A 72089-nucleotide genomic window follows, 5' to 3' on the forward strand; every position below is an offset into this window, starting at 1 on the left:
AGCTGGTATCCTGGCAGTAGGAAGAAGGGAAGAATAAAGAAGGGTTAAGCGGGAAGGGGTCATGGAAGGGATAGAAGTAGGTTGAGGCATGAGGTATAAGTGATTCTAAGAAGGACATCATCAGGGAAGGGTTGCTCGACACATACTGAGAGTGGAGGATACAGGGTGGTTGGATGGAAAAATAAGGGTGGAGTCAGTTGGAGAGCTCCAGTTCACATAGCAAACAGGGAGTCCCCCTGTTTGCTATGTGAACTGGATTCTGAAGAGAGGAGAGTGGTTTATGAAAATATTGTCATTTAAAAGAACATTCATATTTAATTTTACAATTTCAAGTTGCTCTAAAATATCAATTCTTTTGCATTTGAAAAATAAAAAAGTGTATAAATGTGTACTCCTCTCCACATAATAGCATAGATGTGAAATTCGGATATTTGTCAGCCTTAGGATTAATAGGTAGAGCATGAGTGGGGAGTGTTTTGCAGCAACATTAGGAGAGATAGGTGGAGGAATGAGCGTGAGTAGGATGCGCCGGATATTGATAAATCTTAAAGATATGTGCTACGCTAGTTTAGCCACATCAAGAGTGTAGATGAATCAAAACGCAAAAGAGATTTAAGAAAGGAAAAAGAGTGAATGATTTAAGAGGAAGGATTAAAAAGTCATGGATGAATGTGGTTTTCAAAACATTTACAGTTTTAGAAAGAGAGGAGTGTATATGTATGAATGCATATCTACGAAACTTCGGCTCTATGGCTTCGTAAAATAACAAATCAAAGAAAACTAATATAATAATGTAATAAGCTAGCACCACTTGTACCGCAAATAAAACGATATTTGCCATGAATTTTTGTGGGAAAAGAAAAAGAAATTTCACAAGAGTGACCAATCACATCCTCTCAACCAGAATTTTCTTCTGTATTAGTTTGGGGAAAAGTTACTTCCTCGCCAGTGACTAACTACTGACACACACACTCAAACCCAAATTGGAATCTTCACAGGTTTAAAGGGACTCCGTTAAAGATACCTGGGTTTATGTACACATACACACTATCCGTTACTGTTAATGGGAATAAATTCCGTGTCAGGGACAACCACTGATCTAATACACTCACGAGTACCCAGGAAAGTACTCACACATTCAAAAAGGGCCTCACTACTGGGAGAATTATTCAGATTGAGAAACGTCAATAGATAAACAAAAACAGGGAAATACGAGGGTGTGCGTCGGAAAGCGGTATTTTGGCCACAAGGTGGCCCTCCTCAGCGAACTGAAGGAAATTGGCACTTGCAACAGGCAGTTGTAAGTAAATAAGTAAATCAGGAATTGGACACATTTTCAATGCTTGAACTAAGCTTAAGAGGGGGGGAAGGCAAAAATTGGGTAAACCAATGACGCTTAAGAAGGCGGGGGAAAGGCTAGGGAAGTTAATCATTGTCGTGGAATTTCTTTTTCTTTTCCCACAAACCATCACAACAAATTTAATTTTCTTTGCGGGACGAATGGTACTAACTTACTACATGTATTCTGGCAACAGGATTTTTCCTCCAATTTTGTATGAAAGCAAATGTTTAAATTTTACGGAAGAGAATGGATTTTACAAAAATAGAGCATTATGGAAGAAATCAGTATAAGAGAGTACAACTCCCATCGTAACTTCATACCATACTCTTCTCGGCAGTTCCTCCGAATTGAAACGGCGAATGCAATCATTGTGTGAGTGCTCGTATCTTCACATCATGTACCTTCAACATTACTACGAAAAACATAGCCATTCCTAACGCTACATATAGACTTTACCGTCAGCCAGAATAAATTATCATTCGCATTAATGTCACCAGTGATGGAATACACCTTTTGCGGCAGCATCCGGCATATTCCGGGGAGGAGATATTGTGAGAGAAGTTATGAAACCAGCGCGCCTCTCGACGTTTCTATTTTTATTCTCTTCCTCGAGTTTGTTTCGTCTCCCAAGACTTTCCGGCCCCGCTCACGTTTTGTTTTTCCCCGTCCCAAACCCCTAAAATATTGATTCAAGGCGCAATCGCATTGGCTTCCACTCTTGAGGTCTCCCCCAACCTCCTCCCCGCGCGAATTCCTGGCTGCGATGTCGGCTCTGCTGATTCGCTGATTCTCCCGCCCCTCCCTCACCCCCTCCCATTCCCTTTCGTACCCACTCCACCTCCCTCGGAAACGGAAATTATCTCCCTCCCCAATTCTCGCCGAAACCTTACCCCGTTCTTCCTCTCTCTCTCTGCCACACCTTGTACGTTTAAGTATTTTCAACTGAGGAAAGTTAAGTGGAAAATACTTAAACTGTTTAAGTATTTCATTAGTTTACTCTGGACTTGCGCACATAGTTGTAGTAAAAACAACTGAGGGGTTCCAGTCATTTGAAAGCAGTATTGGAAAGTTGTGCAATATCAAATTTACTCCTCAAGAACGCGATAGAAATCTTATGAAGATCAGAAATCTTCATAAGATTTCCATCGCGAATTTTATGAAGAATCTTATGAAGAAGTCAGAAATAACTGTATAGGATTTGAAAATGTTATTGTGTGGAATTAAATTATGTAACTAAATATAATATGGTGTTTAAGAAACGTACAAATTGTTTATTTTTAAGGAGTACCTTTTAAATGCCAAATATTTGTGCTCTCAAGACTTAAACCATTGTCTCCTATCGGAATAATGAAAGAATATCAAAGATAATATTTCAGTGAACTTCTGCACTGTCGCGATTGAATAACCCCGTGTTTTATCAACGGGACCAGAATTTTTTGCAGTAAGGTAAAAAAAATAATATAAAAATCACAACATCAATGAGATGAAGTCCGAAAAATTGTCAGGATGAGTACCAAAACAAACTGGGCTGTGATATTTATTCTTAAAAATACTCTTGAATATTAGAAGTGTTATACTATCCAAAAATGTACGTTGATTTATTTGTTGAGCCCATATTGTTTTATTGAAACAGAATTATCGTTGAATCCTCGTTTTTATGGCTTTTATCTGTTGTTTTTATATTCGGCTTAGAGGTAAGAAAAATAAAGTGGGCGATTTGGTTGAGTTGGGACCTTCTGAACAATCAGAAATATGCAACTTTTTACTTTAAAATAATGAAATTCAAGAAACTGTTAACCGTTAATGGTGTTTCGTTGGAATCAAAGTTTAACCATATTCACTAGCATTTGGTGTATTTAAATTTCCGCCCACATTTATCAATGCATATTAAATATTATGTACTAGGTATAATGTATTAATTTCGTATTAAAGTACCGATTCCTTATATTTCATTATTTGCAAAATGAAGGTGAGTAGCATCATTTGCCATTTATCATTTTTAAGGCCATCAAATGTTTGGTAGTAAACGTAAATTCGACTTATGCTTCCATAGCGTAGCCATAATGTTCAAGCAATTAAAATTTGAGGTTATTAATATTTAAAATTTTAATTAATTTGGTATATTCTCATTTTATCACCTTCCTGTACACATATCATTTCACAAAATGAGGAATGAATTGCGAAATCATTAATAACCGAATAGAATTTATGACGTTTCACATTCTTCGCCGAGATTCATGTTGATGATCAAAACGATTTATCATCTCGATTCGTCGTTCAAAAGATATGTTGATATCATATTTTTCTAGACGCTCCTTGAGAATTAAATTCGAAAAATAAAGGCAAGTGAAAATTCAAAAATTTTTAAATATATATTTGCCAAAATTTTATTTGTGTGAGGTAACAGAAAATGCAGTTACCATTTTTTGAATGATAAAGTAGTCTCCATGGTTTCAGTTCATTGATTTACTTATCGTTTGATATGTGTCGCATAAAAGCGTTATTAAATTGTGAATTTTATTGTATAGTTTACATTATGTTAGAATAAAACTTCACTTAAAAAAATTATTTCATTTATTACCCTTTGTTTTATTTCGCATTCCAATTCCCAAAATTGTTGCCTTAAATTTATTATGTAGTACGTCGTCTTCTACCTAAACACTTGATAAGCTAAGGCCGTAATTCATAGATTTTATTTGAAATGCAAAATTGTAGACAGATTCTGTAATTGTTTTAGTTGTGGATTATTTTTAATTTAAGTGGAATATTTCAAAAGGAGGATAGTAGTTGAACTTAAAGATTGCTAATTTTTTGCTTGATTATGATATATATCTAGAATTTAAGGAAACCTAATTTGCAAGAATAGGTACACTTATGAACAATGTTTTCTTAACTTCACGATCAAGCGTTTCTCAATTTTCTTAATTTTCATCTGTAAAAATATGGGGATCAGGGCATGCGGCACAAGAAGGGAATGCCAGAAGCAGCTGAGTAACGCCAGTTGCGGACAACATCAAAATAACGACAATGAAAGTTCTGAATGGCCATTACTTGGTCGTGATGGTAGTCCATTAGAACTAAACATAAAACCGTAAATAAATAAAGACTTGATTTACTTTCTATCCAAGTCATAAACTGTTCATCGGAGAGAGGTAACAAAACTGAGGGAACAAAATGACAGAAACACGATTTAATATTTCCAGACAATTCAAAAACTATAATTTTAGCTCCAAAGATAAAATAATAATAGTTATAATAGTTGCTTAAAATGGATAAATAATTTGAAAACAATGGCTTTCGAAAGGTTTTGTTATAGTTTGATTTAAAAAATGGTCAAGAATTCAAATTATATATTTGACTGATTTAAAATCCATTATTTTATTCAAAACCTCTCTTCACAATTTAAACAATTCTCCTCAATTTTTCTTTCCAATAAGTTTTCAATTTATTTCAAACTGAAACCATATTCTCTAGTTTTCTTAAAGGGCAGTTGAGATAACCCAGTATGTCATTCACGTAAATGGATGATAAAGCAAAAATGGTGCTTATAATGCCTTTTTCTAGTCACTTAAAATTAACTAAAGTGGCACAGTGCAATTTTTCTTGCACTATGCCACTGTTGGTTCTAAGTAGAATTAGTGATCAAGTTGTAATAGTGACAGGCCCTATTTTTCCTACATATTAAGGTCCTTTATTGGGGACAGGGGATTTATTGTATTCCATTTTTCCGAGTATGATAATTTCCTAATGTAATCGCCGTATTTTTTGGCCATACAGATGGAGAAACGTTAGATAAGTGGTAAATACTGTGGGAAATACAGGGTCGCACCCAAAAGTGGTAGGACTGATTTTCTCTGGCGCGAACGGAGCGGTGGAGGGGGCTCTGCTTGGCAGGGTAAGGTGGAGGGGGCTCTTAGCAGCAGACCAACACCAACCTCAGTCGCCTGGGGGCTGTCGTTAAGTGAGGACACCGTTTTTAGTGAGGCAAGTTTTTTGTCCGCGTCGAAAAACAAAATGAATCTGAATTTAGAGCAACGTTATTCCGTGAAGTTTTGTGCGAAACTCGGGAAGACGGCAACTGAGACCCTCGATATGATCAAGCAGGCTTATGGGGACACTGCCTTAAGCCGTTCCACAGTATTTGAGTGGCACAAGTCGTTTAAAGAGGGTAGGGAGCTCGTTGAAGACGACCATCGCTCCGGACGGCCGTCGACGGGAAGAACCGACACGAATGTGGACAGAGTGAGGACACTGCTGACACACAGACCGACGCTTAACCAGTGAAGAAATTGCAGACCAGTTGCGTCTGTCTGCATCCAACGTCCGACGCATTATTTCACAGGATTTGGCCATGCGCAAGGTGTGCGCCAAGATGGTGCCGAAAATTCTGCCATGGCGCGCTCGTCGTCAGACAGCTCCTGGCCAAATACGGCGTTGCCGCACCCGCCCTATTCTCCCGATCTGGCACCACCGGACTTCTTCTTCTTCCCCCTGATGAAAAGACAGCTCAAGGGACGACGTTTTGACTCGATAAAGGCCGTTCAAGAGGCTTCGACGAGAGCCGTCAACGGCATCCCCAAAGAAAATTTCCAGCGGGCGTACGGGGAATGGGAGCAACGTTATACTAAGTGTGTAGCAGCTCAAGGAGCATACTTTGAAGATTATTAAGTCGATGTAAGTATATCGTCAATAAAATTCTTGTAAAAAAATCAGTCCTACCACTTTTGGGTGCGACCCTGTAAAATAAATACTCGAGGCAATGACACGGTAAGATGATCTGGAATATAGAAAAAAAATTAGTGGGATATTGGAGGACTTGCTTCGTTAACAGACAAAAAGAATTTTTCTGAAGAATTCCTAGATTAAATGCTTTAGGTATGGAATGGTCTTATTTAGCCCTTAAACATTACTTGAATCTTGAAAGAAAGGAATTTGTATCAGTGGAATATTTAACTTTATAAATTGCTCTACGCTGATTTCAAATCACACTTTTGTACACTCATTGAATAAAATCTTGTTGAACAACATTCTATGGCCCATAAAAGCCGTAGAATGTTGTTCGTTTTTACTTTCATTTTAATTATTGAATCTTGAAAATATTTAACCAAAAAGCATAGCTAAATCGTGCTTGTTCAATATTAAAATAACCTATCCGTTCTTCGGGTCCATTCTCTTCTCTACCATCAGAACACGCATTAAACAAAAAGAATGGGCATTGCTCGACATAAACTCCCTTTTACCTACTTCACCGAAAAGGTTTCTGAGCGAGAGACCATGTAGAGCAGAGCGTGGCTCGAAAATTTCGTAGAGAGAAAAACTTTCGAAAGTCGATATGGAGGCAAGTCTCCGTTCTCTCTTGGTTGAGATAGTGGTTATTTTTCTAATGAAGAAACGAGATATTTTGAGAACTCACGATGAATGAAAAATCTTTCTCAAAAAACAGATGAATTTCCAAATCAGGATGAATTGCCAGACTCACTACGGGGTTTTCAGTAGGATTCACGTAAAACTATTCCAACTCAATCAAAGAGCTTCACGTTTGTCAGGCTCAAGTCACGCCTGCGTTAGTCACTCGCGTATCCTGGCGCGTGGATGTCGGGAGTGCCTAAGCGACCGTTTATGTAGTTTCCGAATGTTATTTAGCACAAAGAGACCCTATTTCTACGTGCCAGCGAATGGCAGGGAGTGGGAGGAAGGGCGGTGGCTTTTTTTTTGGAGCCCGACGTTCTCTCATCCTTTCAAGCGATTCCAAAGATTTGCCTTTCGGAATTCTCCCTCTCTCTTTAGCAGTCAAGCCTGTCTCTGCATCTCCGCTCGCCACCCCTCCTCCACCAATCCTCCCGGCCCTCACCACCCAACCCCTTTCCCTATCTCTCTTCTGAAAAGGGAAGTAATCAAAGGAATGCCAGAGTTCTCGGAGCCGTACTCCAATATGCCTCCTCCCTTTCACATTCCCATCCTCCCATTCCCAAACCGTTCCCTCACTCTTTCTCTCTCTCTCTCCAATCCATCCCCTTGCTTTACCCAGACCCTTCCCTATATCCCCCCATCCCCCTTTCTCCCCCCATCTCGACCCCATTCAACTCCGTTTCTCTTTTCCTTGAAAAAATATTTGTTGAAAAATATAACCCAAACTCTCTCCCTCACTCCCTCTCTCCTCTTCGACCATACCACCGACTACTCACTCAATGTACGTCTTCCATTTTCCCTCCCTTCTGATCCTTGTACCCATCCCATCACATGAGTAATCTCAATCGTGCTCCTCCAATATGCATATCCACACACACATTCACATACATATATACACGAAAAGTCTAATATGCATATGCACATATATACTAATGTGCTGATATATATATATATATATATATATATATATATATATATATATATATATATATATATATATATATATACATATACACACACTAACACATACACGCGTATATGTTCTGCTCTCTATATCCCTCTCCCACCCTTTTATTTGATGGTGTCTCTCTTTAACCCTATCGCTCCCCTTCACTCTTTCATCGAGATTCCAATTCATTTCGCCCTCTCATCTTTCCTCGTCCCCAAAGCTCTGTACACGCAAGCGTTCGCCAGTAGCGCGGTCGCAGAATCTTTTTGGGAGCGGTCGTTACAGTCTCCGCGGCAGCACAGCGACGCCTCCGGCTCCCCCTTCATCCCACTCGTGGACCTCATCCACCCTCGCTCGTTGGGATGGTTGAAAGCTCTCCTCCTCCATCGTCAGATTATTCCGTTGCTAGCGGGAGGGCGGTGGTTTCTCCACTCCCCAGTTCTTCTTCCTCCAACCAAGTTATGAGAGTTTATTTTCTTTTCAATGAGCATGTTTTGCTCTCGGTATCTTTTTAATAAAATACCCTGAACAGTTAACGGTGACAGGCCGCCACAGCAATAACGTATTAGTATTGTAACTGTATTGTACTGTATCAGTATTGAAACTAAAATATATCATGTGAAATGTTCTATGCGTATAATTAGTAGAGAAAACAGTCTCACAAGTTACTATACTAAAGTTCTTATACATTTAATGTTGAAATTTAAAATTTTATGGATTCACACCCCTTGTTACAGGCAATTGACCTTAAAGCAAATTCAAATATTGCATAAATATTAATTAAAACATTTTCTCTTTTTATTCAATGAAAAAATATTGAATTAATACATTCTTATAACATTTTTTAATTTGTAACTCTCGAGTTTTTCATCAAAAATCTAGTTTTCTTATCTTAATTTTTACCCCATGCAACTTCTGTTTCCAAATCACCTGGTTTCTTTGCATTATACTCGTAAATATGCCTGATATTAATTGTTTTTCTTTTTAAATTTGATAATTTTCTTTTCAAAATCTACGTCTATGCATATTTAAATTTCAAATATATGAATTTGATGTGGACGTGTGACTAAAGTTACAATGTCACAGGCCGCCTGTGCACGCAATTGATTTGCAAATGATTAATGCATTATCACAATGAAATAGTACATGAAGTAAATGTTGATAGAATTTAAAAAGACAGTTGCCGCCAATTTAATATAAATATCATGTATTGCAATAATAATAAAATTATGGTTTGCGTCCTTTCGGGTGCACGGAGTTCAATGTCTGGGTCTGTCTGTAATTGTCTTCTAAATACATGAAATAATCACAAGTACAGCACCAAAAGACATAGTGAACAGTTAAACGATAGAACTTTCAAGTTGTTAGAATACATTCACCATTCCAAGATAATTGGAACTGATTTCACGGGCAGTTAATGCGGTTATCTTGAAATTAACTGAGCTACATAATTGACTTCAGACAGAACAGCTCAAACATTTTGTATTAATTCCCCACACCAAAAATATCATTGCACAAAATATTATTAAAGAAAAGAATAATAAATATCAGGATACAGGTAAAAACGTATTAGTCAAACAGTGAAGCAAGAGTGCATCTTAAAGTGATTATTCATCCAGTTTACCGATCAATAAAATTTGTAAATTAATGTAAATACTAGTTTTTCTATATTGATTATTTCAATCTATAAATGGAATTCATCAATAAAAAAGCGAATGTTGTTTCATCCCGAGCTTGGTGTCCTTTTGATTTCATTTGCATCACTTCCATTAATATGCTAAAGAATAGGTTTCCTCTGCAATCATTATTTTTTTACCCTGAAAGAAGTTTATCACAAAAACAATGATATTCTGTACTATTGTATTCCCCACGTAAAGAATGCTAAGGAAATAAAACATGCTGAATTATCCATAAAAACATTATATAGGTATTGGACAGCAGTTACCATCTGTAATTGGAGGTGGCCTCATCACACACACACACCCGCCTGCCGATGCGGCGTGAGTGAATGGGGCGGAAGGGCAATAGCGTAGTCAGCCGGTATCTAGGGGCGTCCGACGACGCACCCCCGTGACAAAGAGAAAAAGGCGCTCCCATTCAGGCTCCATTGGCAATTTCAAATTACATCTTTGGAGATGTGCGACATTGTCATACATGAATATTGAATAACCCTTACTTATTACTTACTTATTTTGCATGTAGTATTGTTCCTTTCTACGGGTGGTGACCTAACACCCCCCGCCACACACCCTTGCGGCGGCTTGCAGGGTATTAAATAGATGTAGATGAAGACATGAATAACAAAAATAAAATTGTAATATTTAAATCCAGTTTTCCGAGCTTCAACACGATTTCTTTTGTCCCTCTGGATTAGCAATGGAATTCACCATCCACCGGGAGGCCCGGCACAGGGAGCGAAGTCTATTCTCAACCCTATGCTGCAAAATTCAACATCGGCTTATTCCGCACTACCATACGTAGGCGTCATTAGCTAATGTTTTTGATAAAACCACGATTATACTTTTCAGTGTCAATCCATGTTAAAGTAAGTGCTACATTTGTTTAGCAAAAGTTTTAGTGTTGTGTTTAGTGCCGACCCCGGTGGAGGCGGGGTAACTTCCTCGTCTGCCATTCCAAGGGTCGCGGGTTCGATTCCCGCCTGGGTGGGTTTTCCTCCACCTAAGGCTTGGGTGTTTGCAAATGTGACCCATCGTTAATAGTCCGATGCAAAGGCCTGAAGGTGCTCTTTTCGGACTAATGTGAAATAAATAAATAAATTTGCGTGGCAAAAGTTTTAGTGTTGTGGACAAGAAATGAAATTTGAACACCTAAGAGAATAATTCTAAACAAAGGATATAAGTACATATTATCACGCAGCCTTATGACCAGGACGGGAATCGCCTGTGACATTGACAACACATTAGCTTTCATCCGATCTGTCAGTGTACCTCGAATTATTCCGCGTCAACTTCCCTTTCTCTTACCCCTTGAAAGTCTTTGCCCCAATTCCTCCCTCGACTCACCCTTTTTAAATCCCCCCTGCCTCTTCCACACCCCCACTGTCTCCATCAAGGTGACTGGCGAACTGTGCCTAATTCCCAAATTGGCTTTTAATTGCGCCTCCCCCGCTTCCATCCTTTCTCCTCCCACACCCCCTCCCCCTCCCCCCCGCGGCCGGGGGGTCATTTTCGTTGGACTGGAACAAGGCGGTTAGCGGGCAAATTGTGTGAGAGGGGAGGGGGCACACCTCCACCCCCTCCACCCGTCCCGTCCACCCGCCGCCCTGCCCACTCCCCTTACTTATTTCCGCTCCTCCCTCCCTCACCCCCTGCATCTCCGAGTGGCTTCCTCATCTTCTCTTGCCAGGGACGGCGAGAGATAATGTGGAGTCGGTCGGCAAATTAAGTCCTCCGTGAATTCGCGAGAATGAATGATTCCTAAAAGAGGTGAGAGAATATGCTCCTGTCTCTCCGCCTCTTCATCTCCTTGATTTTTGTGCTCGCTTTAAGTACTCTAGTATCCATAGATGTTTTTCAAGATGTTTTAAAAGTTGATTTTCGTCTATCTATACATTTAAATGTTCACTGAATACACTTTAATTTGGAAAATAATCTGAATTATGAATGAGCAAGTGCGTGAGTTAATTATATATGTGTGTGTGTGTAAGGGTCGCGGTAGTCCAAGCATTGGACTGCTGACCGGAGGGTCGCGGGTTCAATTCCCGAGCAAGGCACTCTAGACACTTGCAGCTCCACCCAAGATATTTGATTTCTCGAGTACCAGGTTTTCTTGGGAAACCATAACCGGCACAGGGAAAGGAACTGGCCCCCTTACCCTGGTGTGTGAATTTCACAAGCCGTCAGGCTTAGTACTGGGTGAACTCTACCATCACCTACCAAACGGACCTTCGCGTTGATTACGTGTTTATGGTTTATATAAATAAATAAATATATATATATATATCAACATTAAACGTAGTATACAAAAATAAGACGCTAACACGTGGGATTATGTGTATTTTATGTTTTTGTTTAATAATGTCGGATAAATGTGATATTGGGTAAATTCCTCGTATATCGGTTCACGAGCATTTTTATATGTTCATGTGTTTTTGGGTGAATGTGTGTGTAAATATAGTTTACACCAAATGCATAAGTGTTTATTACCACTAGTAAATTGTATCGCCAAAAGGTGGATGCAAAACCTTTTTTATATATGATTAATATGATTTTTAGTTCAGTACACTGACCCAAATACAATTCTATTTATTCATGATAATTAAATATCGACTCTCGGGTGCTGACTTTGACCGAACAGAATATGTTTATACATGATGAACAAACGTCATAATCTTATCTAGAATCCTGCTTGCTGTTTGTTCTTCATGACTTCGTTTGAATGTTATGGAGTTAGGATCGAACTGTATTTTTAACTTTTGGTGTCAAATGAGTATGTTTAAGTTTCCTCTTTGCTCATAAGATAACATACAGGATAAAAATGCAGAATTTCCGAAAAGAAGAATTGATTTTGTCAAGAGTTGTATAGGATGGAGATGGTTTTCCATTGTATAGACCACGAAGGATTTCGTATATCTCCCCTCATTTGTTTCCAGGTCGCATTCACTCACAAGTCGAGAACACCTGTTGTCTCGCTTCCTCATTCAAGTCTCCCTCTTGATCCGCTACCCTCCTTTATTCACCCCAGTTACTTCCCTCCCAGTCGCACTTCCATCTCAACAAAAGCCCCTCTGTCACCCTCTCTCCCCCCCTGTTTTCTCATATCCCTCAGTAAATCACCTCTGCTCAGTGGCTCAAGAGGCTCAGTCTACCGCGCAGAGTTCAGGTAGCAGATAATCCCCATGTTACCTTCGGCCAGTACAGTGTATTCGTATTATTCTGGCGTCAATCTTCATATGATGGTAAGTGTAGAAAACTGAGGTTTTGTGTTACAAAATCAGTTATTCGCCAAAATAAGTCTACGGATTTAGGAATAGTATTATTTATTCCGTAAACACCCAAGAAAAAATATTCTTTGGTAAAGAAGACATGTTACGATGAAGATTAGTACCCATTGCTGTTGCTAAATCATTTTCTTCTATTTAATGCAAATTTTTTAATAGAGAAAAAACACCGAAAACATTTTTAGTAACGTGAATAGAGAACTCCCTTTATCAAAAACTACTAATATTATCAAGCACCTACTTAAAATATTAATCTTATTTTTTTTCATGTGAGAAATATTTGTCAATGTTATACAAAACATATTATTATTGTGAAATACTTCAGAAATTGCGAAATAAGTGATATCAATATTATTCCTACATTTATAGATCATTCCTATAGCCAAATAACCCATTCAGTTTTCCTCTACGGAGATAGTTATTGCATTGAATGAGTTTCATTAATTACCTCATATTTTATATTCAAAACTATTACCCTAAAGCATTCCTTCTTCATAAGTTAAAAATACAAGAACGCAGCCCGTTAATTATAGGAATGAATGAGTTCCACCGGAAAAGAATTGCGTGCAAATGGATATCTTTATGTTTTTCAGTATTGCTTAGCAAATTACTGAAGAAAAAATGTTTTCCATGCATATATTTTTTTGACTTCCCAGGAAATATCGAGAGATTCTGTGACAGTAACTTTTGACGGAGTCATTCGCTAAATGTGCATTAAAACACAATTACCTAGACCGGGATTCGAACCCAGATCCCTATATTTCCGGCCGATTACATTAGCCAGTAAAGCTTCCGAGGGGTCCTTTCGCTCACAGCGCACGACTACGAACGCCTGGGACAATGTGTGCAGAGGAAATGGTAAACGGTAAGGAAAGGAGCTGTGAAGGTAGGAGTGAGCTCAGATTTGTGGACGATTCAGCGTTAGATGGTTAGTGATTTGAAGGGAATAAATAATTACGTTAAAGTACGAAGACGTCAACAAAACCAAATGACCTGTTTTTGAAGTAATTTGGAAGAAGGTTGGCAAAATATTAGGACATTAAAAGGAGAATAGCATTTGGCAAGGGAGCGTTTACAAAGAGCGGTGGTTGAGGACAAACATCTTAAGTAAATATGTTCAGAAAATACCTGTAAAAACTTTAATATAATGAGTAGTTTTACTGTCCGAGGAAACCTAGCCGTTTTGGCGGGAAGACAAAGAGAACTGATGCCTTAGTGATGTTGATAGGAAAAGCTGAAATGGGCAGAAATTGAAATAAACCATGAAGTTCTATACATGGTAGGGTAAGAAAGAAGGCTTGCTGGGAGAGACTCAAACAAGGCAGTACAAGTGAATGCGGGAGATACAAAGACGCAGTGGAATGTTGACGATGGTAATAGAGGGAAGAATACTTGGAAAGCCAGGTAGAGAGAGGAGAATGATAGCCATATTATATGGAATTTAGGAAGGTTAATATTATGGAGAGGTAAAGATTGGGTCGTTTTGACGTTCAGTATGGGGTTTAAAAATATTTTTGTTGTGCTATTTATAGCTTGCGATAACAATTGTATCGTATGTTGTGTAAGATTCCATTAAAAAACTTGCCCATATTCAGTAGGAAACGGAAAATATTTACGTCCATGAAATCACGCTTATTTGATTTAAAATGGGATTTTCCAAAGGAAACATCTCGTATTTATCCCTTTGATGCTTACCACGTGCCTCACTGACTGGCATAGAGTGCTCGACTCACCTGTATTATTAAACCTTTCAATATCATAGTAATTTTGTAACTGTTTATATTGATATAAAAGTTTGGTTTTGCCCTTCCGTGCATTTCGAAGATGCGTTTCTCTTGTGATGATACTAAACAGGGTCATCATATCACAAATTAGGTTTAACTCAATCCAAATATTCAAAACTAGTACAACCTTTTTGCAAATAGCTTTTCATGACGGATGCGTGATTTTTATGCCAGCGGAAAAGTAAATGGAAATATCTTTGACATGCCCATTTTTGGTTAGAGTTTCAATTTTCATCATTTCTGTAGGTAAACTTAACCTATTTTGAGTTAAATCAGCCGCTACTGATATATTACAGAAATTGAAAACTGTGCCGAATATATATTTTTTACATTAAATATAGTTTTTACTATAAATTATGCCAACAATCATGGTCACCTTTTGTTGAATACGTTTCAATATTCATGCTAAATATTAGTTAGCAAAAATAATTGTATCGTGAGTAATAAAATTCTTAATTTCATCCATTATCCTCAAACACGAGCGGGCTGTAATAATGACGCAGTAACGGTGACCCTAATTTTGTGTCACTATTCACTAAAACTGCAAATCATTGCACTGCATCAAAATATCCTCTTCAGTAGCGAAACTGGAATAAAATAAATAAACATTATTATGAGGCACTTTGACATATCAGACAGACACATAAATATTTTTATTACGGTGACCTGAGTTGTTCATATTATAAATAATATCATTATAATTTATCGAAGGTTTTCTTTAATTTAGCGGTGAAAACTATGATTTTAACTTTAATTTGATCACTCAAGAGACTTCATTTTATTAAGGACTCTAAGGCCACTAGAAAGAGTATACATAAAACAAAATAAATGTCAATGAATCATCCATGAAAGTAATGTAGAATTATAAGCACGTACGTAATTTATATCCCTGGAATTGTTTTACTTAAACATGAAAATTTTAGTGTGTCATGCTCGAGAAATAATTTATGCTTAACTTAAAAAGGTGGGAAGTAGGATAAAAATTAAACTTATAGAACGTATTTTCTGAATTTAGTAGTAGTATTATCACCAGAGTTGTACTTATCAGTACCAATTTTTTCAGTTAGCTGAAAATTGTACACGAGAATAACCATCAGCTGCAGAGGAAGAAGGAATACTATGAGAGTCATTTAGCTCGTTGTTCCATGCTTATGTGCCAGCAAAAATAATTTTTCCATAAGTTAATATGAGATTATTCATTTTAATGTAAAGCGGTTAATCAATTAAACATTTTTATACTCAATATTCATTAAGGTAATTTACACTTAAATTAGGAAACATTAAATTCTAGTTTTGCACAAAAACGATGTTTATGTCGGGAATATTCTCGAAAATGTTGTCTTGATACACGTAAGTATTCCTTATTCGGCTGGACCGCGCCGTAATATCATGTCAGCCATCTCAGATACATATGACTGCAAATGATAGAAAATTATTTGCTTATTACATATAAAAACTGAATAGATAGCTACAGAGAAAGACGAACCTGAAGAGTCAAAAGTCACAAAGGAATAAACATAACCATATATTTTATTTTTTACATCATTAGCTGATTTACATAAAATTTTCATCAGAAATTCTTTCTTTTTGAATTTTATCACCGAATTATATAATCTGTGGGAATAGTGGGAATTATCACTTGGTCCCTTCCTCTGAAACAAAATCGGCTTCATATTTCTTCAAGAGAGCGTTAAGTCAAAAACTTCAATTTCCACCTTTTGCAATGATTCGTCCTTTGCAAAAACGCTTTGACGCTTGCTGTTGCCATAATACGACTGAATTACGTAGGGCGGGGGATCCCGTTTGGGCTTTCACTCATAATCAGCTCCCGAATCCCCTTCCACTGCTCCTTTCAACCCACGCCTCCCGGGAGCTGGACGAGATCAACGTCTCCGGGAACGGGATCCGCGACCCTTTTAACCCCTGCTCCGCTTACTCGCCCCCCTCCTCGACAACCCACCGTTCGGGGAGGAGGGGATGAAAGTTAGAAGAAAGGGTCCCCGACGCCACCCGAGTGAGGAGGTAGGGAGGGCAGAGTTAAGCAATTAATTTCGAATTACGTGCGAAGAGGCGACTGTGTCCTCCACTTCCCGGTGCGGTTTTGTTCCTGGCTCCCGCCGACCGAAGATCTATCTCTCTCGGGCGCCTCTCCCCCTCATTTCGCCGGGGTTCAAGAAAGAGGCGGGCGAGGATGGGCGTTTCAAGGGGAGATGAGGAGAGAGAGATGGGGGTAGCAAGAGGTCGGAATGAGAAAAGAGCGAAGGAGGGACCTCTCTCATTATCCCTCGTGCTTGGCCGTCCGTGCTCGAGGCGTAACTTTTAAGGGATATTAAGCCACTTGATCGAGGAACCGGAGAGATCAAAAACGGAGGGATTAAATTGAATCTCTTGCCATTGTTTTCTCTGCCTTTCCTCCATTTCTTCGATCCTCTCACGGTTTGAAAGGCACACTGATGGCGGTCCGCTATCTTTGACGGTTTCAAAGTTTAGTCCCCTTTATTTTAAAATCGATTGTAAAGGACACAAAATAGTATTTTTTCAAGAATCTCTTTCTTGCAGTATAAACACAGCATCTAGTCCCCTGAAGATAATATTTTTCCTTTATTTGGTATCAAGTAATACGAAATGTTTTTTTTTGTGCCTCAATTTTTCATCGATCACTACAGATACGGTATAATTAAAAGATTGCATAAGAAACCATTTTTATTATATTTGACAACTAGCTTAACTTTTTACCTCACCAGTAAAATGGTGAAATTTTATTATGGTCTTGAATAAATCAGCAATTATGAGTTTGTCATGCAACTAATATGAAAATGTATTGTAACCCTCAATTAATTCCGAAAAATCAATCATTAGGAACCACTTATCTGCTATGAAGAGGTAACTAAATAGCTTGGAAAAACATATTGTATATGATATTACATTAAATTCGTATTTTTCAAAATTATTGTGGCCATATATTAACTAAAAATCTTCTCCTGAGGTAAAGTATAAGAAGGGATAATCGGCAACTTTATCTTTCAATTTGAGTTCACTTGAATTTAACGTATATGCAAATTGTTCCTAGGATTAGGGCACATTTAAAGTTTTACATCGTTGTCAAACCTCGAAGGGTTCTGTAATCTCGTTTCGAAAGGAATTATTAAATAAATTGTGACAGCTTAATTATTTGTGTCATTTCAAAAGAAAATACTCCAAAAATATTATTATATAACGGTTTTTAGATTTTGAATATAATCTCTTGATGGGGATTTCGGTGAGAAATTGAAATTTTATAAGGAAAGAAAAGCAAAATATGCTCAGTAAAATGATTCAAAACAAATAAGATATTTTTATAATTAAATAGGCCGTATTGATCCACTAATTATTCCGCTATTAAAATCTTTCAACGACGCATTCACCAAAATTAATTAACCACTACCAGTTAAAAGCTCACCATATCGTGTATTCACAAAAACGCCCTTTGTATCCAATAGTCGTGTTCACTTTGAGCTGTCATCCACACCACTTCCCACTCTCTCTCCTTGCTTCTTCATTGAACTCTCGTTGCTTTTTGGTTCAACTCGATCATATTTTAAACGCAAACTTCAGAGGAAACATTTCTTGGAAATACTACACTATACTTCTTCCGTGTTTTACCGTTTAGCTTACTTTGTCCCTTTCATGGCTTCCTTCTCACATCCGCATTGTCTCGTCTCGTACTATTTCTCTGGTAACACTTCAGTTTAAATATGGCTCCTGCATAATAAAATCTTTCAACGGAGATGCCATCAGGGTTTTATGTTAGTATTGGACTTCGTTATCTCAAAGAATCGGCCAAAAATATTTTCCTCGATATATGACAGTTGAGAGTCTTCTATCATCAAACAATTGTTTCCATTTAACTTCACCCTTCACTCACTAATTCCTTTCAAAATTTAACCCTGAACAAGTACTGTCAGCATGGATCCATGCAGGAAGAGGTTTCCAAAGTTATTCTAGCTCGCCTAAAATATGACAAAATCACCTTTGATTTTTGTTTCCACTTATAAATTATCCTCGTTTGTGCGCCATTGATTACATTTCTATCATGATCAAATTAATTTGTCAATAAACAGTTAAGAAGATATGAGTGAATATACAGTTGCTTTCATGAGTATATACAATGAAACATAGTTCGTGGTTTTCTGATAAAGAGACCCGGTTGTTGCACACTTTTGTAAGATTGGAAAATGTTGGACTTTAAAAGAAGAGGTTAAATTAAGAAGTGTGGAATGGGAAAAAAAATTTTTCCTTAAACTACTTAGAAATAGAAATGTGAATTCATAGAGGTAACCTAAGGTGAACATTGACTTTTATCAGAATATAATAAAGAGAAAGTTACAAAATAAAACAAAAATAAGAGGAAAACCGTTGATATTTATTCGGTATCTTAGGGATACAATGAAAGGATGTGAAATTTACCAGAGTTAAATGAATTTATTTCAGACTTTTTCTTTCTTCTTTCCGATGCTTTATTTTGCACTCAGGTAACAGATTTTACTTACAATACTTGATAGTGTTTCTCTTAAATTAAAAAATAAAAAGGAATGAATCTTAAACCTTAGCATTAATAATAAAGTGATGTTCCCTCATGTCTTGCTATGTATGACTGATTTAATTTTATTGTTATTAACTTCAAATTCTCAGAATATGATTTAAATTAGACATAAAATCACTAGCATGCATTTATGTCTAATGAGTTTAACCATTGCTTTCAAATTATATTTGGTAATTCCTTCTTTTTCAAAGCACTTTTCAGTTCCTCACCATTCCTTCCTAGACAAAAATCATATGAATAAAACAGTTTCTGGCGTCACTTGGTGGAAATTCTTCATATTGAACTTAAAAATTGAGAGGAAAGGTCACCACCTTGATGCGCTGTAGCAATAAGAAAAACTTCAGCACATGGATTACGGAGGAGATGTTTTGACCTACGAATTTCTTTACCCTTCACGTTCCCCGTTATTATATTTTCCTCGCCCATCTGGCAACACCAAGAAAACACCAAGGAAAACTTTTTCAACAATGTAGTAACTCCTCCCAGCCTGCTACTTAACCAACTAATTACCCAGTGCCGTTCGCATTACCCATTCCTCTACCAACTACCCGACGCCAAGCAAAACCTTTTTCAACATTGTTTTAATTCCTTCTCCTAGCCTGCTAATTTATCAATATTACCAATCCTCCTCCTCCGCCCCCTCTTCCTACCTCAACCAATCCTTGCTTTCCTCCCTCCCTCCTCTTCCCCTCCGTCCAAAGCTATATATACTGTGTTTGACTTGTATTTTTACCTGATGATGTTATACCATCACGAAACCTAGGTAGTAAATAAAAATTTTATCTATGTGGAAAAACCAAGTGGTTTAATTTTAAGTTCAAATAGCATGTGCTTTTAATTCTACCTACAGGTGTATCTATTCATCTCTCTTTTTCTCTTTCATTTCCTCTTCTCCCTTCATCCTCTACCCCCCTTTCTCCTGTCATCCCGCCCTCATTTCGTCCTCACCCGCGACACTTCCTCCGAATTGCCAATTTCTCCTTTATTATCCTCTTTCCTCCCTTGCAATTACTCCAGCCCTCCCCATACGCGCCCTCGACTCTCCCTGTTCCTTTTCCTTGGAAATCTTTCCCTTCCCCTCCTCCTCTCGGCTCCCCTCTCTCCCCCATCGCCCTTCCCGCCCTCCTGATTCTAATACGCGGCACGTGCAGCATTCGAGTCGCGCCAATCCCCTCCCTCCGCATCCCCCCACCACTACTCATCCACGCCATCCGCTCCCAGCGTCGCCTGAGTCGAAGCACTCGGGTTCGACATTTGTACCAGTGGAGATCGGAGGTTCTTTCATTTAGCCTGACCCCAGGTTCAATTTTCTTGAATTGCACATTAAGTACACGGTCTACAGAGCACTGCCTGTGGCCATCAATCAATGGCTTTGGAATATTCGTGAAAATTGGCCCACAAATTTGTAATCTTTTAATTATACTTCCGGGTTTATACTTTCGCCTTCCCTAATCTATGCCCTTATCCATGTCCTCTACTTCTCTTTATTTCACCCAAAAAGCCTCTTTCCGTTCTCCCTCTTCTTCTATTTGCTAAATTTCCACCTTAATAACAATTTTCAACAACCCATTAACTATTAAAATATCCTTCTGTCTTTTCTTAAATCTCATATTCCACCTTTTTCCACCTTCCCCCTATGTACAACTCCATAAATTTTCTTCCCCTGCAGCCAAATCATTTTCTTCGTTCTTCTTAACATTAAAATCTCGGAAGCCTCTTAATTATACGCATTATATATGCTCACATACTAGCTATCGAAGTCATACCAATTGTCTCAATATTATAAAGTATAATTTCAGCCCTGCATTAACATTATTTCGTTGGATGGCAATCGCTTCTATTAGTAGTACTTAGATATAAATTTGATTGATCATGATTGGCTGTATTTATTTTGTAGAGAAACACTTAACCTCCCTAATACCACAACTAATATGCCAACATTAAGCTTGAACCTCTACCCTAATTGGGTGTGACGTATCCAAATGTTAACCATGCTGTATTTTTTAAAACACAATTATCATGAAACCCCCGTGAACTGCTACCACCCGAAACACAGACAAGTCATGCTTAATGAATTGCATATGTTTCAGGGAATCTGACGTACGCCCAACATGGTGGCGAACGATTACTAATTAGTTGCATCGGATATTTGTCCCAAATAATGCGAATTTGTAGTAGTGCATGTTATTTTTCGAGTGATTTAATACTAGTATTTTATCGACCTAATATTCTTACTTCAAACGAATTTTTAATCAACTTGTTTACTTAACTTTGAAATATTGAAAACAGCTTTTTTCGCTTGCATTTTGAGGCATTGTCTTATTGAACAAAATGAAATGCTGTCATTTAAAACCTGTTTTTAGGTGGAAAAGAGGACAGCGAGCATACTATCCCTGGTCTCTGAGATTCTTCCGAGTCGAAAAGCCGTATTTACCTCGTTTCATTGTGAGTAATCTTATTATTTTTTGAGGGATTCATGTGGCCTATCGGAAAAAATCAGATATTCTTTTTAACATTTTAATACGTGGCTAGTTATTTTGAAAAATTAAAATCTTCATCCAAAGTTCCTTTGGGAATTTATTTGCTTAAAGCACCTACGAATGCTTACGAACTTCCGTGTAGTCATTCTATTACTCTTCTCACTTTTCAAATCTTGTCATTTTCGAATATTAACCTACATCATCGAAACTGCAATACTGAATTTATCAACTCTTTATTCTTCACATTAGGTAGAAATACATTAATTTACATTTCAAGGCTTGAATATAGGAAAATTTAGCCTCTTATAACGTTCCGTAATTAGTTTCCACGTTAGCACTGTGACTTCTGCCAAAAAAAAACATCCTTGCTATTTCATGATCCCTCAATATGCCATCCTAATGTAACAGTTAACGTAAATGTCAAGATGCTTCTCAACTGAGTTTATATTTTTGCGATAGCTTCATTCTGATTTACTTGAATTTTTAACCTATACATAAAATAGCTTTTTCATCATAATTTCACCGAAAAATCACGTATTGTAGTACAGAATGATCCAAAAGGAATTTTAGTTCAGAAAAATGGATTCTCGAAACATTTTGCGGGCACCGTCCAAAACCGAAACATGCAAGGAAAACTGTAATTAAAACATCATCACCAAGCCCTCTGTTTGACGCCTTATTCTGTCGGCCCATAATTTTATTTTTTTAACTTCTTTTCTAAAATGATGTTGATTTCTCGTTTTCATAAAATAATCTTATTCCACACTAGTCTATTTGTCACATTGTGTGTAGAATTTCAACCTATTATAAACTTATAATGTTTAAATATTCTGTCTAGATTAAAATCAATCCATGAATAATAAAAAAATGTTTAATTGCGAGATATTAATGAAAGTAGTATACGCTTTATTTTTATTTATTTTAAAAGAAATATAAAATTACAATGTGTAGGTAGGTACTTATCGTTACATTGAAAACTTATTTTGTTTCAATTCCATTTCAATCCAATTTCCATTAGTGTTTATCTATTTATTAGTATGTAAGTATCCCGAATGTTTTTACCGATTCCTAAGTTGAATGTGCATCGAAGGTAGTCAAGCAGAGGTCCACTAAAATATATTGAAATAAAATCTCTCAACTATCACGTCTTCCATAAGTTCGAGTCCTTTAAAACGGGTGTTAGAATATTTCAATCTGATTCTGTCCCAGTTCCTCTCCCCAGCTCGCTATTAAGGAATAATATCTTTTGAGGGCTCTATTGCTGCGCACACTCCACTCGCCCATGCTTCCCCTCCGCCCGTTCTCTCTCTGCCTAACCCCCCGGACCTCGCTCCTGTTCTCATCATTTTCCTCTCACATCTCCCTCCTCTCTTCTTCTTCTTAATCCCAACCCCCCTTCCCTCAACTCCTCTCCTCCCGCCGCCGTCATACCCTGGAATTCCGCCGGAAGTGGTAATCGCGCGTGTAATGAATAGATGGCCCGCGGCGGAGGGGGAGGCACGCGATCTTATGGAAACCGCCCTTCCTTCAGACGAGCCTCAAATGCTCCCATCCCCTCCGTTTAAATCTTCCTTCCAGCTCCGTCTCTCTCGACTCCTTCCCCTCCACTTCCAGGCCCACCTCCAAATGCATTTAATGACACCAGGTGCCCCCATCATTTCGCACAGCACAACGCGACCTTCCGAGAATGCTCCCCCTCTCTGATTCTTTCGAGGGTGAAGGAAATGCGAAGGGGGTGTAGGGTACGTCTTCAGTCGCAGTAGAAGGATAGGTCTTACCGGTAGGTGATTCGAGTGGAAAAAGGAGGGTGTTTGGCATTCAACTGTAGGCCGACAGCTGAGCACGTCACTTATATATGGATCTAAATGGAAGCAGATAAAATCATTCCAATTAATTTTGGTAGATGGTGATACGATTACATGCTGCGTATGACTCCGCAAGATCGCACGTCGGATGCGATGGCTTATCCACATTTAGTGAGAGTTTGGAGGGAATTTTTATGTGCAGTCGGTCAAAGAAATTACCAGTCAAAGTAGATTATTCTTTTATTCCTTCCTCTTTTTTTTACTTTTATTTCGTGTAATGCTGTTGGGGGATTGGAAAAATCAGCACTTTTAGTCGAATTATCGTCAGTATTAATTTCACACAATTTGATATGCACGATATAATGAAAATTTCTATGAAAAATTACACCACCAACATTTTTCTAGACTCCATACGTTGTATAGGTGTAAATAAACAATAGATTTTATGATCTGAATAATTTTAATGATTTTCTCGGTAATTGTATGTACAGGTTGTAATGATAAATGAAATGATGACATATAAAAGACGAGCACAGGAGAGGCGGACTACTGTTGCGGATGTGTATGCAATGAACTTATCTTAGATATTTCTCGTTTTAAAGGATTTCTTATGATTACATTAGATTATCAACAGCGAAGCTAAACATTTCTATCACTAGAATGTTAACTAACGTTCAAGTAAATTTTGCGAACGTAATTTAAAATGGCGAATGCATATGAAAAAATTGAGATTTTTTAGGCTTTTTTAGGCCCAATATGCTTCTTTGAGCCTTTTAAAAGAATTCTTATCAGCAAAATTCTCTCTCTTCATTTCTAGTCATTTGCGCATTAAGTTGTATCTCGAGACAAAGTACTTAGTCGAAACTTTCGTGTCTCTTCTCAGAAGCGACGGCACATAAATCAGATGAGATTCCCTGAAGGGCGCAAACAATTACTTCGCCATTCCGAGAGCACCTTGGAAATCTAAATGAGACATGTGATTCCTAGAGTGACGACGAGGACCGAATCGAATATATTTCACTCCAGTACTACGACGGAATGTTCTAGTGCTCCTGAGACAAGCTTACAGAGGTCCAAGAGCTTAACTCCTTAACAATGTATTATCACCGTTAAGTTGACAAAGGTGAAGCAAAATAACTATATTCAAAGCTGCACCAATCAAAATAAGATAAGCTATAAGGAATGATGATTGATATTTAGCTTCCATCCAATCTCCTGTAATCTTCCCGTATCTCTTTCCCCCTTCTCCTTCCCTATTCGCGCGTGTATTTTCACTCCACTCCATAAACTCGAAGCAGCAAGTGACCTGCAGGTTAATGCGTTTACGCGAAGGAGCAGCCGAAGGCCGCAAAACACTAGGCGAGGTCTTGTCTCCCTTCCCATCTCGGTAGCGGCCCTCTACCGCGCACGGCCCCGGAGGGGCGGAGGCAAGAGGCGGGTGGGTGTGTACCGAGACCCCCCGGCATCTAAAGGATTCCACACCGGAGTCGAGGGCACGGAATCTCACCATTGCCTTATGCGTCTTGGCCTCCCTCCTCACACCTCCCTCTCCCCCTTCCCTCAAAGAACCCTCAGAGTTCCTTCCTCGCGAAAAACTGCAGCGATCTCCTTGACAACCGCACACACAAGGAGACTCCTCCCCTTCGGCAACCCCGCCCCACGCCCACGCCCCCTGCTCACCGGTTTAAACGCGTCACCGCACCCGAGGATCTCTATCCATCTCCGTGCGTCCTCCCACCCACCCACGCCCCAGGAGGGGCATGTTTAACCTCCGCCTTCCCGGTGGAAGGGAAGTGAAAGAAATGGGCCTTTCCTCCCGAGGCGAGAGAGCTACTGAACCTCCCTTCAGCCGCGGCACGAGAGAAGCCAACACCCCTCCCCCGCCATTTCTCTCCATCTGCCAACATCTCCTTCCCCTTCCTCTCTAACCGGGTTCATCTCCTTGAGAAGTCAAACAGGCTTCAAACACCAACCCCATGCCACCAGCTACCCCCACCTTGGGGCATCCTACGGGAACCTCTGTTCCCACCGAAATGGGAAATAGACGAGGAGGATACCACGAGCGCCCAGAGTTATTTCCATTGCTCGGAAAGGAGCGAGAGTGCAGTGAACTCTTTTTCGGGCGTGGTCTAGGACATGAGCTCCATCACCTGCTACCCTTTTGAAACGCTCGTATGAGCATCTGGAGATTAGAATTTATGACACCAGCCAACTGTCAGTGAGAAATAAATGGAAGCTTATTGGTAATATAATCCGGAAAAGAATTCTTTTCCATTAAATTCATATAAAACCAATTGCGAGACGTGATCAGATAATACTTTTGGTAGATGAGGATAGAGATGGTAACACTGATCATATCTTGTGGTTTTTTACAACGATCTGATATTCATATTAATAGCCTGTGCGTACACTTAGACAAGATTATTTGAGGGAATGAAGTGGCAGTTGTAGCCAAGATCTTCAAAGTATTATCCAAGTCCTCTATATCCTAAATTGCCTCCGTATATTGATCCACTGATAGCTGAGGTAAATATGTGACCACCGTGTTTTGCTATTATTTTCTTTCTGAGCGCATAATACTTGTGTTTTTATTGATACATACTCCGTTCGGTTATTTGCTCCAAAATATTTCACCTCGTTCGTCTTTAATATAAGAACAGTCAAATCTTCTGTAATATCTAGGAAACCTGAGCTCTACGGTCTCGTAAAATAACAAATCAAAGAAAAACTTTTATAGCCGTAATTCGTAAGCACCACTTGTACCTCAAAGAAAGGTTAATTTGCTATGGTGGTCTTTGGGAAAAGAAAAAGAAATTTCACAAGAGTGACCAATCACATCCTCTCAATCAGAATACTATATTCTTCTGTATTAGTTTGGGGAAATGTTACTTCCTCGCCAGTGACTAACTACAGACACACACACTCAAACCCAAATTGGAATCTTCACAGGGTTAAAGGGACTTCATTAAGGATATCTGCGTTTATGAACACATACACACTATCCGTGACTGTTTATGGGAATAAATTCCGTGTCAGGGACAACCACTGAGCTGACACACTCACGAGTACTCACTCACACACTCAAAAAGGGCCTCACTACTGGGAGAATTACTCAAATTGAGAAACGTCAATAGATAAACAAAAACAGGAAAAGATGAGGGTGTACGTCGGATATTGGTATTTTAGCCTTAAGGTGGCCCCCCCTCAGCGAACTGAAGGAAATTTGGCACTTGCAACAGGAAGTGGGTAAATCCCCATCATTCCTATCGTACAGCGGACATTTCTACTTATTTAGGATTCCCTAGCTCAGGGCTATTATTAAGTAAAAATTCGCAGCGTTGAAGAATTAAAAATAATAAATGACACCAAAAGAAAAAAATTCCGAAAATAAAAAAAATGATTCACCATCGATCAGATTTTTGCACACCATAAATATGGAACGTAATAGAGTTCACAGTTTTTGTATATAATATATTATTTGCAAACTCATGCTCTTTCATCTCTCTCTTGGCGTCGTCTCTTTGAATGCGTATTTCTTCTTCTATCTATCTACCTTCTCACTTCAGTACACTCTGATGGATGCCCCCAACCACCGTGACATTCTCTCCTTTCAGTTATTATGCACCCTCCTACCTAGAACCACTTCACATACGCCTCGTCCCTCATGTACTTCGAAACTCTTTGTTCCCCTAATTATTACTTTTTATTTCTGTCCGCCTGAATAATCGACTGCCATGTAAAGAAAGCATATTTTTCGGCGCGTTTGCCGTGATGTATGTGACGCGAAGTGAATAAAGGAAGAGTTGACTTCCGCCAGAATGATGTTAATTCAACAACGGCATGTATGGCTCCCGAATTGAGTTAAAGTTTCAAATTTTAAAACGCTTGGCGGAGCCCGGCTTTTGTACATTCCTGCCAAAACAGAATAACAGGCAGGGCCTATATTAATGCCCTTTCAAGAACGTTGCTCGAGCCACTATTAACTTGTTCGTTTCAAATGATATCTAGAATTTATCTCAATTTCTAATGAAGTAAACAACAATTTAAGCTATGTTTTAGGCCATAGTAACTTTGTAAGCCATTTTAACTTTTCTTCCACGACGTTTCGGGAATATATATTCCTAAAATCTTTCAAAGTAATCGTGAGGATATTTTTTTAGTGACTCCAGTTTTTGCCAAAAAAGATCAGTGCGCGTTATTTTATTCATTATGTATACATATAATGTATATTAAATAAATATTTTTTTCTGGCTAACGCGGGCTTGCCACCGAAATGTCAGCTATATACTCGAGTTCTATAGATATGTATATATATATATATATATATATATATATATATATATATATATATATAACCCATAAAACCAGTAATCAACCCAAAGGTCGGTTTATTAGGTGATGGTAGAGTTCACCTGCCAGCACTAAGCCCGACGGCGTGTGATATTCACACATCAGGGTAGGGGGACTAGTTCCTTTCCCTGTGCCGATTATGGTTTCCCAGGAAGGTCTGGTACCCGAAAAATCACGCAGCTTAGGGGGTAGTCCAGGAGGTAAAGCGTTGGACTGCTGACCGGATGATCCCGGGTTCGATTTCCGGGCAAATCTCTGGGCACCTGTAGCTCCACCCAATATTGATTACTGATATTTTTAGGTGCCCTGCTATATTCGCGAAGAGGGTAATTTAAAATCTGCATTTGAAAAAGGTAATTTTTTGAGTTTATCGCTATAATCCCATTCCTTAATTCAATATTAAACAATAGTCATTATGTTTAATTAGGCTCACTTTTATCTCGCAAACAATACTATTATTATTTAAATCACATGATGAAACTCTAATACCTCCCAATTTTTGGTGATTACTTAAAATAATAAAAATATTCAGATAAAATGAGTCCTAAATTTGTCTAACGAGCAGTATTTATGGCTCCTCATTGTTTTCCCAAATTCAAATAAATCTTTTAAATGCACAGTGGGCACTGTTTTCTTCTAGCTTCGATTGAGAGCTCATATTTACCCATACAATGTTCGAAAATCAGACAGTAATGAAATCTAATTGATCTTTTGCAATATAAGTATTGTTCTCGTCTCGCCATCGTTTTTGCCATGGTTACCTTGAAGACAAGAGAATGATACTGATATTCCGAAGAGCCTTTAATATCGATTACGTATTTTTGCGTAAATGGCGCGCGTCCACGTTATCAGACCGGCGCCCCTTGTGAGAGACTCTTCTCCTTCCTTCCTCTTCACGCCCTCCTCCTAGCCCCGCGGGAATCAGCGTTCCGGTGTGTATAATCAACCTCGAGGATAGACCCACCTCTGATCCATTCACTCGCCTCCACCTCCACAAGTGATCCCTTCTACCTCCCTACTCCTTCGCAGCCCATTCCGACGAAACCTTCTCTCCGACTCCGCATATCTCATTCCAGTCCCCTCCCCCTGGGTTCCATAAAACTTTGGTTCCACGCCTACCTCCCCACGACTTCCCCCGACCACCTCATACCCTTCCCTCTCAATCCCAAGGATACCCCTCCTTATTCCCCCACGCACAAAGACACTTCTCTTCCCAATTGACAATTTCTAACCCATGTAAATAAAATGCGATCAAATCTGCGACACTGGTTTGTTTTTCTGGAGCAGTAACTTTATTTGTTTACTCTATTAATCTTCTTACCCCACCCTCTTCACGAAGACATCTTCATTGTGAGATCGAAGTCTTCAAGGGACACTCAGCAAACAAGCACAATACGATTTGCAAACTTTGGTACTCTGTTCACATCCGAGTATCGATTATTATTCTTGTTAAAATCACGGGCTTTGAGGACAAATTTTTGATTCGGGGTAGTCTGGTAATCAGCGATAGAGGAGTTAATGGCTGATAGGTTGAACAGACTTAAATATTCTGACTTTCTTTTACTTCCGGTAAAAGAATACAAATAATAAACATAATGAAAACTTCGTTACAATTTTCCACAGTTAAAACTTTATTGCCGACCATGGTTTCGATACACTGTATCATCTTCCTTCCTTTCCTTTCTCGAAATTCCTCGAAACCATGGTCGGCAATAAAGTTTTAACTGTGGAAAATTGCAACGAAGTTTTCATTATGTCTCGATTCCACAATATCACGCCTGACTCTTCACTTTTCGTAAATAATAAACAGTTTAGCTTCTCATTCGACGGGCTAGTTTTTCAACAGGATTGCTTGAAAAGGACCAAACTATGGGTGCAAAATATTATTCGATGAAATGCTATAAATTTTCTCATTGCTTATGTACGATAATCCGTATGTACGGTGCATCGTCCCCTGCTACGTGCGACTTCCCAGGAGAAAATGGTACTCGAAAAATGGCATAAATTGGTGTGAAGCCCGGAGTATCCTGTGTCGCTACCTAGATTTGATCCCGGCACAGTAGTCTAACTCTCTACACAAGGCTATTATGCTAAATGCATTTGCGTCATAGGTTCGATAACCTGAAGAATGGGAGACTCGTATTTTAGCAGTGCTTTTCAGATTCGAGCCCCAGAAATCCATTTGGAATTTGAAGAGTCAGGGCGGACTTGACAGTACAAGTCAGAAGCGAAACCTCGAATAACCTCGATGCGGCGGCTGAAATCCCCTCAACCCACCCTGCTCCTCCCCGGGTCCTCTCCCATCTCCCTCTCTCTCTCGCACTTTCTCACCCCTGTCGTGCGAATTCCGGAATTTCTCTGCACCCATCAACCGGAGAATCCTCCTACATCCCCCTCTATATCTCCCTTCCTTTCTCCTTCCCTCTATCTCTCCCACGTGGGGTTCTCCGCATGTGTTTCCCTCCCCCCGAAAATGACGCGGTTGTTGTCATGTGGGTGTAGGTGCGGAGATGAGTGGCGACGGAGGAGTTGAGAGCAGGAAAACCGGTGGGGTAGTCACTTGAGCCTTAAGAGAGCCTGGGCACGGGGGCGGATGGATATCGGCATCGTGGGTGGTGGACATCGTGTCTGCGGAGGTGGGGGAAGAGAGGTCCGAGAGCGTAATGAGTGGCCGCAAAGCACACTATCGTGGATGTCTGTTTCCTTGGTGATGTCACCACCCTGACTCCCCCTTAACCCTCTCCGCAGAAGGTGTCCTCCTCACCCCCGGCCCCCTCGGCCCTTCCACCCCAACGACGGCCACTAGATGGCGGCGACGTGGACGCCGGTGAGGGGAAATTGCTTCCCGCTCTATTTCCATTTCCACTCTCCATCTCTCTCGTCTTTTACCGCCCACCCCAATGCGTACGTAGGCTCCGAATCCCTGCAGTCTCCCGCGTCCCTTTCCCACACACACCACGACCCTTCCCGTATACCCTACTCTACCTTTACCGCAAACTGTCTCGCCCCTTCCAAATACAGGTACGTAAACACCCCTTAAACATACTCCATCTGTGAGTTCAGCGCCCTCACAGGCTATTGGGATCACCCATTGAAATAAGTCATTTAAATTCGATTAGAGAAGAGGAATTTCAATCGGGAGTTGAGATATTTACTCAGTTAGGTTTAAAATATCGTTTTAGATAGAATACGATAATCAGTCACGTGGCACCTGACCTGAACGTATTTTTATATATGACGGCCAAAAAGAGTTTCTTCCTGATACTACCTTTTTCTCCGCTGTTCTACTCCTTTCTTCTTAATCCTTAGCTATTTTCTCTCTTTTTTTCTGGTTATCTGGTGGGGGATTTACGGGTTTATCTCTGCCCGTAGGCAAAATACCGGGCCAATGTTGCGTACGACGAAAATATCTTAAGGTTTTTGCGCCATCCATCGTGGAACCACTGTTTTTTATTTCCGACCCCGAATAAAAACTTGTTACTGGAATAGGGATGCGGATGGTTATTGTTATATTCCATATATTGTTGTTACTGTTATCCTACTGCATCTGTCACGATCGCAAAATAAAGCCTTTTGAACTGAACTGGAGACACTTTCCCTGAAGATAATACCAGAGTCGAGCATCGAAACGTCCTGACGTTTCGATGTCGGCTAGAATGGAGACGCTCACCCGATGGGAGACCCGAAGGGAATTTCTGAACTAAGAGTGTTAGACTAAGCTGTGGAATATGGAAACAGAAATTTTTGTTATTTCATGAATGGCTGTGTCATTTACCTGGCTTTTTTCTGAAACATAAGAACAGGTATAACTTAAGTTAGAAGGGTATCGCGCAGACTGTCAAAACTCTTTTTCTTGCATGTACCCTTCTTAAATTAGGGTGTGTCTTATTTGCCTTCAAATAATGCATTTTTTCTCAATTACGAATATAGCTATTTGTCCCTTTAGTTTGAACTGCAAGAGAAAAATCTTTAGTCTGATAAAACCCTTGGAAAAGAGAACTGAAGAAGGGTGCTTGGATCGAGACTAGACACCATGTAAAACCGAGAATCACTCAAATATTCTTCTACAAGAAGACTCGAGAATAACTGAAATATTTTTCTATTTCAGAATCTAAATCCATAAATATAATAAGTAGCCTACTCTTGAGTGAAATATTCGGATTTCATTTATCCTCAAGTTCTTCAACAAGACAGCAGAGTGTGTTTGCCGTATGGCATTTGATCGTGTTCAATATTGAGTATAACAGACACCATGATAGCTCAAAGTTATCGTTTTATGCTAAGTCACCACTCATAATTGATAATATACTTCCTGGGATAGTTTCTTTCATTTTTTGTTATGAAACTTGCTAGCATTTTGTGCTAGAAGCAGTGGTTAGCAATTGAACACAGGTTTACCTTTGCTCTTGACAGCATGTATGGTGTTTATGCCTTGATCACGTATGCTACGATTAAATGCTACTCAACTTATCTCTGTAACGGAAATCACTTTTGAACGTTAAAAAATGGGCATTCCTTGAATAATCCAAGGACTGGAGTCACAAGTTATTGATATATTCTGTAATTCTACACAGGTATACATTTTTCCTCGACGTGGTGAACGAAATTCTGTGCTGATTGAAGATCCTTGCAACGTTTTTATTGGCGTCTCTCTGAATTTCTTTTGATTTTCTGCTACTCTGATATTGATCGAGACATGAATATTGTGAGTCTTGCGAATGAGAAGCGTGAGTTGGGGAGAAGAGGGAACGGGCAGCTCACGGAGCGAGAAACAATCTGGATGGATGGGAAGCCACCGGTAGCATCATGGGGGCTCTCACGATACAACCCCTCCAGGGGGTTTCGCATGTTTTTCACACCCCCATCTCTTCACGGGTGTTTTCCTGCGTGAGTTTTTACTAGGTGAGCAATGCCACACTCTCCTTAGCTTTTCCCACAAACCTGGTTCTTTACTTAGACTTTCTTATTTTATTATTATATGCCATTTACTTTGAGTATGCGTGTATGTGTGGGTGTATCCTTAATTTATATATGCATATTTATGTATATATATGTATGTATGTGTATATATATATATATATATATATATATAAATTCCTTTCCTTTTATTTTGATGTGCAAATCTGTGCATAATGAATTTATGTCCGTCTATTTGTATTTATGTGTATATATACATGTAGTTATAAATTTTATGGCTAATACAATATACGACCATAGATTAAATGTAAAAGGGGACAGTAGATCTCAATTTTGTCTAAATAAAGACCTCTATCTATCTATCTCCCTTCCCCCCTCTTTCATTCTCTTATGCTCTTGTTATTCACAGTCCAATTTCTCTGATTTCCCGCGCCCCAATGCACTAAAAGTCTCCTAATGCTAAATAGAGCAACCCAGACTAGCTAGAGGTATAAAATAATCTTTAAAGGAAAAATATCCAGACATTATATGAGAAGCTCTAAAACATATCTTTCACTCTGTCATTTTTTTCTAACGTATTTTGTTACGATGAAAGTGATATTTCGATTCCTTTTCGAACAAGTCTATCATATTAGGCACATCATTTGGTAGATAGAATGAGGTTTAGTTGTTATAATGACGATGACCAAAGAATAGGGAACTTTGAATATGCTATCGCGTTTTGAACATGAAAGTGTTTGCTAAATCTACAGGTTTTATCATTCATTCCTCTGCAAATATTATCTGATCAGTAAGTATACATTTAGAAAGATCCGAAAAATAATAAAACTCAATTTTGGATCCAATAACTAAATATTTTATTAATTTCAATCTAGTTCCAATATTTTTATTTTAAGATTCACTATCACATGCAAGCTTAATGAATAATAAGTGCTACTGACAGTCCATACGGGTTGGATTGAAATTTAGTCTGTTTAGCCTTGTATTACACGGTTTTTAGCCATGAGTCGCGACGTTTAGCCATTGCCATAATGTTGGGAATTATATTTGTTGATTTACAGCTACAAATATCCTGTGGTCAAATCTGCTATAGTCGAAATAAGAGCATACTCTGCCCTTTATAGCTGTGCCCTTGCCGTAAGAGTTTGCTCCCCGCGTTCTTATATATAATCAACATAACACGACATAATTTTGATAAACCTTAAATTAAGATTTGATCGGCGTAAATATTAATAAAACATAATTAATTTTGTGACTTTCTATGCTGCTGTGAAAGGTTTCAAGTTATTAATAATCCAGAAATCATTAAATCATCACGTAAGCTACTGTTTAATAGGCCAAATCAGCTGGATTCAATGGGCTCAATTATTTTCAGTTTTTAGTTCGAAAATAATCAAAGAGTTTCCATTGAAGAGAGGCATGAATATCATTAAACTGTTTGAGTATTAATTAGTATTTAGTCATTAATTAACCATAAAATCCAAGGTTGATTCGACATCATTCCATTTCCCGCCGCTGTATTTCCACCTCACACTTAATATGATTCAAACATTTTCAATGGCGATCCTTGCGGGAGGTGATGAGATGAATGCTACTTCAGCCTCTATCCCTCTGTTCTTCCTCTACTACCCTTCAATCCCTTCGCTACCAATCCGGACAAGAAATCTCAAGATAGGGGAAGCGGAACGAGACGCCCTACTTCTGCCTCCCCTTCACCGCACCTCTCAGCCACCACCCAGGATTAACCCCCCTCCTCCCGTTCCCCTATTCCCCCTTCCTCGGTCTCTCTCCCGCCTTACCCTCCCTTCTCCACCCACATCTTCAACTCTCCACCTCATGTTCCTCTCAGCTCGTAAACATCCACGTTCCTCCCCCCCCTTGCCTCCGTTTCAATCTCGTTTAATTTACGGCCTTCATATTTTCTCGGGTCGAGGAAAAGAAAGCGATCCTTGGAGACGTCTTAAATTTTATTTTTTTTGAGGAATCTCCACAGTCCCGTCCCGCGAGAGAGCGAGGAGAAGTCAGCGGGTCAAGTGTTCTCGTCATTATGTTACTACCCGGTAGCAGTGGAAACAGGGTGAGGGGAGCTTTTCTAGGAAGTCGTCGCGCAGGAGTAGCGATGTAATCTCCCTCTTCCCGTTCTTCTTTTTTTACCTCAGTTCGTTTCCAGTCTTCATATCCGTTATAACGATAGGATATAACCCTCAATCCCCCCGGGAAGTATAATGAAAATTTGAGAAGGGAGAGACATATTTTATTTGTTTTCTTTTTCGCAAGCTGCTCGTGTTCGCAAACACTTCCCGGAGGAAAGTAAAACGTTTCCATGAATTTTATTAATCTGGAGGAAAATGTAAATAAACGAATTTGGGGGAGGATTCGTTTTTTAAGAAACGCTCCAGGATTATTATTTCATTAACTTAATGTCTGTGGATGTATTTTCATTTATAGAGCAGCACGTTCAGCAAGTTGTTATTACGTATATTTATGCACCGCTCTCGGTTTGTCGTGAAAGAAGGAAAATATACACCACAGTCAACAACAAACTCCTACGAAATGAAATTTTTGCTCCCGAGTTTGGCGGAAATCTTCTCTGGATGTTGTTTTATTACTCACAGCGACTCGTTCAACAGAGCGGGAAATAACTCTCTTGCCGGTAAGATAAGACCTAATCATACCTATCCTTTTGCCTACACACTATTTGGTTTAACATCTGGGATGAAAACTGTTTCACCAGGTGTACTTCTAGCAGTTAATTACCCCAGAGAGTTAATTTCATGACCGCTTTTGACAGATATAAATAGAAAACTTTACCAGTTGGAAAGATAACTGGATAGATGACAGGATAAATACCTGAGAAGCATTACATCGTGGCGTCATTACTTATCTGAATAATTGTAGTCACTGCGTATACCTGATGAAGTTAGTACAACCGCAACTTTTTGACTACGGAATATCTTCAATAATTCCTTCCCTTTTACTCGTTCTCCATATATAAGTAAAACTAGCTAACAAATTAAATAATAAAAACTATAGATAACTTCCTTATTTGATTCATCTTTGTTAAGATATATATATATATATATATATATATATATATATATATATATATATATATATATATATATATATATACTCATATATACAGAAACAGATATAAGGAAAAGGGATAGGAACACATATAAAGGACGAACACAACAGAGGTGGGGAAGGCGGAATCGAACGGATCACAAGAGTAAAAATATTTCCTCAACCGGGACTCGAACACCGGATCTTTCCACTTGCCGGGCGGATGCTCTTAACCTATATATATATATATATATATATATATATATATATATATATATATATATATATATATATATACACATTCAAACGCGAAATCCCGCCAAACGGCGAATAAATACTCATATATACAGAAACAGATATAAGGAAAAGGGATAGGAACACATATAAAGGACGAACACAATAGAGGTGGGGAAGGCGGAATCGAACGGATCACAAGAGTAAATATATTTTTACTCTTGTGATCCGTTCGATTCCGCCTTCCCCACCTCTATTGTGTTCGTCCTTTATATGTGTTCCTATCCCTTTTCCTTATATCTGTTTCTGTATATATGAGTATATATATATATATATACACACACATCACTTATACATACATATATATATATATATATAGTATGTATGCATAACGGGTTCGTTTGTAACGTTCTGCAGTCGCTAAAAACTTGTACAAAAAAAGGCAACCTTTTTTTATGCCATCCCGTGTTCGATTTATTTTTTTAACAGAACTATAATTTCAAGCAAGACCATATAGAAGTCTTCCATCCGTGTACATCCACCAAAATAAAACCGTTTATAATGAGCAAGGCTTAGTCAATAACCCACTGTTTGATCTAGTACCCTATTTGAAGCATTTCCAACATTTTAAGGATGCATGATGAATATAAATCCCTTCCTTCCCTCTCCCTATTTCACACAGGTGATTCTTCCAATCCCTTCCACTACTACCCTCACCTGGAAATGTCATCGCTCATCTAGCTCCACTGATTTCCTGTGCATTCCCTAGATGCTTAGCCGCATCGTCAATCAACACCAATCTTTACCTGAAATACGGTCGCAAGCATGCTTCGCGACTCTTTCCTCCCATGGGTTTTTTCTTGGATCTCATTATTTCTCAGATATTTTCAACTCTCTCATTAGTGGTTTAATTTCAATCGAATTGATCTTAATATTATTTCCATTAGTTTGAGTCTCGTTTACCTCTTAAATCTCCTCTGTGCTGATGAAGTAGTCTATTGCTTTTGTCTGCAACTGATTTCGCACCCATAGGTTAAAAGGGAAGGCATGATTGGCATAAGATGAAAGAGCGCTTTAAAGTATACCCAAGAAGGCATTACCTCCACTGCTTGCATTCATTGTCCTGCCTCCGTGGGTCCCTTTCATGTCCCTCATCTCTCAAAACCTCCCACAAAACTCCTCTATCCTTTCATCGGATATTAATATCGTCGCCTCCCTTTCTAACACCCCCTTCACTATATCGGATCTGCATCTTCAACTCGGCGTCGCTGATGCGTAAGATTTCCAATAATAATACTAATATTACTATCTCTCAGAGTTTATCGTTAACGTTTTCTGCTTGGAATATAAAGGGTGGAACTTAAGCACTTTCGTATGTAGAAATAATTCTACGAAGAATACAAGAGGCAATGGCTGCGAATTAACCTTTTTTAGATACCTAATATGTTCATCGAATCAACATTCTATGGCCTTTCTAATCTATTGACCCCTAAATAATGAAACTAAAGGCTCAATTTTGAGGTTTATTCTGGAATACGTGCCAAAGGGAATCGTTGGCTGTATCCCCTATCTAATTAATAGGAGGAAAAATATGGAGGAAAACGTCCATGTTATTGGGAGAAAGATGAAACAACTCCCACTAACAATGCCTAGGTCAACCGAATAGACGCAGCAGTTTACATACTGCATTTCACGCCAAAGGTGAGACATTTGGATATTTAGATGGTATTCCAATGTTGTCCGAGAAAAGAATTCACGATCGGATATTAGGCGAAATGAAAGAATACGAATCAATCAATAAATAAATGATAATTAACTTTCATTCTTATTTGACCCTGGAAAAGGAAGTGTGGAAATCATTTATCTAAATTCTTCATCTTTGACGAAATCTGGAATATTTGATTATTACTATAGGTAGTGTGTATTTTATATCATAAATGAAAGACTATCAACAAAGAGAGAGGGGAAATAAAGGGTAATTTTGTGGAAGTTTGGCGTATATTACTTTGGTGCCACCTTAATTCCTCCCACGTGCAAAAGGTTATTGCGAGTATAAGATAAATACTTGAGAGATACCCTTATCCCATATTATCATTATTACCGAATAATTTCAACTAATTTCATACCTTGTCATAGCCGGAAAACACGTCTTATTTACAGGATATACCATTGATGGGCATTAAATCATTCGTGCTTTTCATTATAAAATTATCATCAACTCGTGGCTTAACGGTCATAATATTTATATCCAATAGGTTTTTTTGTGCGTCGCATACTTATTATATTCAGTATGTAATTGTAGAACTGTCTTTATTATTTCTTCAAAAAATTCAAGTGTTTGATATAAAAAATTCCTTGTAAAATAAAACTTACTTCTCTATTAATACGGCTATTATGACATTTTTAGTGTTGTTCTGTAAAACTTCCCATCAATGAATGAAAAGTGATATCCGAAAATTCCGAATACGGCTAATGTTGCATGTAGTTTCTTCGAGGCAGACGTTAAAGGCAAATGAAAATCGTTAGACCGAGTGCGATGGGAAACATACACTTGAAACCTGTCAGGAGACAGTTCCACTTGAGAGAGATACCTGGAGGATTATCCCTAATCCAAAAAGCGTCAATCACGGTATTTCCTCATATTTTTCTGAGGATGATTTGTTAGCATCTAGCTCACCCCTCATGGAAGGTAATTGTTTTAAACATTTTATGAAGTATGCAAATTAAAGTTGTCTCTTGATAAAAATTTATATTTGTGAAATTTAGCGTTCACGAGAAGTCTTCTGAAATATTAAGTTAAAATGCACTGGCTCGCAGCTTCGGGCATTTTGCTCACGCGTTCAAAGGACCTGGGCTCATGATCCCTGTAACTAGAAACATAATTCACTATGGCCAAGAATAAATCGCTGATGTCTTTGTTGAAACGATAACTTCAAAGTAAATAAGGTACTTTTACTCTGGATGAACTAATGACTGTGTCTCTCACCTAATCACCTCCGAAGCCCTCTTTCTCACATCTTTAAATCTCCCACTTACTAATCTTGGCAACCCAAGTCCTTGTTTCAACACATGAATACGATTTGATTGCAAACCGGGCCAAATGAACATCGGTGCTCCTTTTGTTTTTCGCAAGTCTCGTGTCATGGCAAGGTTTTTTTCTTTTTTTTCTTTTATGTATTCGGGACGTGAAAAGGGCTGTTTGGGGCCGTAGGAGTTTAAGGGTCGCACTCTGTTCGCCCGAATAATTATGATAAAAGCCAACAACCCATTAATAAAATTTAAGCCTGAAGTTCTCTCCTTGAGCCCATCAGTACCGTGGAATCTGGAATACCGAGAAAGTGATTTTGGAAGAACTTTAACTTTAAAGCAATTTGATATTCAAAGTGTAAAGGGAGGATAGAACTGAATAAAACACTTGACAGGAAATCGAGGCATCCGGCCTCAAATGCCAACCTACGAGATTGACTGAAATCCCAACCATAAGAATTTCACTGTGCAATTTTCGAATTATGGTTTTCTGGTACAACCCAGTAGACAATCATGGCCGTGCCACAAAATTCTGAGAAAAAAATCATCTACGAGTACATAGCACCAACTTCGTGGTCAATTGTAAATTTCAACTCCAAATATTGTTTTTTTTTAATATTTTCATGCATCTATAAAAATATTTATAAATCCAGTAAATAATAGTGTAAACATTTGGGTACGCAATTAATGGCTCTATTGATGCCAAAGCTGCGAATTGATGTCATGCTGCGAATTCAATTCAAAGTTACACTGATCGCGGATGTTTTGAAAAAAATAGTGTTCGGACCGGATCCTAAACATGAGTGATGGCTTATATCTATTTCAGGGACGAGCCGCTAAAGGGACCGGTGGGAAAAATTTAAAAAACACCCAAACCACAGTATCAACCCGAAGGTTGGGGTGAGGATAGGGATCACCTAGTACTAAGCCAGCGGCGTGTGAAATCCACACATCAGGGTGGGGGTACCAATTCCTTTCCCAGTGATGCTTGCATTTTTCCAGGAAGATATGGTACCCGAAAATTACACAGTTTGGGTGAAGCATGGGGTACTCAAGAGCATCAATGGGAATCGAACCCGGATTCACAGGTCAGTAGCAATGTCTACATCTACTGGACTATCACGCTACTGAGCAAAAATGCACTAGGAATAAAATAGACAGGATATCAGCAAAGTCTAACCAATCAGCCGAGAAATTTAATTCTTAATAAAAATTAACTTTTTTCCAAGTTTATATGTGTTTACAGTTTCCTTAGTCCACTGTCATGCTCTAGCTTTAATTAATTTAACGAGTACTAATGATCTTTTTATTTTTAATTTTCTGTGAAGCACTTACATCTACGATTTATCTCGTGCAGGTATCCAGCCTCTGATTTGTGTTAAGTACCAGCAGTTGTGCACTGTTCACTAGCTGTCACTCTTGAGTGATCTCACGTATTGATGACCGAGAAAAGCGATTTTCGTACGCAAGGATCAGGAAGGAGATAAATTCAAATTGGAAGGGCGTAATAACCGTGCCATATTGGTTTCTACTCTGCGATTGGGTTGTGGATCAGTTAATTTTTGCTCGAACATTTTTTTCTCATGCATCATTACATTCTCGTTCTACATACGACGCTGTCTCGTTCTATTAGCCCACGTATTTTATCGGAAAGGGTGACGTGATACCTCAGCTTCCTTCGTAGAAAAGCACGAGCTTGCAATTTTGTTTTGAATTTCAGGTACCTTTCGTGAGCATATCAACACGTGAGGTTTCGTCGCACTTTGCATTGCAAAAACTTCTCAGTGAGCAGGATGGAGGTAGTGAGGTCGGCATTGTTCACTCCAAATGAATTGTCTTCCCCCCCCCCGGTCCCCTCCCCCCCACCCACCCTCCAAGACCCCGCGCGCGCTTCCAGGGGCGCCTCTCGCATCACTTCACTCCCGTCAACCTCCACGCGATCCCCTCACGCATTTCTCCTCGGGATGATACTCACGAGAGGAACAACAATTCCGATTCGAGTGCTGACCCCTTCTGCGCCCCCAACCCTCCCGCACCACGCACCCACTCGCCGACCTCTCCCCCGTCAACCTCCCATCCCACGGCCAACCGAGTGAACGCCGCCCCACCCCTCTCCTCCCCCATCCACCCACCAATTTCCACCCCTCCCATTCCCCATTTCCCCCTCTTCTCAACCCCCCACACACACACACCCTCCTCCCCCCCTTGCATCCCTATTCCCATCCGGAGTAAGTTTCCGCTCCCCCGAGCGTGTTTAGATCAGCGAGGCGGGCGAGCGAGATGGAAAGGGGGGAGGAGGGGGGGAGAGTAGAGGTGGCTGGGAATGGGGAGGGGTGGGCGGAGCGGGGGGTTGGGGGTTGAAGGGCCGAGTGAGGGAGAGAGAGAGTGGAGTGGGTGGTGGGATGGGAAAAGGAAGGCGAGCCTGCCGAAGGGAAAGCGAGACCGGGTGGGAGGTGGCAGGGCCTCAGTTTGGTTCTATACGGCAGAGAGAGTGAGTGAGTTTTCGGGGAGTGGTGTGGGGAGGCGGAATGGGGAGGTGTGTGGGAAGAGCGATGGAGAGAGAGAGAGAGAGAGGAAGGGAGTGGCAGTCGGGGAAGGCGGAAAAGTCGCAACGGGGGATGTTCGGGGGTTGTGGCAGCCTTTTCATCCCCCTCCTAGCCACCACCCGTCGCATCCTTCCTTCTCGGGTGGGTGTGTGGGAAGGGTGGGAGTAGGGAGTTGCGCCCCGGGGAAGGGGGTGGATCCCTCCCTTCAGGTCCGCCTCACCTCTCCTCCCCCTCCGCCCTCTTCATTTCTGTGTATGGCGTCCCCCTTCCGCGCGGCCCACCCCCAACCACCCCCCCCCCCCGACGCCCCAACCTTCCGCTTCCGCTAACCTTTAATTCCGAAATGCGGAAAACGCAAGATGTTATAGGGGGGCAAGGTTTCCTTCCCGCAAGTTTTCGGGGATGATCCCTTAAAGGTCATACCTCGGAAAGTGGGTGAAGAAGTATTCAGGACGCACCCGAAATCGTGATCATTTGAGTTAAGATACGCCCAAAAGAGACCTTTTCGAGCGTCTATCGCCTTTCTCGAGATTTTATTTACGTAAGCCCTCCTATTATTTCGCTAATTTTCCTTAAGGATGCGTGAGATTTTTAGCACTTCCTAGTTTGATATTTTGTAATGATTGTGCGATCCTAACGATTTAGGGTAAACCTTGAGTGGTGGTCTTATGCCTTTACGTAAAGTTTTGTAATATATATTCATGCGCTTTTACCCAGAAGTTTTGCTAGTACTGCTCATTTGAATTCTGTAACTAAATTTCGCATCTTATAATAAAATACAACTTTTTCTCTAATTATTATTTCTGTTTGCTTCCTTAGTGTTCCACCTCATCATTAATTTAGTGCTTAAGAGAAACCCTTATTTCACGTAAAAATGTTAGCAAGAGATAAGGATATTCAAATGGTTTTTACTTAAATCGGGACAAAGCTCGAAGCATTCTAAATTCATTAAGATAGTTGTTGCCGATTCTAGTACTTCATAATCAGGTTGCAGTACTTATTACAATCTAACAGCAGGTCTACATCTGAAAACTATCCAAGTCACTTAATTTTAAGGGTAACTAAATGTGTCTCAGAATTAAGAAATAAACTTTTATGAATTAATTTATGTCATCCAAGATCTTCCAAATTATCGTAATGAATTTAACAATTAAAATATAATAAATTAAGATGAAACTTTGAAGCAAAAGTGAGTATTTAAATATTCGTGTGTGTTGAGATACGGGATACTTTTTTTCTCCAAAGATCAAATAATATTTTGTGTTTCCAACTCGAAAATCAAGGAAAACCACTTCCGTTTAGAGTAAAGTTATCTTACTCGGGAGGCATCTATAAATTTTGCCAGGATATCAATTTATTGTCCTGAAGAGCTTGTTAAACAAATTTGGACGGATAAAATCCTGAAAACTCAAAATGTATGTTGTAATTGCAAAAACCAAATAAGGTCTGGCAAAAAAGTCTCATGTTGGTTTACCTGACGATCCCGAGTGCGTTGCACAGAGGGATATTTAGGGTACGTTTTCTCATGCAGCACTTGTTCTTCCACCTTCCTTATTGGAGTAGTTCACACGCCTACATGTGTACTTGGTTTACGACGGGTTTAGCGTATCCAGGGAACAATCAAACTTATCCGAAATTTGAGAAACGTAGCCAGATATTTTTATGTAATAATTGAGATTATTTAATCTAGTCAGTCAAAAAGCAATCAATAGTGATATAACTTCAGTTTTACGTGACCTTTTTCAATTAATGTGTACTTTTGCAACTATTCTGGTTAAAACTGCAGTTATTTGAAAATGAGTGTGTTTCACGAGTTCTGACGTGGTTACCGAATATTTTATTCACCATAATAATTAATTAGTAGATGAGCAAGCATGAGTATTATCTTCCAATAAAAATTAGTATCAATCTCTTAGGTTCCTCTAACTCCAAGATTGACCTAACTTAGGTTACGCCCGAAACTACATATACGATTCTCAACACCAAATTCAAATATAGGACGTTCAACCATTCGTTACACCGAAGGATCAGAACACATAAGAAGTTCTGCATATTTTAAAATAAGTAATTAACCTCAGCTAAAAAATTAAGGAAAACTTTTATATTTATTTTAATATTTTTTTTATATTTAATATTGCTAAATTTTAATTGACAATCATTACTTTCGTGGGCAGTTATTTCATTTTGAGAATTGAAAAAAATAATGGTTAGATTGAGTGCTGTATTGTAGGAGTGTTCACGTAAGTATGATTATTTTGCATGAAAGATTTCATAATATGTTTACTTTTGCTTGAATATAAATATAATTTGAAAGATGAAATGGATTCGCTGGCGTGTAAATAACTTAAATGGACGTCATTACGAATTTAATTTTGTTGAAAAGTATGAATTGAAGGAAAGTTTTTTTGTTTCGAATCCAAGTTGGCGCGTTTGGAATAAAAGCATATATCAAATTGACCACTATTAAACATTTAAATGAATTATACCATGGCAAAATAAATCCTTATTTGAGTATGTTTTTAAATGTTTTCGTCTAATATTTTAGTTACTATATATTTGCTCTCATTTCTGAGTTTATTCTCCTGTTAAAGTTGATTTCATACTTCCTAAAACCCATGAAAAGGAGTGTCTATTCAGTTAACCTATGAAGTTTAAATTAATGATGTCCAATTCAAATAAATTTGGAGGTGTCGCGAGAGTAACTTTTAATGGAGTCATCCGCTAATAAGCATTCAAATGCAAAAATTTCAATGTGTGAAAATCACTTGCCTTGACCGGGATTAAAACTCGGTCGAGGCAAGCGATTTAACAATTCGAAATTTCTGCATTTTAAGTAATAATTCACCAAAACTGGGAATATGAAAGCCTTGAAGCATAAAACTTTTGCTAAATTCGTCACGTTATTTGTTAGAGTTAGTACTAATTATTTTCATAAAATTTTGTGCCAGATATTTTTAATTTTAACTGTTCAACTTCAATGTTGAGTAGCAACTAAAAGAGATAACCGTTTCACGAGGAAATCTTGGGCCAAATGTCAGTTTAAAACCTTAATCAAACGAACGTGAACGTAAACGAAAAAACACTTGCTTTCATTTTTTATTAAAAATTAAGATCAGCGGTAATAAAATACAATTAATAAAAAGTAGTTGAGTGCTGCCTTTTTTGTCTGCATGTCCTAGAATACGAAATAATTACTTTTTATTCTTGCTTTGGTGGAAATAAAATGTTAATGATAAATTGGTTCAATGAGTTTTTACGGATTATTCAATACTCCTAGTAGTTTTGTGCCATGAGTTTTCAGTTATGACTTTTTTTCCGAAATCATCCCACAGAATTTATCTGAATTCATACAGTTTGGCAATCAACCGCGACCTTTTAAGATTCGATGAATGCATTCCTTTGAAATATCTTGTTTGACTCATTCCTACCCAAGAAGAAATAAATCAACAGCAATTACATTTGCATCCATTTCTAAATAAACTGACAGGATTGAGAATGACTTTTAGTCAAAGCACTTGTTTGTGAATTAGGGAAGAAGAAAACCTTTGCATTAGAGTTGCGCGTGTATGTATGTGTGGGCGTAAGCGAATGCTACAGACAAGTAGAAAAACTCGAGAAACCGCGGGTGAAGGTGTCTATTTGTAAGTGTCCATGGGTTATCTATGCAACTTAATTCAATTGTGGTCCTCGACCTACATTGCAACTTTAGGGCATATCGGTAAACTATTCGTTTTTCTTTCTCTCTATTCGGCATACATTAAACAATCGTTTTCTCCCTCAAGTAAAAATTTTCCACTCCATGTCTTTTTTTCTCACAAGAGCAAAATTTCAACATCAAATGATGTAACGCTTCAGCTTATGGTCACAATATATACTGGTATAATGCAATGAAAGAAAGCTCCGTAATTAAAGATTTCATGAAGGGTATAAGAACTATAAGTGGAAATGATTGATATATTCAATATTTTACAATAGTAATGCCTATATGAAAATTCTATTTAGAACGAAAAAGTTTCCGATTCACAAAAATCTTATAAATGGCTTTCAAGGACAATCATATGTATGGCTCTTCGAGTTGAACTATCTGTGATAAAAATAGTTGAGTTAGACAAAACTTAGAGAAAATGTCATTCATTCATCGATACTCGATTTTTATTTATATACGGAGCACGTTTTTTGTATCATCACAACCTTGGATAATATCTGCACATCCAGTAATTACCATAAACTCCATGGTCATGGTGATATATTTTTCTCGTAATACTCTGCTTCCATACTCTATCTGTCTACGCTCCAGACATATGTGCGGATGGCCATTCTTTTTCTTTACTCGAGAAGTTTTAACACTAATCATTAAATTTTCCAAATTTTTCAAAATTGATTTGCGTAATCACTCGCTTTTGAGCAGCATATCAATTACAAAAAAAATGCCTAATATCTTTTTAGTCATCTCGGGAATGTGGACACCAACCGTTCACTTCAATACCCCCATTTGAAGACGATTGATACGTGAATTTTATCCAACGATCTCTGCGGATTTCATCGCATTCACGGTCACGAAAATTGGACCCTTTCGAAAGAGATCGAAAGTTATTCGTTTTGGGGGTGAATTTTTTTTTAAATAATAATAATGGTGATTCGCCTTCCCCGATGGCTCCGAGAGAGCATTTTCATCCCTTCCCTTTGGCTCTCTCACCGAGGAGTGGGGAACGCTGCCACGGGAAACACCCACGCCATCCACCCATCCGCCACTCTTCCTCCCCGTATTCGACCCAGGAAAGGAAGGCCCATCGCCCCCGCTCAATAGCAAGAGACTGGGAGAGAGAAATATTTTTCCTCCTCTCGCCCCACCTCGTGAGCTCGCCTGGGTCATCTCTTTTTTTTATCATTCCCGCGGGTGACCGGATATGCGGAAAGAAGGGGGCGCGTACGCGAGGCAACGATAGGGTCGAGCACGCAGGGAAGGGAGGGGTGGACATAAAAGAGTGGGAAGAGAGAGATGATCTCCCACGGCCAACTCCCGTGGGTGGAGTCGACATCAGTGGGTCACTCAGCCATGCGCTCTGGTCTCATTCCTCCCTAAGCACGCGGAGGTCATGTCCCCTGCGGGAAGACGTCACACTTCTAGGAAAGGAATAATCAAGTGTAAATCTTGCAAACATGAACACTAGGTACATGCTGGGATTCGGGTTCTCTATGATCGTAGTAAATTCACACTAATATAAGTATCTAAGGCCATTATGGCGCGGAAATAATTGTGGTAGTAGAATTAATAATGAATACTTAATTGTTTGGGACCACTATGGCTATCATCAGATGCCAAATCTAAAGTAAAAAAATACCCACTTTGTAGTGAGTCATATTGGAGAACCTCGGAAAGGCGTGTGCATTAAAAATAAAAGCTAGGGCACTTTCAGGATTGCAATGAAAATCGATCATGTTATAATTAATTAATCTCTGTCTTAGAGACATGAAAAAACGGGACGAATAGTCTATTCAGAAAAGCAGTCAATAAGTACATGAAAAATTACAATTAATATTAAATTAATTCGTGTAATTTTTTATGAATTTCACACAAATATCAATATACCAAATATACCTGTATAATACTAAATTTATCATGAATGATAGAGTGAAGGGATGAACTAAGAGTACCTAGAGATCTGAGAAAGAAGCTGCAGTATATCTACTTTCGGTCTTTTACATGCTGTTGATTTGGGCATTAATATTTTTTTGCAATATTTTGTTCAAACATCTGACACAAAACTATTTAAATGGTCATGGACTCAATATTCTAAGCTTGAAGGTGTAAAGAGCACGTTACATGTATAATGTTCGATTAAACTAGATAAAATATTTAAATAGTGCATTTGGTTACTAATGGTTTTGTTTGCAATTCATTTGTTTTTCTAGAGGAAAGGCCGAAAGAGTGATTATATAGTATGTACGCTTAATTTAACTTACAGGGTTTGGAATATGATTATCCGGTCTTATCTGACACTTAACCTCTTTATGTATCTCTCTCATAACAAAATTCGAAACACGGCCGATAAAAATAAACTACAAGTGTAAATAAAGAAAATTAAATGTTTTGGCTTCCCTCACGTCCTTAAGATCTAAGTTGCGATATCCTTATGCCTTAATTTTTATTGTTATTCTCATTCTTTCCCGCTTGCCCCGCATTCTCCTTCCATTCACAACTCTCAACTCCTTTTGTTCGCCCTCAACATTCTTCCCATCCACTTTTAATGTCATCTAAACAATTCCTTGCTTCCTCAAACTCATCCATAAGTTTTTTTCTTCCCTCCATCTAGTTCATTTCTTCCATTCTCCTCCAGATTTACAACATATCTACGTCAATTCTCTTTCTTCTGACCCAAGTTTTTTAGCAATAAAATCGGTTATTTTCATGATAAAATATTTACTAAAATTTCGATATTGGGTAAAATTACTTCGAATATATAATAAATTGCTTAAGGCATAACTTTGTGGCATTGTTTCATGATTCATGAAAATGATTGCAGTGACAATATAGCACGTTGTCTAAATATTTATTACATTGACGATAGCTATAAAAATTTGCCCGGGATGTTTAGGAGAACTATTTTTCTCTTCGACTTTTGTAACAAATTATGTTCCCTAGTTTTCTTATTTAATATTTTATGGGAATGCGTACCCACCTTCGGCACCCTCCACTGTGATTAGACCATGGAGGAGGTTTTCACCACCCCGCTTCCACCTCCCCTCGGCCTTTCCAGTGAGTTAAAAAGGGAGCGGCTGGAGTGGGCGGCGAGGGTGTGGAGTGAGGTGTCGCAGAAGGCAGGCCCATTACCCCGCATCTACACTCAGGGAGCAGGGGGCCTCTTTCGTAGAATTTCGAGTGGTCGCCGCTCCCCTGTACTCTTTCTCCCACCCCCTCCAGGAGGTGGCCGGGTCAGTTTGCCCGAAAGGATATTGCACACACATTCAAAAGTTGGCGGATTTGAAATTGAACAGTCTTATCGAATGCATATCTATTTCTTCCATTTGATAATAAATAAGTATCCAAACTATAATATTTAAAATGCATGTATTATTATTATTATTAGGTAATCTACCGGTTAAGGTAGGTTTTGGATGGATCCAACTATCAAAAATATATCTCCAAACAAAACACAATCCAGCATCCTACTCTCCAACATGTCCCTCTTCATCTCTGTATACTTCCTTCCTCTCTTCATCCCGTCCAACATCCCTATCCTATTCCTACCCTTTCCTTGTTTGCCTATCATTTCCCCTTCTTATTACAGCCTTTAACTTCCCACCATCGATCAATACGCCCTTCATTCATTTTTCCTGCATCCTCATCAATAATCCCCTCTCCTAGCCCACCATGCCTAGCACTTCCTCCTTTGTCTATCTTGCGGTCCATTTCACCTTCTCTATCATTCTCTACGCCCAAATTTCAAAAGCCTGTAATCTACGTTTATCCTCATGCTTCAGGGACCATGTTTCCGCGCCGTACATACTTGTAACTACGCTCCATATCAAAGTTTTGAAGAGCCTTTTATAAACATCCTTACTCAATGTGCCTGTCATCAACTCACTCCTTATGAAAGCCTCTTTGCCTGGTTCTATTCTTCTCCTTACGTCCCTACTACTTTGACCATGTTGGTCCAAAACACTTCCGAGATACGAAAACTGATCCACCTGCTTTATTTTTTCCCCCTATTTTAATGTTAACCGTAGCCTTTCTCTTTCTGCAAATCGCATAACCTTTGTTTTATTTATATTATCCCATATCTACCCGCTGAATACCCGCTGAATTTCATTCCTATCTCCAGTTCTTCCCATGACTCTTTAATATTTTTCCTTCGCATCTATGTTGAACAGCACCGGTGATAATGAACAATCCTGTCTTACACCTCTTTCTAACACTACTCATCCGGACTCTCCGTTCCTTACTCGCACCTGAGCAGACTGAGACATGTACAGGTTGCGGATTAGACTCCTGTCCCTGCAATCCATTCCAATTTCCTTCAGTTTATTCATTATTTTTTCTAAATTCACTCTGTCAAAAATATTTAGGCATAAATATGTATAAATATATATGCATAAATAAATATTTATATATATACAAGTATAATCAAACAAACAAATCCCGTTGATCTTTTAAAGAAATTGATCACCTAACATTTATTAAGGTTTTATGGCAATCCCCATTTTGAACACCATTTAGTAATGCAATCTAGATCCTGTGGTAGAATTAAACTATCCTTAAACCTGGTAGATCACTGTGTCATCCGCGAACATCTTAATCTTACTTTTCACTTCGAAGTGCAAATCGTTTACAAAAATCAAGAAAAGCAACGGTCCGATTACATTTCCCTGAGGTACCCTCGAGGTCACTCGTACGCTGTCGGGAATAGTGCCGTCAAAGGCTACGCTCTGTTCCCGCTCTGAAAGGAAGTCTTCAAAAAACCAATTTATGGCACCCCTGTTTATACCTGCGACCTTTAATTTATGGATAAGTTTACCATGGAGAACCTTATCAAATGCCTTTTGAATATCTAAAAAGATCGCGTCCACTTGCCTACTACTTTCACCATATATATATATACATATATATATATATATATATATATATATATATATATATATATATAATGTTATAGTTTATTAAAACCATAAATAAACAAAGTAATCAACCCGAAGGTCGGTTTGGTAGGTGATGGTAGAGATCACCCAGTACTAAGCCCTATACGGCGTGTGAAAATTCACGCATCAGGGTAGGGGGGCCAGTTCCTTTCCCTGTTGTTATGGTTTCCCAGGAGATCTGATACCCGAAAAATCACCTAGCTTGGGTGGAGCTGCAGGTGCCCAGAGTGCCTTGCCCGGAAATCGAACCCGGGACCCTCTGGTCAGCAGTCCAACGCTCTACCCACTGGACTACCGCGACCCATATATATATATATATATATATATATATATATATATATATATATGGTGAAAGTAGTAAATAAATTAATTTTATATATATAAATATAAATAAATATATATATATTTATTTATTTATTTATTTATTTTTTAATGTTTGCCTAGGAAAACTGGCAAATGTTTCATTTGAGTGCCCAATTACAATATTCCGTCACTATTCTACATCTATATCACCCTTTATTAAAAATTATTGAATATTGTTACTGTATGTCATTTAAAGTACTAATCCTTTGGAGAATCGATAAAAAATGCACCATGAATGGGAACATATTCATACAAAACAAGTAAAGAGTTGATCTTTATTAAATAGGATTGTTTTATCATCAAACTCAGTTATGCATGAAAGATGGTAGAGTGCAGTTATATGGGCATCATTTATTTTCAAGATAAACCATGGGCATACGGTCATTTATTAATGAGGAATAAATACATTGGTGATCTGAAGAGTTTCCGGCCTAACGAAGATACAAGACATTTTTTCGGAAATTTTGGAGTCGGAAACTTTTCAGACCACCCTCTTAAATGTGTATTTCTTCCGATATTTAAATTAAACAGTAAAGATAGTTTTAAAGACATATGGCAACTTATGTCTTTAGCTATTTAGCTTAATTTATGACAAATTTTAAAAAGCTTCAAATTCCTTTGATTCCCCTTCCAAATACTTTATTTAGAAAAGGGACATAATCAGAAACTGACGTACAATTACACCTTAAAATTTCAGGGAAGTTCCATATTCACGAAATTCATCAGACTTATGTTTTATTTTATAATCTTCCCAGCGTAACAATTTAATGAAAGTTAAATTTTGACTCCGTTTTTTTCTTGGTGTGTATGTCGAAATTGGATTGCGTTGAGGAAATCACACCCTTACTCACTTTTAAAAGTCCCCATCATAATCCAGGCACGTCTCTTAAAATTACTTTTAACTCACTTCTCCATCTCATCAGCAAATATTAAGCCGGGAATAATATTTGAAGAGCGTGTGTCTACGGTTAAGAAAGTGATACGAGTATGATCGTATGAATCGATTTTGAATTTTGCAAATCGCTGCATGACCTACCGAGAAGAGCACAGTGCGACTCAGATGGATCGAATACGAAGTTGTTGTCACCGTTTCAGTGCCAACGACGGCTCGGTTGCCAGGGAAAATAATTCTCATTTCCCCCATATTCTACATGATGTAGGGGAGGCGGCCCAAATCATCCCAACCACCGCAGCGCGCTGGTGCCATCGCACCAAAATTTGGTAGCACTGGCCCCCTCGACACCACCCTCCCTCTCTCCCCCTCCGTCTCCCTCCGACGCCCACCAAAGAGAGAGAGAGGATGATGAGTAGGTGGGGGTCGGTTCGTCTCCATGGAGATTCCTCGGATTCCTGCGGCGGGATTGGGTTTCGAACCCGCGTCCCCGGGGTGTCAACTCACGCGGAATGGAGGGCATGGAACTTCAGTCGGGGGACGGGCGAGAGGAGAGGGTCGCTGTGTTTCGGGCGGGAGTCGAGGAGCAGCGTGGGTGAGTTAGCGGAGGGTGAGGAGTAGAGGGGGGAAGTTTCTGTGTGTGTGTGTGTGCGCGCGCGTGTGTGTGCGTATGTGTGTGGGTGGGTTAAAGCCACTCCCTTGGCTGATGCAGGATTTCATTTTGTGCCGACACTTTGATGTCCCTGGTGCGTGAGTTGAGTTTCTGCCTTTTTAACAAACTCATCCAGGGTCCGCCCCGTCGACTTCCTACCACTCCCCCTCCTCTCCCACAGTATATCCCCTCCTCCCCACCTCCCTCACCTCCGCACTCCTAAAGCTCATCCCCCTTTGCCCTACCACCGCCTCCCTTTACCCCCAAAACCCCTCACCTCACCTCAGTCCTCTCGCCCGGAAAAAATCCCCCTCTTCTCCCACGATTCTGTCTCTCTTTCTATATATATCTTTCACTCCATCCCTCCTCCTTTTATCTCCAAATCCACCTCTCTACTATCTCTCTCTCTCTCTTATTCTCTCCATCTTCCCATGAATGCCACCTCCTTTCAATGCCTCCTTCCTACAGAGCGGGATGGTTGGCAAGCGATAATCTCGAGGATGACGAGCGTAGTGGTGAACTGGAAGTACACGACTGGCTTTATGGCGTAACTTTTCATATTGTCCGTATGCCCTTTTTCACCAACCACCGTGTTCTTTCACTGGTTTAAGTACAAGTTACGAATGACACTATTATATGTAAACTAATAACCGAAGTATTTTTTCCCAAAAACAGTAAACGTCCTCATAATTTTAATCAAAGGTAAATTAAATGATAAAATACCTGTCGGCCAGTCTTATTCATTGACGCAAGAAGTTTTTCTTAGAATGGTTTCGTTATAAATATTTTTGAGCATGATATAGGCTAAGCTGATAACCTTTAACTCTAATACACTAGTCCCTATGACCAAGGGTTGTCTTTAAAGCTGTGAAAAACCGATAATTCTACATTAAAAATTCATAAAATCCAGTCCATACTAAATGGTATTCGTGTTTAAAATATATTAAAACAAGAAAGCATTATGAGGTTGATGTAAAATGTCACATAATCATTCGGAAAAATAGCCATTGCTTGAAGACATACTTCAATTAAATATAGGCTAAAATATAATACGCTATTGGCTGGTTTATTATTTTATAAACTTCCAAACCATTTTAATTTAAGAAGAAAATATATTTTAAAGGGATATTTTCCAAGCTAGTACATGTATATCTCCGCGTTGGTCTATACCCTGAATCCATATAACGCGGCACAGCATTATCAGACGATGATGCTGAACCGCAGCGAAACTCATGTTTTTCACATAAAATGCATGAAAGCGAAAATAAATTCCTCTGTGTAATGATTAGCAATGACATCAAATTCCCTAAATTTTTACGGCTTTAACTTATTTATCAAACTCAAACGCTAACTAAGATGTAACAAAAATATGAGAAATTAGAACTTCACGTGGAAGTAATTACGCATACTTTGGAAATGAAGCACAACTTTTCAATATCTTTATTTATGATTGCCTGCCAACTTATTTTGTTTTTTTTTGAAACCTTTTTTTAGTTTTTCTTCCATTATTGTTTTTATTGAAATTTACCCAACCGGACATATTATTTTATCCCCCCACGGACGCGGCGACTATTTTGCCGTGTTGTTGCGCGATTTAATGCGGCAGATCTAAAATCATTAACTCCTTTAACGCGCAACCTCCGATCCTTTCAACCTCCGATCTACTCCTACCCCCTCTACTCCTCGCCGTCCCATTTCCCCTCCCACACACTCTCCCGCCACGCCCCCCGACAATCTCCTCTTCCCCCTCGCTCACCTTTGCCTTACACCCCGAGCCCTTCCCCACTGCCGCATCAGGGCATTCCCTCTCTCTCCATCGCCACTCTCGTACTGAATAGCCCGGCGCTAGAGGTGCCTCGGACACACTGAAACCCTCTTTTCATGCCGCGCCGTCCCTCTAATTCTTTGACTCGGGATCTCCCATGCCTATCCGACCCCTCCCAGCGTCTGAAAGGTACGTTGATGGGGACTCACTAACACGCGCATGCAGCCATCCCTGGCACACTACATATGCAGACCGTACTGCAGCCCTCTCTCCCCTGCGAGAGTGGCCAACAGATCCACGTGCCGGAAACCCGGGTTCCCGGTGGTGTGTCGATTTTCAGTGGTTCTTGGACGTTGTCACCGTGGAGTGCCGTTCAAGTGCAGCTACTCTGCAAGGGATTGAACACTCGACCCCTTGGCTCATTTGGTTGAAAGCAGAATAATATTCTTGCCACTTTTGAAACCATTCTTCCGTTCACTGAAATTCTTACCCAACTCCCAGGTTAACCAAATACGTATTCTTCCCACCCGTAATGGATGCATCGGAGCCCCAATAAGACGCTTTCTCAAGCGAGCACAGCCAAGTAAAGAGATAGAAATTCTTTCTCCGAACCGAGCCATTAGAAACATTAACAAACCGATGAATGGGGTTGACTCTTAATGGAGGTCTCAATTACACCGTTCTCATAACCCACCAACGCCCCTCAATGCTGTCACCCGCTTCCTCAAGCCCAAGTGTAATTTCCCGCTGTGGGAAATGGGCGACCCTCGCCTCCGCTTCCATTTTGTACCGCTCTATGCTCAGAGTGTGCCGGTGGGCAGTTAGTGCCGTTAGTGACGTACTTTTTTTTTCTTTTTTGTAAAAAGCCGTTCCCTGTCGGCTTTCCTTTCTTGTTAGATTAAGAATTCATATTTTATTCCTAGTTTTAAGTTTCACTTTCTCGCAAACCGCACTTCCACCTCAGCCATGTTTCTTTCTTCAATGCCATGCGTTTCTTATGTACAATGACCGGTAAAGGTGGGACTTCACTCACCGGGACGGTTTATACTTGCCCGATTGGGCAGTCAATGAACTTTTGTGATAATGGTTTTTGAGGCAAGTAGCCAGAGAATGTGATATGGGGTAAAATAGTGAACTTCCGTTTCACGGAACGGGTGTGGTGTGGAGGTGTTGGGGGAGGCGGGAAGACCCGGTGGGTTTTCCGGGGGGAACCCTTCGCGATACCGCGTTTATTGTTTACGCGTTCCAATCGTTCTCTCCAAGATTCCTTACTTAATCATAAAGATAACAGCCTAAAATTATTGAGAGAAGTGGAAATGGACTTTGAAAATGAGTATCCTACAAGGATACAATAAATGCAATGAAAAAAAATTAAAAAATGGGTTTTAAAAATAAGAATGGAAAATTTTCTGACGTGACATGATATTGCGGAATTGGCCTGTTTCTATCCCGCAGCCGACAAATGAGCGAATGCAATGCAGCTTATGGCAACAGCTTCACGAAACGACGGCGAGGCACGTTCTAAAATTCCTCTCCCCTTCATGACTTGACGCAGGATTCGTTGATAAAGCTGTAAACGTTAACACCTAATTCCTACACCCCTTCTCCCGTCCTCCACCCCTCGGGTGACGGAGAGCATAACTCGCAAAGGCTCGAGGGGCGGCGGGGTCACGGAAGGTCACGGTCATGGACTGTGGAGAGGGAAGGAAAGGCCACCGAAGGACATCGGTAGTTGGCCACGGCAGAAGACCTGGACCTTGCGGGCAAGCCGTTAAATTTGCCCACCGGCCATAATACAAACGACATCACATGACTGATTTTTAAAAACAAACGCATTGAATTTTACCAAGAAATTTCAAAACTACAGCCTTTCATAATCTTGATACTTAATCAACTATTTTGAATTGCTTCAAAATGGATAAAGTCCATTCATACTTCATAACTGAATGTGTGATCCATGACATTTTTTTCTCTGTAAACTCATAAATAAAACCTTATTTAAAGGGTTTGTATTCTAAAAACCGCGCTTCCAAATCGTTACATTTTATTATTACCTGAACAAAAAAGGTACGCTGCTCGCGAACTAACTTTCCCGGGTCATTCTAATTAATATAATATAATTAAGTAATTTAGACTGTTTACATATTGCTTCCTTCAATGTTCTTATCCTGTGTCCCAAATGAAAATTATTAAACTTCTCTTCCTTCCAATATCCTGTCAAATATCTTTCTTTTGTGTTTTTTTATCTTCAAGTAACAATAATTTATCACCGTCTCTCGTCCACCAAGGCATCACCTCGTGCCCTATCTCCCTCTGCCGCAGCAATTATGTGCGTCGTTGGAGAAACGCTACATAATTATATTTCTCCATGACTTTCCTCCGTAAAAATCCCATCGAATTTTAGTCTATGTCCTTCGTTGCTATCTCAATGAAAACGCTGATGTTACTGGGAGTGGGAGCGCACGCGTCTTGCCCATTCCTTTCATCATTCTTGATTCTTCACTGCTGGGTCCAGAGGTTTGGTCTTCATAAAGTTTGAGCATTTTTCTTCTAAAATTACGAGACTCTTAAATTACCTTCAGAGCAATATTAAACTTCAGTTGACATCACCTCAATGCGTTATTATAGCCACAAGTGTCCTTAATATCTTCTGATTATTTTTAATTTCCAAACAGCCTAAGGAAGGATAAGAACTTCTGTGCTCCTACTAATCCAGAATTTAATTAACAATTCTTCAGATTCACATCTATTTTAGCTATCTATTATATTATAATTATAAAGATCTTCGGTGCATATTATCAGCATTATTTTTCACCAAATTTGCCCAAATTGTGCACGTTCATCAATGTCAATACAGTTATGCGCAATCTTAGATGATTTTTGCATGAGTTGGCTTCTTCGATTTCTTCCCTCCATATTCGATATAAATGCATTGTATTCAAAGTAATGCTATCTTTGTAATACATTAATACATGATTATATAATATATATGAATTAAATATTTTGCAAAATGTCCCATTACGCTATTTAAGGAAGTTTCTGTAGCCTTTCTTTCTAGTCGTGTATACGACTATAAATTAATTAGATCCTCTGGAGTATTCAATATCACGGATTTATAGGAAACCGGTTCCACCAATTTTTAGTTTATCATATATCATTTGCATGTGAATGCTTTTTTATTTTAAATTTATCAATTGATCAATGTTTGCATGATCTACACATTCTGATATTGTTAGATCACTCCTATTTGGTGATTGGATCCTCGAAAATGAAGATTTTGACGCGTCAGTGGGTCTATAATCATACATATTGAACTATTACCCTAGGAAGTATTAATTTTCTATGACTACCAATTTATCAAACAAAGAAATTGGATATTTTTTTTCCTGCGCGATGTTTGTGAGTCTAAGATTTGAGTCCTTTCCCCCCAGAAGACGTTGGCGAAAGAATATAACAAGTGTGAGTATAAACACTTCTGAAGATATGGTCATTTTAACTCTTTATTATAACCTAAATTTGGTACATGCCAATGCAAAACTTTTAAGAAAAAGAAATTCAAATTGGAAGAGATATAAAATTGAAATGAACTCCTTTAGGCCCTGCTAAGTCAACAGGCTACTGGCTTGTCAGCATGGGGCACATAAATAAGAAAAAAATCACAACATGCTACAAGATTAAATTAATTATACGAATATTACCATTAAATTTCGTGTTAAATAAATTTAATCTGTTCATCACTCCCTTTTCTAACATTGCAACCGACTTTTCTTTTCTTTTTCAGTTCGTATACAGAAACGAAATGCCTTCAGTCTTCGTGCAATTCATTAATAGTCAGAGATGCAGTTACCTTCAATTATCTTTTTCCCTAATTGTTTTAGTATATTTTAACTTCAAACTACATATTTTTCCTTAGAGCTTCTTTTAATCGTTTACTAAGTCCATAGAAAGATATAGAAAAACAATTTATTCTTGCAAGTTCCAAGAGTTCACTAAACATTATCAATTTTTAAGCTTATATGCTTTATTGGTACCTAAATCATTTATCTTCTTTCCCTTGAGTCCTAAAATAAATATTTTAAAATATTTATTCACGTATTTTCGACAGGATTTATTTTTTTTTATTAGTATAACTATTATTATTATTACTATTACTACTATTATAATTATATCCAAGCGTAACGACAGAATGCATTTAACTGAAATATGTGATGAAAAATCATTATTATTGGTCAGTCGAATTACGACGCGTCTTTTTTTTCCGTCCTTGGAGGTAAGAACTTTAATCCGTCCTTGGAGGTAAGAAATCTCCAGGAACTGGATCCCCAAAGGCGACTTCCCCGCCAGCATATCGTCGGCCTCGCCTCCCCGCGCTCGAGAGGGAACTCGTCACGCGTCACGCACGTCTGCGCCGCTGACGGCGAGCGGGGGACCCCCCCCACCCATGTTCCCTTCCCGCAGAACCCAATCCACCGTAACATTCCCCCGAGCATCCCTACCTACTGGATACCTCTCAGACCCCACGTTTGCTCTCCCAGATCCATCCTATGTCCTCCTCTTCATCTCGGTCTTACTCGTATAAAGTGAAAACATCTCCATGAAAATCTCCGTAGAGGTTGAATTATCGCAATATTTTTCTAATTAGACTCCAAGAGTTTTTTCATAAGAAAATTAGGTTAAAAATACATACACGTCGCAACAGGTCAAAAGGCCAAATGTTTTTTCCAAGCACCAAAAGTTCAAATAATATCTAATTTTCTCGTGAAATTGTTGAATAAATAATGAATATTCCATATATTAACCGGATGAAAGAAAAAGGGGAATATTTGGGAAGAGGGTCTTTTCGGTTCACTATAAAATCACCTTTACCGATCCTGCAGCCTGTTTCCTATTAGGTAGGACAATATTTTTTTAATTTTCGAAAGTCTTGAAAAATAATGGCTAAGAAACTAAACTTAAATAAATCCGAATAGATGGTATAAATAACCCTTTTAGGTTAAGTTTTTGGAAGAAGGTGGGCAGAGTAGTGAGGACATTCCCAATTCCTGCTGTACTCCTCGTTTACAAAAAGGAAAGAAGATTTTTGTCGGATAAAGACGCATTTTCAAGGAGGAGGGAGTCAGTGACAGACAACCTAAGTAAAGATGTGGAGAAGATATTTATTAAATAATTATATTTTTTAACTAGGAAGCTTGATTGTTAAGACAAGAAGAATGGGCGTATTTTGGCCGTTTTTCAGATGAGGGCGTGGTCAAGAGTGGGAAAAATAACGGTAAGAAAGTTTGAGGCGAAAGAGACATTTTGGTTAAAATGAGGAGAAGTAGGAAGTATGTGGAATTGGAAAATGTTTTACCGGAATTCCGGTTGTTAAGATGTTAATTTATTGCCTCGTGAGGTAAGCCTAATAAACGTATTACTGTTATAGTTCTATATATAACGTATTATTATTACAGTTCTTTTGATTAATGAAAAACTTACTTCGACCAAGAGGCTATTCTCAATAAAAAAATAGTTAGCATGCTCTTTATGAAGTATTTTATGACTTCCAGTTGACTGTTAAGCATTTGCGAAGAATTCCAAGGTATTTACGCAAAGTATAATCGCTCTATTCCATGTATTATTTCCTTTTTCAGGTTCTCACATTTCAAACTCCATTTCCCTGTATACACTGCTTATTCCATTTTCTCTCTGTCCTTCTCTTATGTGAAGTTTTTTTTTAAATTTCTCAAATCGGGACTTCATTAGTCATATTTAAATATCATCAAACCACAACTACCCAATAAAATCATGGTGGCATAATAAAAAAGACTGATTGTAGGATACAAATGTTTTCACTCTTGCGTGCTTATTCGGACGTTGCCATATCAATAGTTTGTTTCCCACGTACTTAATCCTCCTTGTCTTGAAGAATTGACTGAAACTTGAAAATGGAAAAATTGACAAATGAAAATTGGTTGAATTGGAACACTTCTCCCGCTTATGTAACTAAGTCCTCTGAGATAATTGTTTGCTGGATCGCAATTAATCGCAAATCAGCTTAGAATGTTATTTTCATGCTTCCCCGTTGTTGGTTTACCCAATCTATATTCCTTCATAGTTCACTCCTTCCTCCCTTCATCCAGGCCTCAAACTCCTCCCTCTCCACGAAAACACGCCAAGCGAAGGCATTCGGTCGATCGGTACTCATGCTTATCCTGGTTTATCGATGTATCACATTTCAATCCCTTTCCTACTTTATTAATTAATTAATATCCTACCATTCTTCCCTAATTCTCACAAAGTATAAAAAAAGAAGTGCTCATTTTCACGATCGTAAATCCCGCGTAATAGAGAAGTGTGGAACAATAGGTAAACAAAATTATACTATCAGGATATATGTAATCCTTTCATGCTATTTTCACTTCTATTAGGCATAAAATGTTGGTATTAGACATGATGTAAGTCATCGTTAATCAGATTAGCAACCTATGGTTGAGTGGAAGTAATTTATATTATCTTTCGTTTTTCTTATTTCTTCACTTTCTCACCATTTATTGCTCTCTCTCTCTTGGCTGCACCAGTTTCTCACAGATAAATGTGTGTCTTCCTGCGACGTCCTCCCCAGTCGTGGTGACGTTCAGGAAAGTGATGTTTGAAACGTGTCCTGGCAGTATCCGTCAATATCTCTCAATGCTAATGTATTATTGTTTTTGCTATCAATTTAACTTACGCTTTAAAAGACTTCATTACTTGCGGTCATTCACTCGGCCTGGCCTTCTGTGTTCGTCAGCATTTGACAGCACTTTTCTTCCAATGCTTCAAATCTTATCTTTGCTGCTCTCACTGTCGCTTCTAAAAGTCGTGGAAAATTAAACCTCACATACGTGTTTTTATGAGTTTCCTGGCTAGTTTCGTTTTTCTTAGATGCTTCTTCCCCAATAAGTTAGAGCTGTTAAAAAGATATTTCTAAATTTCATTCTTCTCATTAATTCCATGACAGATGAAGGTATTAGCGATAAAAATTGACTCAAGTGTTTCGCATGTGGAAAATGGCAAGACATTATGCCAGTCAATACAATAGGGAAGACTGGTGCTCAGGGGAGAATGTGGGTTAGCCGAGGTAGACGGAGAGAAAGAGAATAGATATGTTGATCGAGATGCAGAGTGGCAGAAAGTATGTGGAAGTGAAGAATTGTTTATTGTAGTTTCGCATGTTGTGTTTCTTAGTGTCGTGTCAGTCTGGGTTTTGGAAAGGTGCCCAGTGTTTATTTCCCAAGTCCATCCAAATCCTTCCTCAATCAGTCGGCTATCATAAAAAATAACAATAACCAGAGGGATCGAGTGTGCAGAGAAGTGGAGGGGTTGGAGCACCGTTTGGAGATGGGGGTCGCCGACTACTGTGCGGGGTGTCCCTTGCCACCCGTCATTCTCCGCGGTGACTCCCTTCCGCCCGTCAAATTCACGCCATTCGCGGGGAATTGGCATCCCAAGGTGCCGCTGCCGGGCGAATGAACGAACGGCGTCACTGGTCCCCGCACCCACATTCTTTGCCCCTCACCACCTTTCCCTCCTCCTCCTCCCTTTCCCCCGAAAAGAAAAAAAATATGCACGCCCCCCCCCTCACCCCATCCAACCCTTGCCTCCCTCGGCCGTGACGTTGATCGATCATCGGACACGGGAGCGGCATGACCGTCGGGGCCACGTGACGATTTCTCCGCCTCGTCGGAGCCCTTTCATATACTCACGCATGCTTGCATGTACATAGGTACAAATAAGAACATGCATGTATGCGTTTTGTGCCCCTACCCCAATACCACTCCCGTCCCCCACCCCAAGAGACTCCCCGCATCTCCCCTCCCGAAATCGGTTATCCACCCCATCGCCCCCTTCCCCCAGCCCCTCCCCTGCCTGCTGAAACAATTGACAAACGACCGCCGTGATTTCCAAACGGACGGATTTCGCGGTTCGCTCCGGAGTTGCGATCTTATGTCCCCGTTGTTTCGCGCCCTTTCCGTACACTTCTTCCTTTATTCCTTCCCCCCGCTCCTCCTCCCCCTCCCCCACGGGGCGACGGGATCTTGACGTCATCGAGCGTGAGTGGTGGGAGCGTGCTCATCAGAGTGGGAATTATCGCCGAGAGCCGAACTCAAATCCGTCTCAAACGCTTCGTGCCCTCTTTTTCTCAGTGCTTAATGAGTAGTAAAAATAATTTGTGAGCTAATTACGTGCGTACCGGGTATTTGCCTCGACTGCCTGTGAATGTATACATATTCTCTGATGAATGCTCTGTGTCTATTGTTTCCTAATGGAACCAAGCGTAATTAGCAAACTCTACTCAAAATTGAACAATGCGTCTTGAAAAATCTTTTGATATAGAGTTTGAAAACACCTTTGAAAGGTACCTAATGGCGTAAGATCTCTTCAAAGCGTCTTTGTTGAGGGAGAGGCAGATAATGCTCTCCGAAATCATTTTTGCGATGCTTCTTAAAGGAGTAAAATGGATGAGTGCCTTAAAATCGAAGGAAAATTTCTTAATATGTTTGTGAGTTTTCAATCTAGGTAAACAGAATAGACGAAATTGGTGAGCAAGAGTAGAATATTTGCATTTTCGTCCTTACCTAAAAAGTAAAAGTTTACAAATTTGGTTTTCATTTGAAAGAAGGATATTTTCCTTCATAATAATACTGAAAATAGTTCCCTTCCCTTCTTTTTCTTCGGCAGGGAATCGCTTCCATTTTGCGTTTAATTCATTTCTAATGACTATAATTCAAATCGGTCTATACCACAGCTAATAATTTTCATGATTAAAAAAAATATCTTATCATATACTTACTTGAGGGCCTATGTTCCCTTCCAGATGATATTCCGTGGCATTTTCACTTTCAACCAAGCTCTGTGATGTTTCGGGTATTAAATCTTTCTAGGAAACCGAAGGTGGAAAGGATCACAGGGAAAGAAACTATTCCATAATATGTAATTTTTGCAATGCTTTGCGATTATGAGAAGTATCTACCCTTTATACAAAGCCTAGAGTTGATTATTGTGGCTTCCTCATCTTCCCAGATCTCATTCATGAATGAATTTTGATCTGAAAATGAAAAGCCTACTTTACGTTTCATATTTGGAAGTGCGACATTTGTAACAGAAATAAGCCTTGGCATGAGGGCCTAGGTTCAAATTATCTAGACAGATTTTTGTTTTTCCGTAAAATCCTCTCCCTAATTGGATGTTGTCTTGTGTCCACTTCCTTCTTTGAATTTAAACGTATAGTCATAGTTGTATTTTACTGTCTCTCGTCACCCTTCCCCCTCCGTATCAAAGTGCATACGGCTCATTCAAATGACAATTCTATCCCATGGTATATATAATCTTCAGAGGAAGACGGATTGTTTCCGTCGAAATATCAAGAAAATACGTGTGAGTGTTCTCTTTTTTTGTGTTTCTTTATTATGTGTTACTGTGTATTGTACTATTCGGCACTTCCGTGTTACGTCTATGAAAGCATATATATATATATATATATATATATATATATATATATATATATATATATATATATATATATATATATTATACTGTGCTAATTTAGTTTTCTCAGACTAAAAATGTCGTAAAAATATCGTTTGATTTTTATCAAATGTAAGTAATGGAGAACACTATGGAAAAACATAAATAGCTACACATGTTACTTTCTCATTTGAAGATAAAGTATTTATTTTTGCGCAGTGTCCTATGGTTGATTACGATATTGCCCTATGTTTTAGTATGAAGAATATAAAATTACCTGAGAAAACTTTGATTCTAACTCTTCAAGAAAAAATTCGATTAAATACGATATATTAAAATATACTTACCTACGAGAAAATCACTCGCCAATTAACTTGTTTAAATTAGTAATTATCGAAGTCCATTGAATTAATTTTCATGTAAACAAATTCAGCTTGCGGTACGAGAAAATATCGCTTCGTTATCATCCATTTACAAAAATGTCTTCTATTACTTGATATAATTCGAACTTTTGGTCACCATATTTTACCTCACACAATCCATAAAAGGTTAAAATGGTATTCTTCAAGAGTTGGCTAGTTTTTATTGTGGCTTTATCAATTGCGACTCTAATCGCCACTAAATCACTGCCTTTGTTTAAACATGGTCAAAAATAATTGCAGCCAACATGAACATTTTCGACCGTATGTGGGGTAATACGTACGAAATATTTGTTGGCTGCTACTGTAGGTAAATACTATCTTATATTATGCATATATATATATATATATATATATATATATGTATATGTATATATATATATGTATATGTATATATATATATATATATATATATTTATTTATTTATTTATTGCAAAAGAGGAAGTTTTATTTCACTTCAGTATATTTCACATTAGTATCAGAATCTGAATAATACAGAAACAGGCATAACCCCAGTCTTTTATTGAAGTAATTCAAAATCTAATGTTGAAGGATATGCAAAATGTTATAAATCATTTTTATTAAAATCAATCATATTATTTTAGGAATGAAAAGTATTCTCTTCTGAAATACATGAGTAATTAATCCTATCATCATCTCTGGGTCACACTTCTCTTCACACTCTTGCAAAAAGAGTTCTTTCTTGCATTAGGTATGCCCACATGCATAAATTAGCAGTTTAGGCATAATTATCATTTCTTCCTGTAATATATTGTTAAGCGGTTCGTAGAAATAAAATGCACATTTTAACTTTCTGTATTCATTGTCATACGTAATGGAAGTAAATAAAGTTTACTCTTTAAAGTTTAAAATTACTCCTGTCGACAATCCTAAGTTACACGCTGAGATTTCATAGCTCATAGTAATCAAACAGGATCTTCTCTCTCGTACAGGTTGGCAGGCGTGAAAAGGAAGGAACGGGGATCACCCTTGTGGGTTTTTGATCGATGGCTAGCCGAACGGCACCAGGTCGGGAATGTCTCTGTCATTTCTGCACGAACTTATTCATAAAAAGTGAATGTTTATTTCCTAATGCAATAGTATTTTATCGGTTTTAAGAAATTATCCGCCGGCCATGAAGTCGTATTTCACCGAGGAATGCCAAATGGCTTCCGTTGGAATTTCTGTACTGTAGCGGAGACCCCTCCTCCACACACGATCTTGGAAGGTCACGGATAGGTGGAAGTGGGACTAGAGACGGTGATGCAATCTGCGGACCGAGCTCCAGTGGGTGGGAAGGACGAGGAATGGGGTGTGGTGAAAGAGAAATAGAGAGAGATATGCATGGGTGGGGGGGGTGAGACCCTCTGCTTTCCCGAGGCACGCAGAAGTAGATGGCAGGGAGCGGTGCGCGATAGCGGGGACGAGCGGGTCATGGCCTCGTCGCTCCAATCTCGATGGAAAATCTCCCCTCGCGTAGCAGGAGGACGTCCTCCTCTGCTCCCCTCGACCCGACTCCAAAGCAACCCTCTTTCCCAATCTCTCTCTCGCTCGCTCATCTCCTTTCCCCCCCGACCACGCGAAAGGAGAGCGCGAAGAAGTCTCTCGCACACGCCCCCCTCACCCCAAAGCCACCCTCCTCTTTTTCTATTCGGCAGATATGCTCATCCATTCTCTCCCCACCCACCCCCGCACTCCATCCCTCACTCCTCCCATGCGCATCTTGCTGACGCCACCCCCGGCCCCGCACCCCCCTCCCCCAGAGCCCCTCCCTCCCACCCGCCTCCGTGCCGTGGAAAAATATATAAAACGCTCAGCTTCCTCATATCCCGAAAAACCCAAGCCATGCGCCGCGTTTTTGTTTATCCCTTTGTTTGGTGTCGCCCTTTTTTCTCCACGGCAACCCCCCTCCCCTCCGCAAGGGGCGATGGGGGTGGGGGAGACGGGTAGGGGAGGGTGGCTGATGCAGAGAAGAGCGGTGCCTCCCCCCTCCCGCTTGCGGGCGACCGGGAGGGGGGAATGCGGGGCAGGAGAAGGGGGGGGGGGGAGTACGGCTAGGGGATGGAAGAGTGACGTGCAGGCAGGGGGAGGTGGTGACGTGTCTGCCCGGCGCGTGCGTGCATACGCTCCAATGAACACCGCCGCCATCGCCACACCGACTGCTGCCATTGGCACAAAACCCTTCTGCCACCACCCGCCTCCTCTCCCTCCTCCTCATCGCTTCCTACCTCCCAGGAAACCGAAAAAGGGTGTGTGTTTGTGTGTGTGGGGGGGGTGGAGATGGGGAGGGGAGAGGGTGGAAGGAGTGATGGGCGGGGGAGGAGAAGTAAGGCAGACAGGGAGAGAGAGAGAGAGAGAGAGATAGGATGTGCACGCCATATCCCTCGCCTGGCGCACTCCCCTTCCCGACGCCCCCCCTGTTCTTCCTCTTCTCCCCCTCCCCCTCTCACATCCCCCGCACACCCCATCCCTTGCCCTTCCTCACGCCCCCTTCCTCTCCTCCTTCCCTTAGATTCTTCCCCCGCGGGAGGGGGCAATGGAAAAGTCCTCGCCTTTCGACCGCTCGCACTCCACCTGCATACTCTCCGGTTCTCATTTTCGCCCGATTCGCGATAGGGGATGGTGGCCGGGGTTCGGGGGGAGGTTTTGTTTGCGGGTGGACTGCGTCGTCCTCTCATTTGGCGTGGAAATATTTTTTTGAATAATTTTATTTCTTTTTAAATTTTGAAGCTATCATAAGGAAGTATCTGATAATTATTTAGGTGTTGCAATTTATATGGTATTGATTTAAATATTTTTCAACCCGAAGGCCGATTGAATAGGTCAGGTTTGAACTAACTACATACTTTGAAGCACGCTTTGTGAAACGGCTGACGACAATTCAAGAAAGGGCACCAGTTTCTCTTTGTGAGCCATCTGCGGATTCTCAGTAAATTTGGTCACCCAATATCACTGGTGTAACTTTTAACCCTTTAGCCAATCATAGAAGTTTGGTCAAATTTTGATTTGGAAGGGAATGTCAGTCTCTACCTGACTGCCGCGATTTTTATTGCGGTGTCTACTCGACAGTGTTGTCAGGTCAATTGCGTAGTCAGTGCTCGTCGCAACTCCCTGCAGTCGAATGCGAATTTATTTGCAAAATCTTACAACGCTGTCCTCCTGCTCGGAAATTCATTTCATCTAGAAACTTAAGTTTAAGGGATTTTTATTCAATTTTGGACTCTCTGGGGGTCAGAAAGTCTCATTCGGGAAGAAAATGTAACTACATGATTGTACTAATCCACGTAAAGCCCGTAAGACATATTTCTATACGTACTGGGTGATGCTTCGCCACTTGGCACTGTGCATAATCAATCCCATCTTTCAAACGCGAAGAATGAGAGGACCCTCCAGTTTAGTCTTTTTGGGCCTCATATGAAAGTCGGCATATCTCGGTAAATCACGGTAGGGACAATTTTTGGAGCCTGTGTCTTCCCCTTGCCTCTCTATGGCTACAACACTATTGCATAGGATATTCTGGCTTTCCGGTTTTATAGTACATTTTACTCAACGCGACTCAGCATTAATACATGATCATTTTGCATTTATTGTCACTTTATTACATTTTGTTTTATTTCTCCTCGAGGTTTTTAAGTTTTTCTCAATTTTCAATATTCATGGATCTGACGTACACTGGCGATTGTGGTATAGTCGCCTGAAATAAAGTGAAGAGATCGTTGGGCAACCCCGACCGGAAGAGGAGGAGGGACGGGCAGGGTCGCCGGCGTCTAAGTTAAACTAATTGCACTCATCCTTTGGTCTCGGTGCCAGCCCCGTCCAGGGCTCTCGGTGTGTGTTTATATATATATATATATATATATATATATATATATATATATATATATATATATATATATATATATATATATACAATGCACATATACGCGCAGCTCCACCGAAGCTGTGATTTTTCGGGTACCAGATCTTCCTGGGAAACCATAACCGGCATAGGGAAAGGAACTGGCCCCCCTACCCTGATGTGTGTATTTCACACGCCGTCGGGCTTAGTACTGGGCGAACTCTGCGAAACGTTTTAATGGGTAATACCTAAAATGAATACGTATTTCACTTTTTGTTCCACATGCTGAATTAAGAATTTTATTGAAAATATGCATGTGATTAATGATACTCAATCGCATGAATATCCTACCATAACTTGAACAATTAGCGCCGGGCAAAAAGTTTTTTCTCCGGAAGAAGAGCGTTTCATTCGGAGGCCATCACACCGATTCTTAACACCGTTGGCTGGGGTTCGGTTCCCATGAGAGGGGGCGATTCTTTCGGCGTCGTTCCACTCGAATGCCAAGAGGGGAGGAGTTCGCTCGTGCCCGTCAAATAGGACGCGGACCTCCCGCTGCTCTCCGCCGTGAGTAGGTCAATGTCGATGTCGGGTCTGCCTTCTCCCTCCATCCCATAATCCCACCGCAGGGTTTGTACCACTACGTGTCGAAAATTACAACAGCCGTTTCGCGTTTTGTGTCATTTGTTCTTACAGATGAAAATGATAGTTTTGGATTTGAAAGATTTAGTTAGCAGGGAATCGGGGAAAGTAATGGTAGAGAGGGTAATTACGGAATCATTGACCTGCTAGAACTGGGAACTGATGAGTAAAATATGTTGGCTGTGATTTTATTGCTTACTTTGTTTATCCGTTGTAAGAAACAGTGTTTATTTGCCACATCAAAAGTCGACTCTCGCCTATTGGAATATTTTTGTCAAGGCCTAAGAGTTATTTCGTATTTTGTTGGTGTTCTTTTGTGAGTATCGGAAATAGTAAAACTTTTTATGCTCCTAATTTGAATAAAATTCAAAATGTCTTTCAAATTAACTACTCATGCACAGTCATAGCTTAGGAAATGCAATCCCTTGTACTTGCTTGTTGTTACGGTTACTTCTCTAGAGTGATCTTGCGTAAAGATTCATGGCATTGAGAATGTGTCGGTTTCTTTGGGGTAACGCCCTCGCCTGCTGTTTCAGAGATTGCGGGTTCAATTCCCGTCTAGTTGATTTCCTTCGAACAGTGTGTGTATGATGTTGTAAAATATGCTTGTCCTATAATTTTTCTATTCGGTAGACCTTAAATATGGATATTACTTTGGAACTAATCCCCAGAAAGCTTTAAAATTTTATATTTTGAGGAACGTAGAAGTGACCTCCTTTGTGGATCATTTTTTGCAATAGGTGACTATTTTATGTGTAAATTGCTTTGCACGGCATCGGAGGGAAGGATAAAGAGAGCCCGGCGCCAAATCGAATCGAATTTATTGAATCTTTTGTATTTAAATTTAAACTGATGTTACGTGGTGATGTTTTTTGCAGTCTTCAACGATTTTTATCAAATTATTTTCTGGTTCGTCTTTTTATTTGGGCATGGGCAACGAGCAACACAAAATGCAGTGTGTTCGAAAGAATTTCTGAGAATTCTCTGAATTATTCGTAAAGCTGTAGGCAATAGAACAATGGAAAAGAGGTTGACTTCAGTTGTACCATTTACACTTTGTGTTAACAGTTATCAGAAGTTGGAGAAAAAAATTGCTTTCAGAAGATCAGATGACCCTTTTCTTATGTGATTTCTTTAAACGTAATAGGTATAATATTTTATACCACGGAGCAAATAATGCTAATACTTTAGGATTGATTGAGCGGTCAGGAAAGGAAAAGGAAAAATCACGCAAAATGGCGTCATTACTTGTTTTAGTACTAATTAATGAGACACATTTTCCCATACATTTCTGTCATTTAGATATTGATGAATTAAAAATTATTTTTAGCGAGTGATTTTTTGGGGGAAAATATTTTCGTGTTCATGTACACAAACGATAAAAGATAAGGTTGTATTCCGGATATTCAAAAATTAAAATAAAATGCTATTATTCGATAGCTTATACTGATGAAAATTTAGTATTAATGAAATCTCGAGCAAAGAAATGAGTAGACCTTATACAGTTATCTATTAGGCTGTCTGATTCAAGCCGTTTAACGGTCACGCGAGTTAAATTTGGTGGGACACGCGTTGTCATGTGATTAATGGATCACACAAGGATACCCTCCAGCCCTCGAGTCCCAATGTGTCACTAATTTTAACGCGAACTACATTAGAGAAGAGAAGTCGTCAAGGGGTGAGGAAATTGGTTATATTCTATTAATTTTCCCCTTAAACTAAAAGCATTGCGCCCACTTGTTTTTAACACTGCGAGTATAACCTTTATCTTTCCCGGCCTTAAGTGTTTGAAATCCGATTAATGCCTCCACTTAAAGGGAGCACTTATGGACACAGAGAGATGTTCCTGAAAATTTGTACGCTAAATATAGGGCTGCGAAGTAATTATAATTATTTCTCCAGAGAGGGAAGTCGGAACTTTCTTCTTATCAGCAGTGTTAATTTTTAGAGGCGGTAGGCAACTGAGGTAGTTTCCACCAATAGGGACGGGTGGATAATTTAGTAGTTGAGTGGATAAGTGAGGAGAGTAGGCGGGCTGTGTAGACCTTGGACTTGTGCTTAACACCACTTTTGGCTCCTGTTGTCCAAGAGGTCCTCCGACGGAGCGAGTGCCGTAAGGGCTCTCCACGAGCCACCCCCGCATGGATGCCGCAGAAAGATTCCCATCCTCCGAAGCTTGATTTCAGGGAGGCTGGTACTTTATCCACCACTTCAATCTGCCCCCCCAACGATAAAAACCTCACTAATCTAGGCTATAAAGGCTACTAAAAATGAGGAAATTTGAGATTGTATATATTTTTTATCCTTATTGTGAGAAGAAATAAGACGGGAGAGATTGACAATGCGGTGAGGTGAAAACAGAAGTTTGGCGTAGGGGCAGAAGATCTGAGGTGACCCCTACCCATCACTCTCCACCCTTCGAGTCGTAGAACATTTACTACGAGCCAATCACTCAACTTTGAAAATAAGTTACCTGGCAACATGAAAAATATAGCTTTTAGATAGAGAAATAATTGTGTGGAATAAAACAAGTACCTCATATTTGATTTATATAAGAAAGTTACACCGCTCCACAATATGACGTCAGATAATAATCAAAACAGAAAATAAAATCAGTGTGAAAAGGAAAGCGTAGCTGGTTTAAATTATTGAGGATTCACCTCAGAGGACAGTTTCGTTATGAAAGGGCTCTTCATGAAAACTCAGTTTGGAGGGTCGAAAAAATTCTCTTAAATATGGAAGAGAATGTTAAAAGTACGTTGGCTGAGATGCAAAATATTTTGTTTGACCTGAGTGTAACGTCCGCCGGTGAAAATACCGATGCACCTCAAAAAGAACTCGTCCTGGAAGAAGGGATAAAACATGGTTACGACTTCAGCATGGTGAGAAATTTGTCTAAATTGTAATGCAGATCGTAGGAGGGAGGAATATTTGCAGTAACTAGTCCATATATCCTTACCAGGTGAATGCAGATTCGAATTAGGTGAATTATTTGTTGCTATTTTAAAATCATTAAGTTGTTGTAGCCAAAGTTACTCATCGTTAGTTGTAGGTTTGGTTTGGCACAGCTCCCGACTCGCGATGGATTGAAATTGTTCATTTTACGAGCTCTATTAAGAATTGGTATGCAAAAACCAGCTAGAAGGTTAAAACTATATTTTGATCAACACAGGTGACTAACTAATGGGGGACTTGTATTCATTTGAGCATATACCCTTACTCAGTTTCCCCTTTTAAGGGTCACTTACTCATACCGACGTCAATATTTGAATTAATTTTAGTATTGCTGTTGGTTTTTGAACCCCACTTCTTCACGTACCAATTAAGCTATCACAATTAAACAATCTACTCGATTCTTGTACCTATTAACCCCATGGCCAAGTTTACATTCTTCCATTTCTATATCCGGCATCCACCGCCGCTGTAAGACATGCTCCGTTCCGCCCCCTACCTTTAAAGTCACCCTCACGCCTTACAGCCTCTTGTCACCTGTTCAAATCACTCCCTCACCCACTCTCTCTGCGAAAATTCCCTCTAAATCTCCCCCTTCCTTCTTTTTTCCCTCCTTTTACATTGAAGAATGCATGCTCTCGCATTTATAAACACGGCTTTTCGGCCTAATCTGCATCCCATTACACCTTCCCTATGCCTCTGCTTTCGCTTTCTCATAAATTACCTTTTGATCACTGCTCCTCTCTTCCCTCCCTGAACTCTCCACCGATTCCGCTACTAACATGTAAATAAAGACCTGTGGGTTTTCATACATAAAGGACCTCCTTGTCTACCAATCCCCAGGTTTCAACATACTATATATCACATCATATCTGCCCTCTCTCCCACACTCTCCTGACTCTTCTCCTTTCATTGATAATTGTAAGGCATTTTTTTCAATTGGAAGTTGAATGAACGGTAGGAAAAGAAAAAAAGGAGAAATTGGCCTAGTAAAC

Source organism: Hetaerina americana, unplaced genomic scaffold, assembly GCF_022747635.1.
Source record: "Hetaerina americana unplaced genomic scaffold, ioHetAmer1.1.p SCAF_8, whole genome shotgun sequence".
In the NCBI taxonomy this organism is placed as follows: domain Eukaryota; kingdom Metazoa; phylum Arthropoda; class Insecta; order Odonata; family Calopterygidae; genus Hetaerina; species Hetaerina americana.